Source organism: Falco biarmicus, chromosome 5 (genome assembly GCF_023638135.1).
Source record: "Falco biarmicus isolate bFalBia1 chromosome 5, bFalBia1.pri, whole genome shotgun sequence".
NCBI classification, from domain to species: domain Eukaryota; kingdom Metazoa; phylum Chordata; class Aves; order Falconiformes; family Falconidae; genus Falco; species Falco biarmicus.
The window spans coordinates 49,477,464-49,549,552 of record NC_079292.1 but is presented as its reverse complement, the minus strand read 5'-3'; positions in this window follow the sequence as shown (position 1 = coordinate 49,549,552).

Here is a 72,089-nt window from a genome sequence, read left to right as displayed (position 1 = left end):
CTGCCCAGAGGACAGTCCTGACTCTGCTAACAGGAGACCTGTGAACATTGGTAACACAGACGTGCATTTGAACAGTATTTTGAGACTTAAGACACTACTTAACAATACCACAAAATCAGATGAACATGTGGATTCCTAGGAATTAAAGGAGCGATAAAGGCTTATTAAAGCTGTCTGGATTGGAAGGAGTTGCAATGGTCAATGCAGATATCACAAATACGTGCTAATAGTTTTAAGTTCTGGGTGGTTTTATGTTGATTTACTGTCATCTTAAAGGTCTTTTCCAACTGAAATGATTTTATGATTCTGTGATTCTACAACCTGCCTACGTGTGCTGGCATTGGTATTTGTGATGTCACTTTAAAACAAATCGTTCCTGTTTATGAGTATTAGAGTATCCTTACTGGAGGTGAACTGCTTGGGTTTCCTCCATGGCTACAAGACTGCACTAGATCCAGTAATTGTGTATGTATGCATGTAGGTATGTATTTCTTCTCTTAAATTTACCTTGATGACCGCTTCATGCTTTTTTGGAGAAACAGAATAAATGGTGCAGCGTATTTAAATGTTGTGTCCTAATTTTTATATGAGGATACAGCTTTCAGAATTCCTGTCAGCATGTTTGATATTAAGATAGATATTATAAGAAAAAGCTCCATTGAATCAGATTAAATTGCAGTGAATCGTGTGCCCCACCTTTTGTGATCTTTGCAGAAATATGAATTAAATGGCATTTGGAAATGGTTGCAGAACCACAGCCATGCACATTTGAATATTTCCTCAATTAACTTTTTTGTTAATTAATTTCCTCAATTAACTTTTGTGATTTTTAAAACATTTATTGCTGAGTTTCTTAGAGTAGAATTGTTCCCCAGACATCCCAGGAGGATTATCTCTCGGGGCCAGGCTAGGCTCACAGAGTAAGCGGAACTGTTCCCATCTCATAACATTGTTCCTGCACATTTTTTTTTCTAACCAGGATATTGTTGATTTTTCATTCCTTTTGTTTTGACTTTCACTGATAGACAAGAGCAATTCCTGATAAACAGGAGAGTGAAGCAGCTGGGTACAGCAGAGACTTAAAAGTGGGCAAAAAAAGTCAAACCTCTTTTTTTGTAAAAGTGAAATTGGCTATCAAGGAAAAGACAAACTCTGGGGAATCAACAGCGTTCAGGGAATTATGGCACCTTGTACACAGAAACATGGAGCCAGGGAAAGCTTTTTTGATGGCACTGGAGCCAGCAACAGCTTGCAGGTCTGTTGAATGAGCTTTCAAAATGGGTGCCAGCAACAACTAATTGCCTTCTGGAAATAAAAAGGGCAGCAAAAAGGGTATAGGATCTTAGAAAACCACCTGAAGTCTTAAAAATGATTGGCTTCAGTTTGAGAATCAGGCTAGGTTATTTCCTTGAATTATTTCTTCTGCTATCACTTTGAAAAACAAGAATGACTCAGTCCCTTAGCATCTTACATGTGTCTTAGTCATTGTCAATCACAAAAAAGTTACAGTCTGGTTCTCGTGTTGAATTGAAACTCTTCCTGAGAGAATGGGCATACTTGATGCAATGCTGAGTCACTCTCAGCTGCTCACCATTATTAGGTATTCAGCATTGCTAAATTGATACAATTAATTTTCCTGAAGTCCCATAAAAGTCTCTTTATCCTCCTGACAGTATTATTTTTTTTCTTTTTATTATGGTAGTCAGTGTGCTGCTAAAACAAAGACAAGCCAGCTTATTTTCTTGCTTTTATATTTTAATCTCACAAAGCAATTTTTTTACCTTCATTTTTGTTCATTTATTTGTGAATCACTGCATCTTTCAGAATATGAATCTGTAGAACATCATGCTTTTAGGTATAATGTGAAAGGAAAAAAACCCTCAGCCATCTCCTGGGAAAGTCACAGGTAAAGAATTACTGGAGAGGCTGACCTACATACCACACAGTGTCCCTTAAACAAAACAGTTTGAATATTTCCTGTGAATCACTGTGGAAGATATTACCATTGGAGACAGGAGACACAGAAATAGCCCAGAATGCTTTTCATTTCAGTCAGTTATTGCTTACTTCCCCCATTTGCACACAACCAACTTTTTTTTTTTCTTTTTTCTTTTTTTTTTTCTTTTAGTATCCATTCCATATGATTTTTGGGCATGGATGATTTTGAGATAACAAAGAACAGTTTGATAAAAGCTGGATCTGAAAATAGCTCCCAAACCATCCCTCTGGAGAAAAGCATGGTCATGGTGGGTGTTCTTGTCTCCAGCCAGAGGAACTGGATAAGGCGTGCACCTTGGTCTGGAGTTCAAGATACTGTGACTCTGTCTGATAAAAGCAGAAAACATGTTTCAGAAAGGAACGCTGAGGCTGGCTTGTTAGATCTGCCTTAGCTTATCTCAGCTGCCAGTCTGAATTACCAGGAGAGACTGATTTCAGGGGAGGCAGATCCCAAAATGTGGTTGGCTTCATTGGCTAAATCAGCAGACAATGAGGTCTGTGCCTGACTATCACAATGTAGGCATCCCAGCTGTTAAAGGTCTACTGGAGGAGAGAGCAGGTATTATATTTTGCACTCCCTGAACAATCTTTCCAGACCTTTTTCCTGTAAAGTACAATGCTATACCTCAAGCTGAAGGCAAACAGCCCCCCTCCTTCTCCCTCTGAAAACCAGTTCCTGTTAAACCATGGAAAGATATTGTGAAGTCCTATCCATGGTAGAAAATTTGCACTTTCTTCTAGTGCATTTCACATGAAGAAAAAGAAACATTCCTGTACTTTGGGAGCTGCTAACAGCAGAAAATGAAGAGGCTTTCCAGATTTTAAACCCTGTAACAAAGAACAATAATAAACTTCCCAAAAGAGAAAGGAACACCACCTCTCCTAACTGCAAAAACATCCCTTCCTCAGAAATGCCACCTTCTTTTCCTTTCTCAGCTCATTCACTTTCCTGAGTGCACTTCCTTGACCTCCACTTCTGTGGCTTGAACCCTGCAAATTACCAGGTCCAGGCAAAAATAAAGATTAGAGCCATGACAGTATGACTAATGAACTAGAAACTGTATTTTTCTTACAGATGATGCAGAATTTGTTTTTAAGAGTCATTGGCTGTGTAGAAGCTTGAGTCAATGCAGACAGTGAGCGTCAGTGGTTCCAAGAAAGAGGGTAATGTGTATTGCAAAAGGGATCACAGAAAGAATGGTGGTTTTGTCATATGTAGACTGCCACAGTCTGTTCAGACCAACAAAGAAGCAAATGACATGACAGCACCAATCTTTTTGACTAGAACTTCTCCCTGACAACTTTTGTCTGTCTAATGCTGTGCCAAAAACATATTTTCAAACACAGCTTCGATATTGTCACAACCCTTGTTCATGTGTGATTTTCCCCATCTCAGATCATAGATTATGGGGCTCTGGATAGCTTCTTTTGTTTCCCTCTGGAGGATAATCAAGAGTGGACTTTAATGTAAGTAATCTGAATTGAAAAGAGCCCCAGACTCACCACTTCCTCCAGTGTAAGATTCTGGACAGTTTTTACTGTGTTTTCCTATTTATTTTATTATAAAAAATTAAATGTGGATATTTTAGAAAGTTTTTTATAACAAATTTTGGGCATCAGAGACATTTAAGTACTTTTAATGAGAGGTTTGCTTTGGGCATATAAAATTAACTGAGTAGCACTTAATTAGGTCATCAGAAGTTTCTAATCTTTTTAGGCTTTAAAGATGTGTTTGGAGGTCAGAAAATGTGAGGCTGCAGTTCTCTTAGAAAAACGGATGAGGTCTGCAAACTGTTAGACAAAACATGAACCTGGTCTCTTGATTTTCTTGTTCTCAGTTGTTTGTGGGACTTTTGGTGATCTTTCCCTCCTAAGGAAGGCTGCTGTAGAAGAGTGCAACAGATTTGTGATATGGATACACACCCAGTAGTAACCAAAGGGAAAATTTCAGTAGCTGTGGTTTTGGCCTGTTTGCTTTAGACAAGAGGGATTTTTACAACTGAAGCCCTCTTACAGCAATATGATTTGTCTGTATGGGGTAGTAGATGTCCACATTGAAACTATAAAAAACCAGCAAACACCATTGTGATTCCAAGTTTCATGTGAATTGGATCCTCAGTTGATGTAAATGTGCACACCCTCATTTATGGCAAAACCCCTTTCATATGTGTTGATTAAAAATAATAAATAAATAATTGCAGGTCAATCTTCTACTTTCCAGAGCCTCATCTTATTATATTAAATAATAATCGGAAATTCAACTATGCCAGTGGTACATCCCAAACACGCACTTTGGTGCCATCGTGTAGAAGGCAAATTTCCCCCTTTCTTTACTGGAAGTTTTGCACGCATGAAGTATTAACTTACATAATTAAGGGCATCCTGAACAAAGGTCAATAAATCTTCCTCTTTTTACTAGTTTTGTTTTGAGGGGTGACGCTGTTGGTGTTTTATTGTCAAAACTTCACATTAAGAAGATAAAAAACAAACAAACAAACCATTTTCACAACTAATTGATGGACCGCTGAAGAGCTTTGTTCCATATCTGTGCTGACACCTTGAGGGTAACCAAAGCCACTTGCTCTATATTTGAAAGACTAGAGAACTAACTTATATTCATATTCTGTGTATTTATCAAAAGAAAGAGTAAAAGAATCATCAGCAGAAGCAGGAAATGCTAGATGGAGCCTCAAATTTCCCTCTGTGCCCAGGTACTGATTTTTATTCATGCCAAGGACAGGTTTGGAAAGCTGGTTGTGCTCTAATAAAAGCAGTCAATGGAGGGAGGAGGGCCACCAATTATACTCCTTACCTGATGCAGAAAGTCTGGGTTAAATTTCTTGCTCTGCCATGACCCCAAAACCTCCAGTGATCCTAGAATGATTTTTTTCTGAGAATTAAGAAGCATCCAAACCATTTGCTTCTGCAAATGTAAACGTCTTCTCTTGATCTTGCCTGTTCTAACATAAATTCACTGTAAAACTGTATTCTGATATGCATTTTAGCAGCTTTTTTATGTAAGCACTGTAGATAGGCAAAATGAAATTACCTTGCAGATTGAGCTTTTCTAGCAACTAGACAAGAACATGGGGTCCTACATGCTTTTATCATTTTGCCAAGTCTGTGTGAAAGACAGGCAGAATTGCAGGCTCTCTGCTAAATGTGGAACATGAATTGTTCTCCATCTATTACTTCAAAAGGGGCAGAGGAGAATGGAGAGCAGCAGGATGAGGCCTCAGTACCAGTCTGTCTTGGCTGTTTATAGGAAGGGAATTGTGCTGCAACAATTCTGTACAGGACTTGTGCTCCTTCTCTTCTAAGGAGAGATTGTAGGTTTATCCTGGATTGGTAAGGTGCCTGTTGTCCCACTGAAGGTCCATGCCTACAAGATACAGTTTAGGCCCCCAGTTACCTTTGAAAAGGAACCTCATATGTGAATATCTAGGTAGAATGAGCTTTTATTGCATGTATATGAATGGCATTTATATGCAATATATACTGTGTATACATACCAATATGTATTTATACCACTGTGGGTTGTAACTGCAAAAGACTGGACTTTCTTTTCACTATATCTGGACATGTTGATTTGCAATGAAGTATGCCTGAAGTCTCATTATCATTATTAAGCAGGTATCCACAGTTTGTCTTGCTGATTAGAGCAAATTTCTTAGACATGTTAGACCCTCAGGAGTCTGGAGGTGCCAAAGTCTTGTACTGACTCTGGAGAGCGCTGTTGGCCCTGGAGCACTGCATGAACAGGGCTAGCCAGCCCAGCCTGGGCATGCAAGGTGGTGTAGTAATTTTATTCATTGGGGTAATCAATGATGACCATTTAAGTCACTGTGAAACTGTCTTTTTTTTCTCCATGTTACCAGTAGGAGTCCTGTACCTTCCCATGATAACATTGCCACACTGTGCTAGGGATAGAAAAGCTCCGGTTGGAGTGACCTGCCTGGAGACTGTAAAAAGAGAAACATGATTGGAGACCCATGTCACGCCCTCTGCCTGTTTGAAAGTACAACTATACCCCTGGTTTACAGTACTGTTATATCTCTTGCCTTTCTTCAGGCTCATGCATCCACCATCCCTGCACTGCAGTGCATTTTTTTGGTTTTGGTTTTGCTAAAACCCCCATAATAATCAGAATGATAGCAATATATCAAAACTCACTCAAAATTAAATATTGCTCTCCTTTATCACATTCAGATGTTTCAGTAAAACAATGTCTTTCTGACATTTTTTGGAAATCGTTGGCTGGAGTCGTCACCAGAATGACGTATCATTTGCTGTTGTGTCAGACCTGCGAGCTGTTGCAGAAGTTAAATTATTTTTTGGCCCTTAGTGAGCTTTAACATATCTGCATTAGAGGGGAAGACATTGTGACACAGTTTCAGTTTGTTTGCCCACTGGCATGTTTTCAGGGACTAAACAAGTGAAAAGACCATGTAGTGTCGGCACTGCTTCTCCTGCTCTATGTGCATGATGTGTGTCAGCATACCTTTGTAGACTCAGTAAAACGCTATCATGCCATTCCTCAGCAACAAATGCCCATTCCTAACACATCTGCTTGGATTTGGCTCTAATTCTTTTCAGCTTTATCTGTATTTATCAGTATTTCAGAAATTTAAGTGTCAACTAGGCTCATACTCTAGCATGTCTGCAGAACTGACTCAATAATCTTAAACTTTTAGGAAAAATCAACAGTGAAATAAAATAAATGATATATTTAGATCTGACAAATATACTGTGACTAACTGTGCCTGTCAGCAGTCATGTCATTTTATATCCTAGGTTTCCTAGTGTCCACTTGATAGAACATTTTAATGAAAGAAAACTTCCTAAGAAGAATAGTAAAAAATACGAAATTGCAACAGCATCTATTTTTAAATCTGTATTTGCAACATTGTAATGATAGACTAAAGCAGTTACTATCCATGCAAGTTTAAGAAGAATAAGCATTCTGTAATGACTTAAATATATGTATATTAACCAAATTTTAAAATAATATTTGGCTTTTTAATCTCAAAATGTTGATTTCTCTGATGTTGAATGACAGGCTGAGGAGATGAAGGGAGACTGGTGGATGTTGTCTACCTTGACCTCAGCAAGGGTTTTGACACTCTTTCCCACAACACCCTCACAGGTAAGCTCAGGCAGCGTGGGTTAGGTGAGAGGACAGTGAGGTGGGCTGAGAACTGGCTGAGTGGCAGAGCTCAGAGGGTTGTGATCAGCCGTGTACAGTCCAGCTGGAGGCCAGTAGCTAGTGGTGTTGCCTAAGGCTCAGGGCAGGGTCCAGTCCTGTTCAGCTTAGTCATCAGTGGCCTGGCTGAAGGGACAGAGCGTGCCCTCAGCAGGTTTGCTGATGCTACAAAACTGGGAGCAGTGGCTGATACACCAGAAGGCTGCGCTGCCATTCAGAGAGACCTGGGCAGGCTGGAGAGTTGGGTGGACAGGAACCTAATGACGTTCCACAAAGGCAAGTGTAGGGTCCTGCACCAGGGGAGGAATAACCCGGTGGACCAGCACAGGCTGGGGGCCTGACCTGCTGGGAGGCAGGTCTGGGGAGAAGGACCTGGGCGTTCTGGTGGACACCAAGCTGACCATGAGCCAGCAGTGTGCCCTGGTGGCCAAGGAGGCCAATAGGACCCTGGGGGGTCTTGGGAGGACTGTGGCCAGCAGGTCGAGGGAGGTTGTCCTCCCCCTCTGCTTTGCCCTGGTGAAGCTGCATACAGGGTGCTCTGTCCAATTTCTGGGCTCCCCAGTTCAAGGGAAACAGGGAAGTACTGGAGACGGTCCAGCGGAGGGCTACAACAGTGATGAGGGGAGGGCACTGGAGCATCTCCTTGATGAGGAAAGGCTGAGAGAGCTGGGCCTGTTTAGCCTGGAGAAGACTGAGAGGGGATCTTATCAATGCCTACAAATGTCTTAAGGGCGAGTGTCAGGAGGATGGGGCCAGGCTCTTTTCAGTGGTGCCCAGAGACAGGACAAGGGACAATGGGCACAAAATGAAACACAGGAAGTTCCATCTGAATACGAGGAAAAACTTTTTTACTTTGAGGGTGTCAGAGCACTGGGACAGGCTGCCCAGAGAGGTTGTGGAGTCTCCTTCTCTGGAGACATTGAAAACTTGTCTGGACACCGCTCTGCAACCTGCTATAGGTGACTGTGCTTTAGCAGGGGGCTGGACTATATGATCTCCAGAGGTCCCTTCCATCCCTGACCATTCTGTGATTCTGCTGGAAATCCAGTAAATTCTTACTATAATTAAGACATTGTAATCCACTAAGTTATCATACAGGTAAATTTAAAAAATGTACAGTGCCTCAGTAGTTCTTGTCCAAAGTGAGGTATCTTTTGTTTTTTGAAAGTGCCAAGCAGTTCACAAAGGAAATGAATCACAGGGCAGGACATATTTTCTGAGATGACCAATTTAATCTCAGCCTAAATCTTGAGGAGAAAGTATTTCAAATGTCAAATGTATACCACCCTTTACATTTATAATAGTTCTGTGATACATTTTTTTTCCTTATCAGTATCATCTGAGAGGCTTGTCTTCCGAAGTTAAGCTATCTCAAAAGAGTTTATGGTCAGCAATTAAAACAGTTTATGATCACTGATGACTTAGGGTGGATTCACACTCATGTTCTAGAGATACAATGACCTCTGTGCCATTCACAGTGCTTTGAACCATTCCACCTTTAATAAGAACTGAAAGAGTGGACAGATATTTGTCTGTCAAAGGAAATATATGCTGCAGCAACTGGCATGTTTCTGAGGTTGTGTGAAGACCATACAGGATTAGCAGTTTTATCAAAGCTACAACCTACTTGTTCAAGGATATACACTTGCTGAATTGTTAGTACTTGGAACAGATGGAGCTCCTTCAATTCAAAGTGTTGCAAACCTTTAGAACTAACTCCTGGGCTCACAGGATTTGCAGAGCTAATGCAAGTCTATGAACTTTTCCTTCTCTAGTGCATAAAGGCTTCCCCCCTCCTTACAGCCCCACCCCACCCCCTGTTTTCCACTAAAGACTTTTTTAATTTTCCTAAAGTGCAGCCTGTGTTTTGTATCAGGACATGGTGATACCTCCAAATGCTGTGCTGGCAAATCAGATGTGTTATTACCTCCAGAGCACGTATCTGGTTATTCACTACTTCCCTCTTTTCCTTTAAGCTTGTGCAAGGGAATTTCTTGGGAAATTTAAGTCATCTACTTCCCCATTCACTCAATGTGAAACACTAGCTATAAATAATTCTCCAGTGAAGGTCTAAAGTCATGAGCTATGGTCTTTTCTGCTGATGAACTTGGGCATCATAGAATAAGCAAGAGGAGTTATCCCAGAATATGCATAGCCTCTCTTAACCAGGTCTGTGGGATTCTTCTTTTTATTTCTCATTCTCTTCCAGAGTCCAGCTGAAGTTGGTATGATTAAAACATTGATTTTTCAGACAGCCCAAAACATGGAAGACAATGTTGAGCAGTAGAGTCCTTAAAAAAGATATTTGTTAGGTAGGCTTTTAAGGATAAATTAGTTTCTATAACAATGTTAAAGTACCTTAATAAAATAAAACAGACGATTTACATCAGTAAGCGATATAGTTGGAAAGTGGCAGGTAGCTTCAAGATTTCTCTTTTTTCCAGTATTTCAGCCTTTGTATTGATACTATTCTGCCTGTTTGTGCTATCAAAATAAACCTAACCTCTCTGCTGATTTGTGATAACAAAGGGAGGAATAAGAGCTAAGAAATAACAAAAAGAGAAATAACTAATACACTCAGCTTGGCTGTTTTTGCTTTGTGTTGTTATTGGTTTTGATTTCTTTCCTATAAAGCTTTTCTTATTTTTTTGTCTTTCAGAAAGCTACCTCTCCTAAATACTTATTCCACCACAAATCTCGCTTTTAAAAGGTCCCAACTCATACGGAACCAGCAGAATTGGAAGGGCTGTCATCTCAGTAAAGCACAGTTCCTTCATCCTGCAGTAGAACCCTGACGTACTGCCCCATTCAGAACATCTACCTGATGTTCTGACAGGTCTGATACCTTCTTTTCCATATTTGAAATATACAGTAACCTGAAATGATGTTGTGTCATCCCTGGAGCTATGGGAAATGTTCATTTCCAAAGGAATTTTTTTGCCCTGTCAACAACACAAAGTAACTGTTCGCAACAATGGGGGAAGTAGGTAGGATATTAAAAGTTTTAGACTTTTGGACTCAAGGTGGACTTTTGCTTCTAGCCTTTGATAGAACTGCTTTATTATCAAGCGTCTGAGTGCTCAATATAACTAGTGCCTCAGATTGGATGCTGGCAGAGAACTACTAATTTTATTAATGATTGAATAACTAATAAGAAAATGCTGTAGATCTTGCAGATTTTTAAATTAATGACACTTACCTTAGAAGACTTCTGCTCTCTTATTCTGATTGTAGATAGAATGTACTTCAGCTGAGACATTTCCCTACTGATTTGATTTCTATGGGATATTTTTTCTGCTGCTCTGGAAATCAATTACTTGGATGACATAATAGGCCCCATTAATCTGTATGGAGCACAGTACAATCTGTTTCATTTCAAGCCAAGAAGACCCAATTGATGTAAATTATAGAGTCACTCAGTTTGTTGCTATTTATAAAATTAGTCACCTGCAGCATCATCCTGGAAGAAGTCCAGCGGATGAAACAATATTGAAACAGTCCTATCAGCACTTAAAATATATAGGACACAGTGTTTCCCTTGTGCATCTGCAAGTTGTACATCTCTTACTTTGAGGATGGGAAGTCCCTTTCCATTCATTCTGAAACAAATATAAAAAGACAATAAAAGCATTTTAAAGTAAGTTACTTTGTTTCCCTAGCAAAATTCTATATCCCTCTGTTCCCCTCAGTTATTGAAAATGACAAAATTGCAATTAGAAACTGAGAAGATGAACATCAAAATTTTGCAGGCCTAAAGGATTAGAAGAAAAACAATTCTACTTTTTCTTTTGTTGTCCAAAACCCGTCTAGCATATCAACCAATTTATACAAACTAGAAAAAAATATCCTTAGAAAGTGATGGGATTAATCTTGCATATGACTTCTGTTTGCCCAGAGTAATCATGACTTACATTCCTATGCTGTTTTGTAAGCAAAAAAAGTTATTACTTTCTTCCACTTAATTTTCTGTAGATAAGGTGAAAGAGAGAAAGATATTGCTGTTTTCTACTGCTCATGATGACTATTGCATTAGTAGTTTTGTTTTTCTAAAGAGACTACATGCAATGCTATCACAACAGATCTGCTGTAGCATTAATAGTAACAAGCCAATGTAACGCTAGAATAATTCTTATTCAGTAATGTTAAATTTGCATTCACATCCATGAAAACAGAATTTGTCCAACATACTTTTCTTGTAACACAGATGTTTTTTTCCTCTTAGCAGCTATTTGACCTGGTAAGGAAGAAGATGCTTTGTGCCACTAACAGATGCCACTTTTAATGGGCATGAATCAGTTAAGCAGTGCCATGCTAAAGCTGAGCATTAAGAAGGCCTGTCCACTGATTTAGTTCAAAGCAATACAGCTTAAATGTCAAGCGTTTATGTGTATACATATATTTTTATACATATACATTCACATTTATAATTTAGAAACAGCGTACTGTAGCCTTGCACAACACAGAGCTGAAAAGTGACCTGATGATGTGGACATCTCTGGACTTGTTTTAATGAATTTATTTAATGCATGGGTGATTCTCCATGTCAGAATGTGATTGTAAGGGTTTGGAATGTGTCCAGCTGATTTCCTGGCAAAAAAAGGATTGATTCTCATTTGACTTAGTGTTGCTACTCACTGTGAGAAAGCAATACCTCCTGTCAAGACAAAGGGAGTTTTACTGGAGGAAGTTACTTTATCATTAATTTTGATTAAGTGACTTATCTCCTAAAAATTCTGGATCCGGTAATGGAATGCCAACATTTAAGAATTGTTCATGAAAGTCTGAAGTATGGTGATGAGCTCACACCATTTTGATTGGGATCCTAATTTATGTACTATCTCATCACTGGTCTAGTCCAAGATCCTTTCTCCAATAGTGGCTGGTGCCACTAGTTGGAATTGACTAATGGAGTTTTGGTTCATGCTTGAGCCACAAAAAATAAAGGGGTTAAAAAATTCAGGCCAGATCAAGCCAAAACAATATACTCAGTGGGACACAGAAGCAACAAAGAAAATAAAACAATTATAATTAACTTTTATTTTTAATTTTCCTGAAATTTTTCTGGGAACCCCAAATGAAACTGTGCATTGTTTTCAGGTTATTTAGCTTTTTCATATAAAAGATAGAAACCATTTTAAAAATAAAATTTCAAAACAAAATGCTGAAATTGGTCTTTGGCAAATACCTTAACTGAAGAAATTTCTGAAACAGTTAGTTGCATTAAAAATTCAGAACAACTTTAAACAATATTCTTTTATGAGAAACATGCATCCAATTGTGTATCAAATCTGCAGGTCCAGAATTCGGCCATGGAGAGAGGTTTTTCTGAGCTCATAGTTTTACAGATACTGGTTTACCTCCAGAAATATTAAAAATTTTCCCTTGTTTTGTGTAGTTCTCTTTTAAAACTTCCATTTTTTAGCTACCCGTAGATCCCTCCTGCTTTGAGCAGGAGATCGGACTAGAGATCTCCTGAAGTCCCTTCTGACCTTAACAGTGTTATGATTCTGCCTCTATGATCAATACTTGTAAACACCTTTTTAAAGTTCCCTTTTTCTGAAGTGTTCTTCCTCACTACTGAGGGAATAAGAAATATTTCACCCATCCCAATAAACAGTCTTCACAAAGCAAATTCTTTCTTGTATACAGAACTAACATATCATATAGCAACAGAAATTCATTTATCAGTGTGCCTGAATTCAGACATGTCAGGCTACCCCAAGGAACAAGAAAATTGCTCATTTCACTGTCCTGTTACACAGCCTTAGGCTTATCCAGCAGGGACATCAGTGTAGTTTGAAGATTCACACACTTGAGATAACAGCTGAAGAGCCATCAAGTTTTGCTGCAGGAGCCATCACCAGCGATCCTCAACATCTCCCTAAAGTAGTCAGCAAAACCCATCTGCACTACTCATGTTAGTATGAGTGAGAGAGAGTGGAAGGGACACCTCATCTGTTTTGTACCACTTTTAGGAAGGAGGTGTCAGTTTGTCTCCATTGCCCAGAAGGAGGGCCTGCATAGTTACTGTAGCCCAGGCAACTAACTCTTAGGTTGCCAAACTTAGGCTGTGTGGGTCTCATCCTCCGTTACTATTGTGAAGATAAAACTGGAAATCTGGAGTTTAAAGCTTTCATTGAACATCACCAAAATCCTGGACCCTTAACACCCATGAAATATTTTTGTAAAATTTCTCTGATTAAGGCATCTTTGAAGGCACTTACCCTAATCCAAGATCACAGTCAAAATCTCTGCTCTAGAAGGGCCATAAACAGTGACCTCCAAAGCTTTCCAGATATCTTTAAAAAGGTGCAACTGAGACAAAATGATAAACTTGTAAATCCTCCTTAACTAAAGGAAATCAAATGCTTTCAGGTTACCAAAATTTAAATACTAGTGTCACAGACACCTAGTTCTTACTGCTAAGTGCATATTTCTTTTCCTGTGAAGTCAATAAAGTGCACCTATTGCAACTTCTCCGAAGAAGAGGAAAGTTAGTACCTATTTATCAGAAAAGTGAAAAAAAGTAAAAGATGAGGTAATTAGATCAATCAGTTTAACTTCAATTCACAGAATAAATCTGGAACAGCCTTCAGTGCCTAGAGAACAACAGGGAGAGGAGCAGAAGCCAACATAGATTTGCCAAGAACAAACCAAAGCAAATTAAACTCAGTCTTTCAGTGTTCAGGTAACAGGTCTTGTGGATAGATGAGAAGAATAGTTCATGTATCTTTACTCAGGCAAAGTTTTTGACACAGTCATAGTTGATAATCTCATATCCAAGCTAGGAAAAACATGGCCTTTAATTTGTGGGCACAAAAGTGATTAGATAACTACACCATAGAGAAGTTAATAAAGTCTCATTATGCTCAGGGTTCTGTGGGGGGTCTGCCTTAGATCTGCTTCTCTTCAAGGTTTTCATTAGCAAAACAGATGGTGGAATAGTCAGAATGCTCATTAGTTTTGCATATGACACAGTGCTAGGAAGGACCCAAATGTGTTGTAGGATAACAGTAAAAATAAAAATCTGGAGAAATGGACTGGAAACATCGGATGTAACTCATCCTAGACAAGGAATAAGGGCAAGGTTAAGACACAAGTGCAAAATACTGCAGGACAAATCAATGATACAAATTCAGGATGTTAAACATTAGGAAGCAAGTTTTTCAAAAAGATCTTAAGGTTATATTGAATCTCAAATTGTGTCTCAGTCCACAATGTTAGGTTATTTTGAAAAGACAAATATTCTGCTCATGGTGTACAAACAGAAATACAGTCCACAAGATACACACTATGATCAGAGGTTGTAGAAGGCATGAGGAGATAAGATTGGAAGAATGGATTTTATCAGGCCTAAAATAAAAAAGACAAGAGAAAGATGTTAGTGGCAAGAATGTTTAATAATCTTAAGGCATTCCTGTTGTTGCAAGGGGAAGCAATGCTGTTCTCTGTATCCACAATGAATGAGGCAAGAAGTAAGGCAGTTAAATTGACACAAGAACTATCAAATTAATTAGAAATGCTTTCTAATAATAAAGCTAATTGAGCATGGGAAGACATAGCTTGGGAAGACTGCATACTCTGTCACAGGAAGTCTTTAATGAAAGTTTAGTTGTACATCTTTCAGAAATGATATAAGTATTGCTAACTCTCTATAGAGCATTGAGATGGATCAAATTGGTTTGTATTTTTGAGTCCGCTGGGAGGCTGTGGCCCAGTAGGTAAAATAAGAACTGGGTTTTTTTCTCATAAGTGTAACTGTATTGTGCATTAGTTCATCATTTCAGTAAGGCTAGACACTTACATTTTAATGTATTTGCTTTCAGAAATTTTGCTTTTACTTAATTGAGGTAGAACTTAAGTTGGGCATTATAACTTACATCAGTAGCAGCAGATGCCCATCACTGCTAGTTCTTGACTCTTCTCTTAGAAGTGTTTTTCCATAAGTACAGCTATTAGCACTGGTGCATACCGCTCTGTGTGGTCTGTTGGTTTTTATATTTATTCTAATTGTGCAGCACCCAAATGTGGTGGCCAAAGAACAGGAGTAATTAAAAAATGTAATCATATGAACACTGCTCTTTATGGCTATATGCAATTGCAAAGATATTGGCTAAAAATTGGTAAGAATATTATTTCCATTAGACTGGAATATGCATAAGTGACTTTGATGACTTTAGAGACATTTAGAGACATTATAATCCCGCTTTGTTCTGTAACTGCAGTGTATCTCTCCCTATAGCAACCTTGTTCCATGGAGTCTAGGACTAATGAAACCATGGGCTTGTGTCTTGTAGTTGATCACCTCTTTGACCAAATTAATACTGAGGCTGCAGGGGAAGCTCATGCTCTGTCTTTTACTCGGGTGAGGACCCTGACTGAAAAAGCAGGTTCTCAAGAGCCCTGTAGAGCCTGGTGCCTGCCTGAGGCTTTCCCAAAGTTGAGTCATCCAGAAAATTTTCCTCATTTGGGTCCCCTTGTGTCTAACACAGGGCAAACTCATGCTGCAGCTTTTCCTTCAGTGGGTTGTTATCTAAGGTCCTCACTCATGCAGGCCTTTTGTTTTTTTCTTTCTTGAAACTCCCAGGACAGGGTGTACAAGTCAAGTATTTATCAGAATGCATTAAAGACCTCCTTGTATTATTATTGGACTGCAAAATTCCCAGCACTACAATAGCCTAAGTTTCCCCCAAACTGTCAATATCATCCTGTCAAAATACACTGAACACATCACTTCTGTCCCTATACGGCTTAACATCCATTCTCTGTCTTTTCCTCTATTCCTCATCATAATAGTCCTTGTTCCTTCCTGTATTCCCTACCTACATTTGTTTAGCCTGGAGGCTGGCCAGGAGGTGATATCTGCTCTGGCTAGCCCAGACCCATGTACACGTGAAATGGTCAAGCTGGTGTTTCCCCTGCCTGAGTAAATGCCTGGTGCCTTTTCATTAAAGATTTGCAGCACAGATTTAGCCCTGGGAGCTGGCCCAGGAGCTGTGTGCACTGACTGATCCCAGCCATATCTGTGGGTAAACCTTCCTTTGCCAAGCTGGAAGATGTGGTCAGGGCCTGAGTTTTTGGATGGGGTTGGCAGATAGGCTTCCCACTCCTTCAGACTGACTGCAAAAGAAATCTTTAGTTGGGGAAAACAGGCAAAGTTTTCCCCTGCTCTGCCCTACAACCTCCCCAGCTTTTAATCTGCTAGCTGTAGATCACAAAAAGAACCTAGTAGCAACCCTTCCTATTCTCCACACACATCTGTATTTGCCATGTCTGTACTGCTGTACATCGTAATAAAGAAGCACTACTTCTGCTGGGTAGGACAAGGAGAAACTCCTTCCACCTACCATAAGCAGAAGAATAAGAAATGTAGAAACAAAATCTGGGATTAAAGAAGACAGCAAAAATCACCTCCAAAATTTGATTAAATGGAAGTAACTGAAGGCTCTTTAGCAGTTTCACTGAATTTAATATGGGTATTTTTCTGCCAATGAGAAAAAATTGGAAACCAAATTACTGTGGTAGACTTTCAATTAAAAAAAAAACAAACAAAACCAAACCAGAAAATGTGTTTCATACATTGTTCACCTGATGTCTATTATTTAGTAAGTCATAAGTCTTTCATTTGTAAACAGAAATGTTCTTAGAATTTGAGAGACAGAAAAATATTTTGTGCAAAACTACTTTTGGAAGAAAAGCACTCTTGACTAAAACTATATCCAAAGCATTGTCTGAAAAATAAACTAACCCTAGGCAGTATAATTTGCTTCAGTGTTAGCTACAGAACACTTTCAGTTTACCTCTCTTGGCACATAAACTAGGGAGCATTGTGCTGTAGAAAAGGGAATGGGCTAGAGTGCCTCTTCTTTTACCTACAAATGTCTGCCTTCCTATTCGTGAGTGTTTCCTGGTCCTTTTTCCCCACCTGGATCCCATAAACTTCTTTTAATCAATGGGTGTGCAAGAGTTTGTGGTGCTGTGTATGTATGTGTATTATATTTGGTTCTTACAAGGGGTCAGTCAGGTGTGTGGTGCTCACAGTCACAGAGCACTAGCTCAGCATGAAATTTTCTGATGGACTTTGGTGTAATCTGAAGTCAAAAGACGTATCTTGTAAATCCCTTAATTCCTGAAGCATAAATTGTCTCAAAATATCACTGAGGCTCACCTAAGAAGGTGAAAACAAATTCCCATAAAATGTCATTTTTACATACAGAAAGCCATAACCTCAGTCCCAGCTTTGAGGCAAAGCAGTTCCAATGAAATGCAGAGTGGATCAACTGCTTTTCAATATGCACATTAGGACCAAAAAAGGATCTTTGTCCAGACAATGTTATGAACAAACAAAAAGCTGCCCAGTTTAACTTTCCCCCCCCCAGAAATGTATTGATAGAAACTATTTTAGATATCAATAATATTGACTATATATAATTAACAATTCAGTACTTGGGCCTGAAATATTTGCACCTTTTGCCCCGATGAGATGAGAAGGATTTTGCCATTTCCTGCCAGGAGCTCTGTATGCGAATTCACGAACAAGCAGTTCATCCCTGACATTTCCTTATGCTCAGACAGACAAGGTGACATGTGAAGCCCAGGGGCAAAGGGAAACCTGATAGCTATATAACTGAGCTGCAGTCGGAAGTGGTGAATTCCCTGGACCACAGGGAAAGCTTCCTGTTCTTTGTAGATGATCCTATTATTGGAATACACTTGCCTGCAGTTAATCCTCAAAGTAATTAAATGGAAAGGAAGCAATTAAGTCACTGAAAAGGAATTACATCTGGTTCAGAGGGAAAAATCCAGCCCTAGGAAGTATTTCAGTGATAGCTGGATGTACTCAGTGTAAACAGGTATCTTCCTCTTTGCACAGATGATTAATATTTATATGCTAATAATATCTTGTGGTGATCAAATGAAATTGAAAAGCAGAAGTTCTCATTATTGTGGCCTATAAAGTACCAAGCAGAGAAATATTTATATATATTTTTCCTATGATGGGATAAAAACCACACCCGGTATCTTCACCTTGCATCAATTAACCTGGCACCTTGAAAGCCAGTAAAGCAGTGTACATTTACATCTGTTGAGAAACTATCTCAGCATTTCAGTAAGCACATCCCAGAGAAGGAAGGTTGCAAAAATGAAACTGAGGGACATGATTCATACAAGTCTCCAAAGAGAAAGAATACCCAAGTTCAGAAGGACCTTGGAGTGAGTCCTTAAAATCAAGTGCCAGGGCTATGCAAAGCAAGACTGTATGGTTTTAAAATTGACAGTAATCTTAAAATAAATACAATTTTAGATGTGTTGTAAACACCAATTGTTTTAGAATTCTTTTTTATGCTTGTTGATTAAACTTGTTAATTACTGCAAAATAGGACGTATCACTGCATTTTTAAGGTGCACTTTTTGCTCAGATTGTAACAAGGGATCCCATATATTGCTCCAGTCTATAGGTTAATTGCTGGAAAGCCATCAGGAGTATCTTGGAGAGATGTACTCATCAAAACTGTGACTGACGCTTCTGTATTTTCAGTGCTAGAAAATAAATGGTTAAAAACCAACTATATTATTTTAAAATCTGTAGTACAGAAGTAGGATTCTGCTGTAAGAGCATAAGGAACCATAAAAGCTTCTCTTCTCCTTTTCTTTGTCTTGCTTATGTCTTTTATTTTTAATTTGCCCTGTTCCCTGGCACACTCTGGTGTTATATGGGATCTTACTGTTTTCACTGTTGCTGTCACCCAAGAAGCTGGAAGCTGGTCTGGCTGAAGGCAGAAGGTGATGTCCTGATGAGTGAATGACTACAGGTAAGGTAGGATAAGCTGCCTGTGGCACTAGCAGTGATTACTAGTAAGTGATGTTTGCTTTGGCTGAGCAAAAGGGGGTGATGCAGGAAAGAGAGCTGACATGTTTAAAACAAGAGATTCAAAACTATATTTGTGGAAAAAGACTAGTAAGAAAGATGGTGGTGGTAGGAACTAAGACCTGAGAGAGTGAGGGTATGGATGGGAGTTGTAGGTGTTTAATTGGACAAAAAAAGGTCGTATCTGACAGGTCATCCAGTAGCAAAGATGCTACCTTTTTGCTCAGTATTTGAGCTGAAAAATGTGCCCAGATTATTGATCTGAGACATAAACATTTGTTGCTGGGACTGGGAGATGGGAATGAAGGTTTGGGGAGAGAACAGCAACACTGACTGACCTTTGGTAGCCAATGTTACATACAACCTGCTTCATTATTTAAAGTATTTCACTAGCTGGCAAGAAAGAAGTGTCATTATGTGTTGCACATGAAGGACCAAACTTTACTTTTGAGTACCCATTGGTGTACTCAAATTGGCTCTATTGTGCTAGCCCAGATACAGAACAGGCTCTTGCTATAGCTAGGTCTAGAACCTTTCTTTTTATCTTCTATCAGTCTTTAACTTGCTTCAGGCTTTCCCCTGCTCTCAGAGAATCAAATGCAAGATGACAGTCAGCTACATTAAGATTTTCTTCAAGACCAGCTCCCTGAGCTATACATCTTCATTGCTATAATACAGATAGTATAGTACTTGGATGCTTAGTTCCCCATAAACTACTGTCTACCTGTGTCAGACCTTAGTAGATAGGAATGTTAATATCCAGATTGCGTAACGTGGAATTTATTCAAATGGACATATTAGTATATTAGAAAATTTGCTTGTATGGTTCTCACTATGAAATATTCATTTGCATTCTTTTAGATTTGTCTGGTAGGACAATTGAAGTTTGTGTGATACTTCCAGAAAGGTCTAATTTTTGATACTTGCCTAAGACAAGTCATGGGGTTGACATTTTTTGTGTTCAGTACTGCCATGAGCTGTTTTATTTTGTTTTCTCTTCAGATGTTTGCAAAAGGGGGCATGTCTGCAGGAAATCGGGTTCCTTAGTCCATGCCAGAAAGATTGCTTCTCAGCATCATTAGGCTCCTCATATTTGAGGCAAGGATTTGAGGCAAGGATCTATAGGGTAGCAGGCAACCTTTGTATCAAGAATCTACTTTCAGCTGTCTATGATCTTTGCCAAGATGGAATGTTTCAGAAAAACTTCTGTTTGTTCAGTAGGGACTACTGAGACTTTAATGAACAAGCCCCGTTCCTTCCCATGCCATTTGCAGCAACATGCTAGAAATCCACTGAGCTGTCAGGAAATTATGGTCCCTGTGTAAATGCAGGTACTGCAGCTGCCTACCGTGGCTCAATGAGATGCTGGGCATAAGGAAGAAGGAAGAAAGGGAGGGGAGAGGAAACTGCAGGACTCGGCAGTTGGAAATGAATTGGGAGCATGGAGTAGGAATGGGGCTAGAAATAGGGAACAGACTTTAAGACTATATCTCCATATATATCCATGAAGAACTGAATTGAATTTGATCAGACAGCTTTAATAGTGCAGTTTCTCAATTCTGGTGTCCCTTTCTATACAAGCTTGATGACCTTTTAGGCTCAGTTCTTCTGCCCATGTTTTGGCACTTATTACTATTTGCAATGCCCAGGAGTGTCTGCTGGGAGCTGACATATAACACAGGACCTGCAGATCTGTGCACTGCTTGAGCTAGACAACATACCCTGGAGTGTTTCACACGGTACTAGGCACCTTTGAATAGGCTAATGAATTGCTCCCTCAGTACGCTTTTTGGAGAGGTAATACATGTTCTCAGGGTGCTAAGTGCCATTTGTGTTGCTCAGAATGAACAAGCAAGGTTCTCCCCTTGCACTGCACTCTACATCTGGTTCTGCTGCTCCATCCTGGCATTTCTAAGCTATCCTGGCATGGCTGAAGGAGGGATGCAAACGCCCATTGTGGTTAATTCTTGCTGTTGCAATGGATTCAGGGGAACTGTTGTCAAGTTGGCATGACTGAATACTATCTTAAGGTTATTCAAGTTTATGTTGGGACTATCAGTTTGGACCCTAGCTACTTAGTTTCCTCTCTTTTGTAACCTTGTTCAGAAATAAGCCTTTGAGAAAGTGAGAAAGGGAACAGACCGAGATTGTATCATAGCATAAGATGATTTATAAATTCATATGAAGGGCAGAATTTGCCAATAAATTTTTTTTCTATGTAGATTCTTGCATGTACACTCTTTACAAATGCCATATGAATTTATCAGTCCCAAAGTTATTTCAAACTAAGATGTTGATCATATTCTAGTTGTTTATTCATGCAATATTTTCTTTCCTTTTTAACTTTTTTTGGACTTCTGCATCACCTCGAATATATTCACTCCTACTGCAGCTGGACTGTTGCAAACAAACATCACCAAAACAATTTTGAAGTGAGCATGCAGCTGTTCTGCTACAAGTGTTATATGCTGGCCACAGGAACAAAACCCACAAGGTTTTACTTGGAACCTAAAGGGCCAACTAGGAGGTTGTGTTGGGGGCGAATACAGGACTCATGGAAGATTTGGGTCAATAATTTCTCTGTTCCAGTAGTGCTAGTCTTAGGGCTGAAATTGCAGATAACAGTGGGAAGTCCTCAGTGCTGTTAAACTTTGTTTAGTTTGGAGTTCTGACATTAAAAGGTCAATTTCATTTACATTATTGGCCATTTCTAGCTTACTATACCTGAAGAATGACTTCGCAAAGGCACGTAGAGAGCAGTTATCTCTGCAGTATACTATTCTGGGTACTGTGAAGGGGGAACAGGAATGCATAAACTGCCAATTGGTTTGCTATGGTTTTGATAACTGAACAGTTTGTCTTTATGGCAGGAGACACTGTGGCCATGTTGCCACTACGCTGTGTAGGGAAGGCAGAACTTTGGAAATGCTGAAGCTTCGTTGCTTAGTCTCTTTGAAAACAAATAAATAAAACTAAAATGTATTTAAAACTGCCTCAAAACTGTGGCAACATTTAAGTAAGAGAAGCTAATCAATATATCAGTGGCACTGCTAAATCCTCCCCTCTTCTCTCTGCATACTGCAATGAACGAAATTCTTGCAGCCTCAAAACATGGGAAACTGATGATTTAAATGTGATTTTTTTTCCACAAATGTCAACACTTTGAAGAACATGTTGCAGCTGCTAGGCAAGTAGTCTAAAGCTGCAGGACTAGTGAGTACAACAGTGAATGAATCAAGCAAGCAAAACTGGGCAAGCTGCAGTATTTCATGCCCTTATAAACCAGAATGACTTCTCAGCCTTTGCTTTGTGCTGTAGGGGAGGATATGATGCACAGCAATGAACAGATTACCTGATGAAGGCACAGTATTTTTAATTGAGTTCTTTACCTATCTATCTATCTATCTATCTATCTATCTATCTATCTATCTATCTATCTATCTATCTATCTATCTATCATCACTCCTATTTTATCTTCACTTACAAGGATTTTAAATTAACAAAAAATGAGCTGTTTGATGAATGTAATTTGTATAAAAATTCAACAGTGTTGCCACAGATAAAGCTAGGCAAAAATAGAGGTGTCGGTAGACTAGATGCACTGTAACCCTACATATGTAAAGAAGACCAAGGCACAGAAAGGATACCTCTGTTTGTTGGAGAAGGATCCCAGGGAAAGATACAATTAAAAAAAAAAAAAGAATTCATACACATTTGTAGATTGAAAAGTGTGCTAACCAAATATAGGAAAAACGTCCTCCATTCCCAGACTGTCTGGTAAAATGAGATGCCCCTTGTAGGGGTCCGTTAAGTCCAGGGCTGGTGTCACTGCACAAGTCACACCATGCAGTCAGGCCTGGTGATGACATAACCTGCCAGCTGGAGGGGACTTCCCCGAAGAAGCCTATGTCACCACTCCTCAAAACAGTCCAGAGGCTTTCAAGGACTTCTGGAAACTGGATATAGCCAGGAGCAGCTGTTGTAACAGGTGTGCTGTTCAGTGATCCCTCAGGGTTAGATCCACAAGGGAATGAAACCTCCACTAACTCTGATTGTCAGGGGCCAGCTTGTGAGTCTGTGATCCTCATATCCCTTTGGGTTTTTTTCAGCTGTCATCTCTGGAAATGTGTAAAGCCCATTTGAGCTTCAGATTTGGGTAGGCAGAGGAGGCTGGCTTGTCCTACCAACACAAAGCCCAAACCAGGACTTCCTTCCCTCTGGTGAAGGCTGCAAGTGGCCGGGGGATGGCTTCTGCTTCATTCCTTGCCTGAGTGGATGTTTCACCATGCTGTGCAGACTGGAACAGTCTCCAGAGGCGAGATATCCAGTGTGGCTTCTCCTCTCACGTGGCTTGGAGCGAGGTGTATAGCCCCCTCCACCATGCATCAGCAGCTTGGTGGCTCTCAGATGAGAGGAGGAGCTCAATCCCAGCAGGAACACAGCAATCACAGTGTGCCCTCGTAGATGCAGGACTACTGACAGAGGCAGGCACAAGACACACCTCCAGTCTGGTAGATTGCACAGTGGAAGTATGATGCATTAACTGTGAAATATGTCTTTTGGTGATTCATACTATAAATTAAATGTTGTCCTAATTCTTTTCAGTACAAAATGTACTTTAAAGAGTTATTCTTCTGGTATGAATCACCAAACCAATTTTTCCTCTAGATTAGCAACAGAGAGTAAACTACAACTGGTCAGGAAAAAGAATATAACTTTTCTCCACTCATTTTGAATTAGGGAATATATTCTGTTTAAGATAATATTTTCCAGGAAACCAAGTCTCCAAAAACTGAATTCTGGCACCCCTAAATGTGGACTTTCAAGCCTGCTGTCCAGCATGGATAACTTATGTGGCCAGGCAGTTCTTGGTGTTGCCTCAGCCTGCACTGAAGTGGTGGAGGATTGGCTGCCCGAGGAGCAGCTAACGAGAGAAACCACAGGCTCAGCTGCCTTTCAGAGCCGTTCTTGGTGGGAGTGGGGACCCAGAAGCCTTGGAAGTGCCACCGTTGCAGGAAGAAGTCAGATGGGCAATTTGGAGAAAAAAAATGGCAGGGCATCCAGAGCCTAAAAGTCCCTGGCATCCAGCTGGGGCATGTGGGGAAGCAGGCAGGGAGAGGCAGAGAGGTGGATGAGTGGGGTAGATCTTCTCCCTGGTTGCCTTGTTTTGGTCAAAAGCTTTGACAGAACTGCATATCCCTGCACAAAACTGAATATGCAGCTTTTCCCAAGGGAAATATTTCTTGAGTTTTGGATCCTGGAGGCTTAGAGCCTTAAATAGAATAGTAGAAGCCTTTGCTTACAGGTATGATCTTCAGCCTATTCACAACTCTAGCAGTGAATGTTCAGATTAGGTTTGGCATTTGGAGCATGGGGACAGAGCAAGACCTCTTGAGTTGAACTTGAAAATAAAGCATGACAGAAGTAGTGGCAGGAAGAGCTACTTACCCACCAAACTGAGTGTGAATGCTATGGTTATGCACAGGAGGTGTTTTTAACAGCAAGGTCTACTGAACCCTAGCAAGCTAACTGCAGACCATCCCTGCACAGTGTAACCCCTGGAGAAGTATTTAACTCTCCTGTAGTGTGTTACACAACTGCATACTTATCAGCTGTTTCAGCAGCAATGAGCCCTGGAGTCTATTCCTGGCTGAAGGTGATGCGCTAGGTATGAGGAATAGAATAGTTTAAAAAAATAAGGATATCTAGAATAGCTTAGTCTCTCCATAAGACACTGTCAGGCACTAGATAAGATTACAAAGAGTTAAATGTGATCTGGAGATGGTCTGCAGTAACAGGAAAGCCATGGACAGGACCTTCTCTTAAGTTAATTTAAAAAGTTCAGATTTTCCCCAGCCTTTGTTTGTTGAGGTTCATGATTTCAGTCAATGATAAGGAAAATGAATTCTAAAAGTTTCCAGGAATAGGCACAAGTTTTGGCCTGGGCAATGTTTTCTGAAAATGTAGCCAAGCTCTACCACTGCAGAAGCACAATAGGAGAAACAATGCAGTTTAAGAACAGTAACAAGCTACTTTAGCATGTTCTAAAGAAAAGAAAAGAAAAAAAAAAGGGGGCAATTTATTAAAAATTTGCCAAAAGTGCCAAATTTCAACTCTTTTTCTTTCTGCAATGTCCAAAATATTCAACTTTTTTTATCGGACCACCAGAATAATCTGACAATGTTCAGGATTTATAAACTGAGTTTTAGAATTTGCAATAGCAACAAGATTTTTACTTCGGGAAAGTTTAAAGAGCTGATGAAAACTAAATTACTGCTACTGAACCATAACTTAAAGCAAGAAGAAATAAACTAAACTATTAAATGCACCAGAAATAAATGACAAGTTTTTTTCTTGTGAGTTTATTGTTCCTTGTAGTTGGGATACCACATACAAAATGGTGGTTATTACAAGCAGCTGCTGTCTCTAACTGCCCTATTATTAGCACTATTAGCACTTGCTGCTCTCAAAAGTCTTAACTAATTTACATTTTTAATCATAAAAGAACACTGCACTTTTCTTTCTAAAAGTGGATCTACTCCACTCTTTATTAGTTTTAGTCTTCAGCTTTCTAAGTATATTTCTTAAAGCAATGTGGCATTTTTCTTGCTTTATACTGAACTCCTTCGGCCCACAAAAGTATTCTAAAAATGTTTTTCAAATTCAAAAACAGTCTTCTAGATGAGTTTTACACAGAATCATTATTTTTGGAACATATATATGCTTTTCAGAGTGCTTCATAAAGTTAATCTTACCTAAAGATGTGAGAAGGCACATAGCTGTTACTATAAAAAAATGTTTAGGTGGGTAAATACTATCTTCAGTTTTATGACTTTAGATTTGAAGACATCTTATTATATTTCAAATGAAATGCAGGTAATTAGAAAAGAAAAAAAAATCTGAACAAAGTAAAAAAATAAGTAAGAAGTAGCTTACTGTGCATGTCAGATTTTAATATGAGTAGAAAAAACTTTTCTGCATAAATATTTATTCTTTAATTGTTTATATTCGTAAGTCATTCACATTTTTTTTTGCAGCCCTACTGAAATATGTTTGTTAGGTTTGAGATCAGTATGCAAGCCATAAAACTTGAAATGCCAAATTGCATTCCTCTCCAAAGCATGTTAAGCTTCTATTGCACAGTATTGTGACTGCAAGGACATATTGAGATGTTCATATCAACACATATCATAATACATGGGTATACTGAGGGTAGGAAATGTAGATGAAGAATTGATTGACCCTCAGAGAAGAATTTAAATTACCTGGTCTCTTTCAATGCATGTGATTATGAGAATTTTCCCCATCTGTCCTTCTGTTCTGAAGAAAAATGTTCATGGAACTGACCAGCAGATGTTTCATTATTGTTAAACCACTGACAGAATAGTAAGGATACCATGTGACTGTTACCTCTCTGTATGATTACTTGGCTTGCTTTGATTTCTTCTTTCAGGTTTAAAGCTGCTTCAGGCAATGCAAAACAACAGAATTGGCATGTTCCTTACATGTAAGATGAATATTACTTTTATTATACTGTTGGCTTCATGAGGTTTATTCAAAATTCATATAATGATAAACATTGCTTTTCAGTGCTGTTTCATTTTCATAACCTGATCTGTCCTCCATGAAGAGCATGAAAGCTGTACTACATCCAGCCATGTATTTTCATACATTTATTTCATGTAAAAGCATCAATATATTGCTACATGTGGTCTTTAGCTCAAATAAATAGATATTTTGGTACTGTGAAAAAATACAAAAGGATAAATTTCTACCTTTTCTTTGCACAGCTATTATAGGTCCAAATAATTATCTATATCTCATCATGTTGATGAGTGTTTCAATATTTTAACTAATGAAATAAAAGTAAATATTTTTTTAAGAAAAGTTTATAATGTGAATATTTCTCTTAATTTTCTCTCAAATGCATGAGCATGGCCTCTGTATCTTCAGTTTTATTATGCTATGGGTCTGCACACATGCTGTGAAACACAATCACATTTTCATGCTTTCAGAGAGGACTGAAATTTATATACAACCATCTGACAACCTAATCATTCTCTTAGAAATCATTGGGTTAGAGCTTTGCTTTACATTTTTCATTAGTATCCATTAAATCAGCAGGATAGATTTCTTGGCAAGACTGTAGCAGCTCCATCATTGGAGATCTAGGAACTTGCTAGACAAACATCTATTTCAAGCTTCATAAAACAAATTAATCCTACTTTTGGACAGAGTGATGAATTAGATAGCCCCTAGCACCACTTCCAATCTCATGATTGGATCATGTTTCCTGAAAAAGAGCATATAAAATGATTTCTGGCACATGGAGATTCTGAATCAGGCTGTAGACTGACCCTATTGACCAGATGGTCACTTCTCAGCAGAATGGCAGGAGGTGTGTGTGTGTATGAAAGGTATGGGTATTTATAGGTGGGTGTTGAATAAAAACTTAGGGGGAATATGATGAATAACTGGAGAATGTAAGACATTCTGTCATCTCAGGATCCAAGAAAGAACTCTTTATCCCAGCATGTGTCCCTGATGTATCTCTGAGATGCCTCACAGAGATTAAAAAATGGTGAAACAACAAATTTAACTGTTCATTTGGGGTAGAATGAAAGAAATGTTAAGTGTTGAGAAATGTTTTTTGCCATTCTTGTCAATAGTTTGAACAGGAAAAAAGCCACATGGTATTTACCATAGTGCTAAGTTCTTAGAAGTGAAAAATAACAGTAATCAGAAAAGGTTGGAGAATTTGTTAGAACATTTGTTTTTCACCCTTTCCCTGTCAGCCTATGAACACTGAGAATTCTATTACATTTTAGAAGTTCTAAATCCTTTATATGCATTAGAAATTACTGTCTGTGCTATAGCAACACCTGGAGACTCTAAAGGAGTCTTGGCCTTTTGAAGATAAATGCATACCTGCAATACTTAGAAGCAATGCATTTCCCACAGAGTTTGAATTCCAATCAGAAAAGCCAGGAAAGAGATTCCTAGTTTGTGAGGGGGGTTTTGTGTTTCTTTTTGCTTGTTGGTTTGGTTTGGTTTGAAGTTTGTAGAAACTAATGCAGAGAAAAAGCACATATGTGGCTTAAAAATTATGCAGGAAACCTATGATACATACCAGAACCAAGTGAATCGCTGCCAAAGGTTGTTCTGTAGGCATATAATAATATTTATTGTAAGCAGACAGTAATTATACGATTTGATCTACAAGTTGCAAGAGATCACTTGAAGGGATCCAATGGCAGGCCCATGACCTCTGCTTATAAACCATTTAGCAATCATCAAAAGTGGTTTTACGTGTGCATGTTTGTTTGCATACCCTGTTGTATGCACCTGAAACTCAGTTGCTGCTTATGCAATATATGGTTGTTTGCTACATTTGTCAGAATAGTATCGATATGCATTTTTTTGATGAGAAAAAAGTGAGTAATTGAAGTAGAAGGCTACTACAGAGAGAGAAAAAAAATCTGGTAATGGCTTTATAGATACAGAGGAGAGATTTCTGTATTGAGTGTCTTAAGTACAGTCTCTAGACAGTGCAGAACACTGAAGGAACTGCATTCCCAGCTTGGGAAGTTTGTCAGGAAGAAAATGAAGATCTGCTATTGCATTTTAGAAGGTAATTTTTGAAGTGAAAAACTTCATAAGATTAAATTGTGGACACTTGGCCATCCCGTGTGAATCCATAATTTGTCATTCTACAAGGTGTTAAATCACCATGATGTCAACAGATCCCAGAAAACTTAGCTTGGATGACACAACTGCGACAATACTAAATGATAAAACTACAAGAAAGACCACATGGAGAACAGGGAAAAGCAACAAGACTTAAGGTGCTTCCTGTAGTCACACATGCCACAAATATTAGCCAAGGATTTTTGCATGTAGTCAAACCAACATATTCTGCTTGACGAAGACAGGAAGAGAGTCACGTGAAGTCGCTGGAGTAAGAAAAAGATAAAACGTGTATCTTATATTTTGTGAATTAAATAAAGACAAACTAATTTTTTTCACTTCCATTCAGTATTAGAAATATCAAACAATAAAATCCACAATGTACACTAGGTTTATGGATAAAATGAAAAAGAAATAAAAACATCTATTTTCATTCTTCTGGTGGAGTTTTTAGTTATGCTGAAGGATATTTCCTCAAATTGTAATAAAAATATGCTTGACTATCCATTGTGTGCCTTATAAAATGTTTTGTTTACAGATAAATGAGTGTAGATATACTTCAAATTTAAAGGTTTATTTTTAAGAAACCTGGGTGATCATTATTTTATTGTTATGCTACTAATTTATTAGAAATTGGCTTCAATTCTTTAGTATTACTTATGTAAGGGAATTAGCACAGTGAATATAATTTTTAGAAATCTCTACCTGAAGGAAAAAATGTTGCTGGAATTCATTAAAATTAAGAGAGAGTGCTTATTTTCTATTATACTTAACAGTTTTTATTGACTATTATTGACGCTAGGGCCTTATAGCACTTCCACAAACCTGTTAGCTTCATTTCTGTAAACTACATCTGAGTTTGCTCTATAGGCAGTGGGCTTGGCAGTCACCAGGCACAGAAGGTTGTGGAGTCCGAAGTTATGTACTTGCTCACTGTTCAAGTATAGGGTTCCTGAAGCAGATCTGACCTGGACTGGAGCATGGGACTTTTTATATCCTGATGCCTACTGGGACCCAGTTAAGAATTCCTGCCTGGATGCCAATCCATGGGTTACGTTTTCCAGCCAGTCTCCACTGTGACTGAGACCTTCCCAATTGCTCTGCCAGTTATGGTGGGAATCAAATTATGTAAAAATGACAGAAAGACTGATCACAGGGGAGAGGAAGGAGGAAACATTGGCTGTGGAAGGGACAGGATCTGTTCAGCTGGAGGGTTTAACAATGACTTTGTTTGATGGGTTACATTTGTGAAGAACAGTAAAACTCCATGTTGTGGTAAGAGCACAGGGCCTTCACTCTTCTTGGCCAGTGGGAAAACATCCCCTGAACAAACGTACTTGCAACTCTTCACTCACCAGAGTATCCCCATGTGCTACTGTTTGCCACCAAGGGCTTCTTTTGGATTAAATCTGCATTGATGTTTGACCAAGGCACACAGAAAAGGAGACTCAGAAGTACTATTCATTGCTGCCTCTGAGCCTCCCTCCTGAGGCCCTCAAGAACCCTCAACTGACTGTCAAACATAAAAAAATAAAGTCAAATTATTACACCATTGGAATATTTTTTAGGTAGTGTTGCCTATGCTGAGGGTTAAGGAGAGGGCATGTGACAGTATAAAAGCAAAACAAAATGAAACAACGCCCCTACACCTGCAATTTATTAAATAATGTACCTAGCCTTTAGGCACCCATCTCCTGAAAGAGGATGGAGGCACAGGGTTTGCTACCTCACCTCCATGGGCAGTGTGTGCATGGGGTTATGAGCCTTGATAAGAAACCTTTCATTGCGAATGGGGGACACCCCAGGCTATGCAGCAGAGAAATAACAAGCTGTCAAGTGAATCTGAGATGTCATTGGTTCCCATATGGTGCAGAGAAGAAAAGTGTACTCTGTCACCTTGATGCCCAGGGCCTGTAACCTCCTCGGAGGGAGGGAAGCTGAGACACATCTTCCAGAGAAGGGAGTGCTGTCTACTTTGAGTGGTGAAGGTGGCAGGGGAGATGCTATTGCTGTATAATAACATCATGGCACGGTGAAAAGGTGCAGCCCCTCATCTAGCTCCCCCACAACATGAGGGAACTGCAAACCAACAAATTTTGCCTCAGGAAGACTGCCTTTACCACAAGGCTAGAGACAGGGAATGGCATGTTATGTCACTCCCACTGTGTGCAATTACATACTAATGAACATCTGAGAGGAGACAGAAAAGAAATAGAGAGAAAGGAAGTAAAGGAATGAGTAGGCTTGACAGCTGAATGGAGGGCAGCTGGGACATCTGGGTAGGAGAAAGAGTATCTCTCTCCTGTTTTCAGGTCCTAACTGCACTAAACTAAGGAGGGATTGTGAGGCTGCACGTGTGGGTTTCCCAGCTCTGCCCCAAGCAGCTAGAAGTTGGGTGCTACCCATGTCCTCATCCACATCCAAAGCCAAGCAGATATGGCAGAACCTGTCTTTAATGTAAGAGCTTCACAGTCAGTGCACTCACTGAGGAAAGAGAACTCTTCATTGCATATTCTTTGATTCAAAATCATATTTCCCATCTCAGAGGTAAGTCTCCTGAGCACTGAGGTGTGAAGGGATAGAGATGCCCGTCACATCCTTAGCTGAAACATACTGCTGAGTGAAACCAAATTCAAGGTTTACTGTGGGAAAAAGAGATGAAGAGATGTAGAGCACGATTTGAGCACCCAGGTTCAGTTTAGAAAGGTGATGTCTTGGACTATAATGTTCTGTGCCAAAGAACAGTTTCTGTGTTTTGTATTAAAGAAAAACTGTCCCAGCATCAGAGACACCAAAACTCTAGATTTCCTCATCCAAAAACTGTCTTAACATTAGACTAGAGCATTTTCTTTCTCCTGTTATTTTATCTTCTTCTCCTTCTGACTCAGCAACCCCCCCTCTATACAGTGGCACAGCTCGGATGGAGAGAAGTAGATAAGAGAAGATGGAGAGAAGGGTCAGAGCCAAAGAATATAATTTTCTCTCTGCAGCAGACTCTACTCCCACAGCTGTGGCATTATTCTCAGATAGAGCTTGCCTAGATCTGAAGACTGAATTGCACCGTAAGTCCTTCTGCCTGGGTGAAAACCTCCTCATATGAGGCTATTAAACAAACAGACATTTGTTCTGCTGCATCTTGTGCAAGAAAGTGTGGCTCCCTCTATTTCTTGAAAGGAGTTGTTTCCCATTAGATTGTTTTAGGATTACTCCAACTGAGTGTCCCAGAATAGACCTCAAACTAAATAGTGAATATTAAGTAGAGGAAGCATGGTAAGTAGAGGAAGACCCAGTTTCTGAACTTAAACAGTGCTCAGGCATGAGCCACAGAGACCTGCCAAGCCTGAGGTTGTTTTAGACCTGCACAAATTTTACTCTTTTCCTCCTTTACTTCTCAAAGCAAAGTTATGCCCAGTAACATCTTTAAACTTCTTAAAGATTTCCAAATGCTAGGAACCACTGCAAGAGCTTCTTTGCTCTATTTTCATGTCCAGATACCTTCTACTGAACCTTTGGTCTCACTTCTGCCTCTGATCTGTTCTTTGTTATTTGCCCCTTGAATTCAGCTAAGACCCAGATTCCTGACTGCAGGCTCAGAAGGAAGGTGAGCCTTCAGCTTTGGCTGTGCTCAAGCTCACCCTGGCCTGGTTTTCCCCAAAAGGTCCTGAGTGAGGCCATACATGAACAGGGATTGTGAGGACTGAAATTCTGGCTGCAAGTGCCTAAGTCCTCCCTAAAGCCCCTACTCAGCTGCTCTAAGGTTGAAATCAATAAACTAAAGCCAGAAGGTTCTGAGACAGATGTGACAAGTGTGAAGTAAAGGGTTAAAATAAGTGCCTTGTTGGTGGTTCATTTTCATAAGGGGGTAGGCATTCATTCATGCTGGAAGCCATTGAACTAGGAACGTATGAAGTCTTTAATTAAAGTTGATTAAAATGGTAATTTTTAGCGATCATTTAGAATAACATTTTTTTTCTCTCCTCACTCCACATTTGAAAACGTTCAAACTACTTCAGTGGACTGCAACCTAAGTAATCCTGCTCCTATTTTTAGGGACATAAGCCCTGGCTTCAGCAGGGCCATGGCAGTTAGAATAAGAAGATTTTGCAAGTGTGGAGGATTAGCCTTTGCAGCAGTTGTATGACAAAGCAATACAGTCACCACTGATAACACAGGAGGAGGAAAGAATTTATCATCTATTACATATTCATATTTGCCTTTTTTTAACTCAGCAACCTGCTAAAATCTATCCAAAATGACTCTTCTTTTGGATTAACTCGTAGGTTTCAGACCCATGAATGTTTCACCTCACTGCAGAGCAGAGTGGAGGAATACTGGATGCCAGCACTGTCCTGGAAATGAGAACACTAAGCATCACAGTTTGGGTCCTGTCTAATCCTCTGGTGTGGAGTTAACCTGCTGAGACCTAAAAGCTCCTCTCTTCCTGGGTACTGATCTTTGTAATCACAAGGAAAGCAGCTAATTAAGTACACAGATGAAGGGACATTTTATTATTCAGCTCTTAGATATCTGTACTAGCTTTACGCTTCCTCTAAAATCCATGCTCCAGCTGAGCAAGTGAACCAGTGCCCTTAAATTTTATGACATCAATCCTGCACTGGCGAACCTGCAGGATAACAAAGGAGAGAAATTACTGAAACAGCAAACCCGCAGAGGATAGCACAGAAGGCTAAGAGGTAAAACTTGTCATTAAAGCAAAAAGCCCCCAACCTACACCATTCCCCCTTGTCCCCTCCATAAAACCCCAAACAAAGACCCCCAAGCAGCCAAACTCAAAACTCTGTAATAGCCCTGCTTGGTGAAACACACAGGATTTCAGAACTAGGGTGGATAAAAAAGGTCAGAGACGTGTAGCTTTGTATATTTACTGAGTTGGGATAAATCTCCCCTTTCAGTTGCAGAAATTTTTGATGTAAAGAAGTAATAACAAGGGCATCAGATAATCTTGGTTACCTTAATTTATATGTTTATCCGGTCCTGTTTACATTGCCTTGAAGTTCACTGTCTATAGATTTTTCAGAGGTCTCCTTTTCTGACTTAAACATTCACGGATAAGGCACTTCAAACTCATGCATAAGTGTTTACAGCTCCTGAGGGACACACTTCTCTTCCTTTTTATGCAAACTTACGGCATGAAGCAGCCATTAATTCAGACCATAGGTACCCTGAAAGATACCCTATTGCCCACATACTGCAAGGTGCTGGAATGATTTTAAGTCATTTGCCCCTCTTGTAGTGCCTTAGGTCTTCTCTCAGGAAGCTGTCATGTTCAATGGAAAAACAGGGGAGCCTTAAAACCTTGAAAGCCTCTTTAAGGTAACTGCTAGTGGGCAGATGCAACAGCCAAGCAGAGATTTCTGGAAAGGAGGTCCCAGGAATCCTTCTTTTTCCAGGCCAATACTAGCTGCAGGGTGGTATAAAAGCATGGCAGAAACTCGGCATTTCCAGATGCTATGTTGATTTCTATGGAGAATGCCAGTGCTAGGTTACTGTTGGACTCAATGATCTTTTCCAACCTAAATGATTCTATACTTTGTATTTTCAATACAATGAAATACCAAACACAGGCGAACCTTCCTTAGTGAATCTATGACGTTAGTATGAGCAATTTTGGTCTTTAAGCAGTTTCACTGGGTCTGGACATTAACAAAATTGTTATCCTCTGATACAGACCCATGATCAAAGTTGCAAAGACATCTTTGATGCTGATAGATGTGCCTAGTGGGATTTGCAAAGCACCTAAAGAATGTAGGTGCCGAATTTCAATTGCTTTGGCAGAAATCCTAAAAGAGATTTACTAGATGACACAAATGTCTAAAAATGAGTTAGAATATTGCCTAAGTTTCAGGTGTGAGCCCTACCATCCCCCCCAAAGGGTTCTGAACCTTGATGGAGGAGTCTAAGGTCTCTACAGACTTCATGGGAGGCTCAGGTCCTTCTGTTTGCTTTGCAGCAAGCAACCTGTGAGTGCCTAGCATTAACTCATCAAAGTTTTGAGAGAAATGTCAGAAATACTGACCATCCTTGTGGTTCAAGACTCATATTCAGAACTTCAGGATGTTTTGATCAGTTCTGAATTCATAGAAAAGGTGGGCTGGTTTTTTTTCCCCTCCTGAGAATAGATTTATCCAGCCTTTCTTTTAAGAGAAGCTGAGCTCCATGTCAGAACTGCACCTGGTGGCAGCCTCCTTGTATTAGCCTGGTGAAGAAGCCCAAACACTTAGAGCCTTTTTCAGCTTCATCTTCCTTTTCCCTAAACAATGTCCTGAGTGTCAGCCTACATGATGCTTGGGCAAGGCCAGACTTTAAGCTACAGTGAAGCTAAGCCATTTGGATAACACACACCAGAGAGAAAGTGCATGCAAGGAAATGGGTTTGAGTGCTGAAAATCAGGTATTCAACTTGAGAAGCATGTTTCTGGTTCCAGCTCCTGCTGTGAAGACTTTTCTAGAGTTTTTAGTCCATTGGCTAAATGTGTGAGAAATTGAGAATTACTGCCCAGGATTCTCCACTTCCACTCCCGGATAGTCCCTGCTAAATATCCTTTTCCGTAAATAATGTCACTCAAGTTATTTGCTATGCAGTGCAGGAAAGACAGTGTGTCCCCAGGCTGCCTATTCTATCAGGGTTATGCTAGTCTCATGGATACGTGGGTTGGACTCTGCTCACGTTGCAGAGTCAACAGAATTTAGGGCTATGTTTCCAAACTGTCCTGCCACTGAGAAACATCTACTTCTGCTCCCTCAACTGTAAAGAAAAGGATGCCTTCATTACTTTGGAGTGTGTTGAATACCTCTGCTGGAGTGGGATCTTCAGCAGGTGTGAGGTGTGTGCTAGCCATCAGCATACACACAATTGGCATATGCAGAAGGCATAGGTACCTAAAAGAAGTCTTAATTAGCAAGTATCCATTGAAATTTAGATGCCTCGAAATTTAGGTGACAGGAGGAGGGGGGAAGGATGCTATCTTCTAATTTGGGATTGGAAGTTTCAGTCCCTGTAGTTACTAAAGCCCTACTGGAGAGGCACTTATCTGATTCTTGGAAGCTTTGCAAATTTAACTTTGGAGCCCTTCCCTCTGAACCCTAGATAAACAAGTGGAAGATTTTTCTTTGCTTCTACCTTCACTAGCAGCAGCCTGGATGGTTCAGTTTGTCCTCTGTGGACCCCTAAGTCTTACTTACTGTCATGGCAGTTCAGTCTGACATTTGTAAACCTGAACATCACCATGACACTGCAGCAGAACACTGGTGATTTAAGTGTAGGATAATTTCAGTTTGGTTTATTTCTTATAAAAAATAAAATCAAGGGAAAATATCTCAGGGAAGTTTCATATAACATCACAGACCCTATTCTGGCATAATTCCATGCCCTCTAGAATATCCTTCCATTAAACCGATTGCAAAGCTTATATGCACTAGAAATTGAAAGGCAATGTGGGTTTATCACTTAATCTTTAATATTAGTTTTTTTTGTTGTTTTTTTTTTTTTTGCATGGGGCACTTTAGTTGAATCTCTTCAGAGACTATATAATTTCTTTCCTGGTTTTCCATTTAAGATTTTTCAGTGGAACAAGTATTTGTCATAGATCATTTTGACCTGAGGTCTCCTCATCAACAATGTACACATCAACCACACTCTGAAATGTGTTCAGTTTTCTTTTAAATCTGTCATGAATTTGCTAATCTTCAGCTCACCCTCTATATCACTCAGATAAATTATAAGCCTAGTGATTCTGCAAATGCTGAGCAGCATCTCTCTTTTTTATTAATTTTTTCCTTGTAGCAGAGATTTGTTTCATGCACAATCATTTTAATTTGTTTATCAGGATACGAGAAAGGCATTTTGAATAAGATAAACACTGAGCTGAACTTTCACCCAAACAGGAACCAAATTAACCTCAATGTTAGGAAAATAGTCTTTAGAAATACTAAATCTCTGTTTTGCAGAGATATGGCAATTTCACAAGAAAACCAGAATGAGATATTTACAAAACCATTTATATGACACACTCAGATGATCTTTGGATTAGAATAGTCTTCTAATTTTTGAAGTTTCCCCATCACTAGATTATATTCTTTCTGGCTTTTTAACAATGCACAGAAAAATACATTTCTATAAATCTGGTTCATTGGTTTTGCTACTCTTTTGCACACTATGGTTTATTATATTGCTACCTCTTAGCTAGCCCCTGTTCTAGTGAGGTAAATTTTATGGGAGCTGCATTTAGACCAAACTATGCATACATAATATGCAGCTGACATTTTATATGAAATGCTAACAGAAGCAGCTGATTTTGTTTCTAGTGAAGTCAGTAGATACAGAACAAGTCCTGAAGTAAGTATTTATTCATGAGTATTAGTTGCTGCACACACATATCCTTACCTGGCAGATGTGCTAGGGACATGCAACATTGCTAAGAGCTATGAGGACAGCATAAATTTTAGGAAGAATTACAATTCCTGAACTGAAAGAAGGAGTAATTGTTCCATCTTCTCAGATTACTTATGCTGGGATCAAACTGAAGTGCTTTGGTTAACGGTATGTGTGTTTGCTGCTACAGATACCCTCCTATTGGAAAATACAATTTTGAAGAAAGTAAAAATGGCTAGATGAATTTGCCAATTTCATTGCAATTCAAGGGAAGAAAATGGAGGAAGGCTTTTATATAAAACAAATGTCATATATACAAAGTATTGTCTTTTCAGGTCTGTAATATTTTGGTTTTTCAATATGAAATGGTTTTGAATTTTAAAAATTCATAGAATCAAAGAATCACAGGAAAATTCAGGTTGGAAGGAACTTAATCCAGTCTGTTCCTGATAATAGACTCAACATTATACTCAGACCAGATTATAGTGTAAAAACTGCAGAAAAAATCAAATATGAGTCAAAATATTGTGATTAATCATAAATGGAGAGAAAAGAATAAATGATACTTTCAAGACAATTTGAAATTGTCTGCTTTCTTCCTGGTAGGTTATGATCCAATATTGAAAATATGAGTTTCCCAGGAAGCAGAAACTCCTTTATAACTCATTTATAACTTCAGCTGACAGCATCATAATGTACCAAAGCCAACACAATAATACAAGAATCAGATTCAGTAACTGAAAATCTCACGTGTCTAAATTAAAGCTGGTCAAAGGGCCACACTATTGTAAATATTGTAGTTGATTTACTCAGAGTGAATATTGATTTTCCATATACACAAGAATAAGTTTATACCCTAGAGGAATAGCAATTCAACCTGCATGTTAAGCTCCAGCACAAATAATGTGTCATTTCAGTATCAAATGGAAAAGTGTATTTCAAACAGTAAGGCTACCAGACCTCTCGTCTTTGGATTCCCCTGTGACTCTCTAGCAATATTTTAAGACAGAGCTGAAATTCCAGATTCAGTGTTTCTGGTTCCCCAGATGTGCTAAATCCTCTTCTCTCTTCCGCTTCTTACAGTCCTGGCAAATTCCGCCTCTCTCCTGTACCAGCTTCTTGCAACAAATTAAAAAAAAAGAAAATGAACCAAGGATTGACTGCTGTCCTGAAACACATAAAATTAAACCAAACAAGCCTTTCCATGCCCCTCTTCCCCACATAGTTGATACTATAAGTTAGGAAAAGAATGTTGTCTTTAAAAAGTCAGCCTCTAGGTATAAAAGGAATGGATAGTATTTAAGTACCTAATACAATCCAGAGTGCTTCTTTTTAGTGTTTTGACACTTTGATCAGACAAAATATTGCAGGTAACTTTGTACAGTATTTTAATGGAAGTATGCTATGAATAAACATGTCTTGCTGCCAGCATGAAAAAAAGACAAGAAAGGCAAGAAAGTGGAAAGCAAACACATGTGTAATGTGTAAAGACACAGAATGAAAAGGAATAATAATAAAAAAAGTAATAACAGTGATACTGAACGGAGAAATACAGAAAACAAAAAAAAATGGGAGTGGAAGGAAATTAGAAGACTCAAAGGTGAAAAATGCAGTGAAGCAGCAAAATGGGAAGTCCAAAAAAATAGAAAAGAAAAGCAAATAAAAATGAATTAAAGAAATCTCCGTGCAGTCACACTGCATAGAAATAAACAAAGTAGAACATCTAGGGAGATAAGGAGATAATCCAAGAATGAAAATATGTATGTAAATTGAAATGTGTATTATTGGAAGATGGGAACAGCAAATACTGTAATGTAAGTTAATAATGGAAAGCAAGGGGGAGGCCAAGAATTTTGGAAGAAAGTTCTTGACCAATTCGAAAAAGTTTCAGGATCTGATTTTTAGGTTTTTAGATTACAACTGACAAATCTTTCCATGGGGGTTAAAGACCATCACTTCCTCAGCTGCTTTCCCTTCGCTTTTGTTTTACTCTGGTGTTGGAGAGACTTGTTGGAAAGTGTGTCCTGCTTGTACTTCAGCTGCAGCAAGGCACAGCTTGCAGCGCTGGGGCTGAAGTGCCTGGGCTGAGGTTTTGCGCAGTCTCCATATGGTTCTTTGAAGGTTTGGGTTAGTTTGTCTACCAAAAGCCCTGTGGGAGAACAAATGTCAAAAAAGTCATTGAAGGAAATACACCCTTGCAAAACGCCTGAACCATGCAAGGTCTGCTGTGTGAGGGAAGAGTAACATAAACCTTCGTTACAGTAATTTGGTCGATCATGGGTGTGTCCTTGAGACTAATGCTATAGTGCCTCAGACACTCTGAAACTCAATCTATACTAGATATCTAAAGGATACAGAGTCCTTTTGCTCCTGTCCACCTCTGCTAAGAGCTTATCTAGTTTTTGCTGTTCAAAAAAAAGTGTTTCCTGATTTAGAAGCAACTCTACAGGTTTTATTGCTGGGCATGGTACTCTTCCAAGTTTGAAAGATTGTTAGAGCAGAGCATCAGCAATGACAACATAAGGGGCAATATGTGTGACTCTAAGTGGGAGAGAAGGATCCATGCAATGGAGTGTGTCTATGTCTTGGCACAGCAGGTCAGAAGGCAGATTTACTGGTCTTGGAGGACTGGCAGGGGAATCTAAGCAGCTGAAAAAACCCCAGGGCTTGGATAACAGCAGAAAGGGTGTTTTCAACAGTGCAAGGGGATACAGGGCAGAGGGATGGGGATCAGACCTCTGCAGAGGAGGTTAGATGCTCATCTTTCTTAAATAGCCACAGTAATCTCTTAGATGGATCCTATCACTGTACTATTTATTTGAGCACCTCACAGTCTTTAGTACAATTATCTTTTCACACCTTTTGTAAAATAGGGAATAATCATGATGCCCCAAGAGGCTGAAAAAATTTGTTCAAGATGATTCAGAAACTGTAGCTCAGCAGGAAGCTTACATGGAGGTAATGTGATCCTGCATCACAGACCATTGGGTTTTTTCATGATTCCCCATGCTTGCTCCCCTTATTCCTTTCGTCTTCAAGAAAGATTTCCACTAACTTCACCTAGTCACCCTTTTGGTCTTCTTCCTCTGCCCCTGCTTTCGTTTGTAGGTGCCATGTTGGTACCTGTTGCTCAGCAAAGGGTACAGCTGGGGAAGGGATCTTCGGAAAAGCAGCAGAGAGCTGCACAGGAGGTGACCAGAGAGGAAAGCTGGGCTAATACACATCCAGGGTGTTGCATGGCTGTGTCAGGCACTAGTAGGGAACCAGAAGCAGTGAATGTGGATAACCTGTATGTGTCAAAAATGCTTTGTTTATAAACAAGGGGAAATTAAGTGCCCCAAGGCTGCATTAGCACTGACTTGCTGTTGCAGTGAGATTGCTTATACTCTTCCAGAAAGTGCACACTGAAGCCTTGAGGCACTTAGGAGTGCTATAGTCTGCATGTTATCACAGCCATGGCTTTTCTTTCTGCACCGTGAGCCGTGGCACCTGTAAAATACTACTGCTGTGATAGGAAGCAAAGCACGTGTCCACAGTAAAATAGGGTCACAGCATTTAGCTTGCTGAGGCACAACCTGCATTTATGTGAGTTTCCTGAACAGCAAAGCATCCAGTCTACCTGCACACCAGTCACTCAGCTACTTCACAAGAACAGCAAGTTAAGGACCACTTTTCCCCACCAGTTCACAACTCACCATTTAACTTGCCACAACCTGCTCATCTCATGCCTTCCTACTGACCAGCTTCCACAGCCGAGAAGCCTTGCTCTCTGCTTGCAATGCAGCCTGCGGAGCACAGTGCATGTTGTGACAAACTTGGTCACTCACCCAGCTCATATTTTTAGCCAGCCCTAAAGGAAACCCCATATGGTAAATAGTAGTGTCCGTAGTGACCTATGCCTGTACTAAGATCCTGCAAAGGCACTAGTCTCCTTGGTTCCAGCAGCTCCAGTAGCAACCATGGACATGTGGCTTTTGGAAGACAGCTGGTACCCAGCCAGCCAGCAGGCTAGTAAGCTTCAGCCTGCAAAAAGTCCTGTAGCTCTACCCCCATTTCCTGTTATCATAGTCATAATCCTGCAAAATCGATTCTGTGAATCCTTTTGTCACACAGCTACCTTTATCTAAATGTATGCACCTCAAATTGCAGTTTTCAGCTGGGGTCCACAGACACAAATGATGCTGAGAGGTAAGAGATGGAAGTAGCCTGAACCAGCTTCCCAAGAAAGGGTCTGCCACCCCAGCAGAACACTGTTAGAGGTTTTACAACTCTCAGACTACAGATTTAGGTGACAATTTCCATCTTCAGGGAAGCATTAGTATGTTTGGTCAGACTGGCAGGGTCTGTTGAGTGAGCACATGCATATATGTATACATGTATTTGTTAATCCTGTGCTGAAAATTTCTAAAAAACTACCTGCAAAGAAATGATGACATACTGACATCTCCTTTTCCATCCCAATAAAAACTGAACAAAATAGTCTGTCAGTTTCACAGCAGCAAAAGAGTTTCCTTTTGCTCAATGACAATTTTGTCCTATCGGTTACTAGGATGGGAAGCCTTGCTACAGCATATATTGCTTTGCTGCATTGTTCTTAGGTATGTAAAAATATTAGCTTGTGGGGTTTCCTGAAATTTGGGAACAATAGGAAAGGAGCAATATAATTATCTTTAACCATATTAAAAGCTAAGGAAAAGCATGTGAATTTGTTTTAATTAAACCAAATCACTCTACCAGCTTATGCCCTAAACAAGGCCATTTTAGCAAATTCTGTCAAATGAAACCCAAGTGGGATGAAGTGCCAAGTATTTTGCTGCCAACTCTGTAAATGCTGGTGACATTATCCTCTTATTTTGCCAGTGTAATAGGGGATCAATTGTAAGATTCTACAGAAGCTCAGCTACATAATCATTAATTATGGTTTCTGCATTAACTACGAAGAAAAAAAATTGGTAAAACCTTTCCTAGTTTCAAATGTCAAGTTGAGTCTGCAAGAGGCTGATAAATGTACTGAAGATTCTTTGCTCTTGGCATGATTACCGATACAGTCATCGTTGTTGGTTACAATAAGTGCAGTGTTGTTACAGCTGGGAAAATGTAAGGCAAAAGATTGTGGAATATAGTAGCATGAAATGCTGTATTAAGCTTTACAACAGTGTTCAAAGACATAGTTGTTCAGGAAAATGGAATTGTATACTATGCAGATAACATGAAAAGGTCATGACTGTACAAAATTTTTACAAAATAAAAACTATTCCAAAACTGGAATAATGCTCTGATCCTAGGTTTGATTATTGAACATAACAGTCCACATGATCTGAAGATACATCGATTTGGAAATGCAAACCTATCATAACCTATATGTAAGCAATTGCAAGAGGCATTACTTTAGCTGCTAAAAAAACAAGGGAGTCCCCTTTGCAACACAGAACATCCTCTTTCTTAAGCTGATGAAAGCACCTTGAAGAGAAAAATCCTCAGATCCCTTGAGAGCAATGGAGAAGAAATTATACCTTCTTATTAAGAACTCCTGTGTGCAAAATACGATTGGGGCTCTGAAGTAAAGGTAGCACAACAGTAGGAAACTGGTAATAGTTGTGCAGTTGCCTTTTTGCTAAGATAAAGCTTGCTCTTGGGCAAATGGAGATTCAAACAAAGCCACGTGAGCTCTTCATCTTCCATGGCCCCTTTATCTAATCTAATGGCAGGCAAAGAGAAATCTAGGTCCTCGTCATCACGAAGTGCCTTTGATAAATCACTGTCTTGGTAATGCTGGCTCAGTCCATGTGACCATGGCTTCGTGATTTTTATTGCTATGCTTGGGGTGAAAAGACATTTGTGGTCTAGCCTCTGGGGGATATACCAAGTTCCTTGTAAATATGAGGTCACCCACTGATTTACAGCTTTACTTCTCCTGCAGTTTTCTGGCCAAAGAAAAGTAAACTCAGCATTCCCTCTTTTGAAAATGTACTTTGCATGTACCTTTCATTACACAGCACTTCAATAAATGAAATAAAGCTTGATGACTTGAGGCAATATGATATTTACAGATAATTTATTTTTAATTATCTTCTGCCTGTAATGCTTACTGTCAGACTACATCCTCTATACACTTGTACAGATTCGTAGTGGCTGAAACAGAAATAAAATGGTTTGAGCTTTTTCTTAAACCCTTGGCTTTTTTAAGGCTTCAACTGCAAATGGAGAACATGACATTACAACTAAGAAGTTTTACTATGGAAGGCTGTCATGGAATCATAACATGTTTATTGGTGTTTGGAAACCAGTGTTTTCCACTGATGGCAATGGCTGCTTGTCTGGATTTCTCTGCTGAGAGTCTCCATGGTTATTTTTCCACCATAGCTAGTATAGGATGACAGCACTGCCTAAGCTACATATCTCAGTGAAACCTGATTGCCTTTTCAGGACTGGCTAGTTTTGCTTTCTTAACATCTGCAGGGACTGTTATATGATTCTGACTTCAGCATAAATCAGATTTATTGCAATGTGCATGTAGTAATTTGTATTTATGTACCAAAGTTTAGGTTTTAGGATATTGCACAAAATCCCAGACTGCATCATTAAACAGTTACTCTATAGTATTTATTAACTGGTTTTCTGCTGACAGTAATTTTATCATACATTCATAAGGAGGAATTGTATTTCTGATGTATATATATGTATTCGTTATAATAATCACAGAATGTTCCAGAAGGACTATTAAACTTGCATGTTTCCACAATCTGTTTATGTAATGCTTATTATATGCACAGCATATATCTGCTTTTCCAGGAAATTGCAATAAAATGTGCAAACTGTAATCTCTTTAAGACAGGACTTCTTATTCCAAGTGCATTGCCAGCAGTCAGCAATGAAAAAACAGAGTAAAATACGTATAGCATGTTGTCACAAGATGCATCAGATGTGATCACTGCTACAAGTCTCCTTTCCCTAAAGGTACTTCTTCTTATGCTGTCTGAAGAAAGAAAGCCTTTTGAATAGGCTTGGTAATTTCCTCTGCAGGGTCAGAAGATGTGCAAATTAGAGGTTGCCAAAAATATTTCACAGGCACACACAGACTAAGACCTTGTACTTGTCTTTAAACAGTCAAAGAATCTCAAGCCTAGCAAGTATACTAGAGACATGTCAAGTGATGAAATTGAATGTGAATGTAAAAGCTTTTCCCTGCTAAAAAAGAACACAGTCTTTAGATTAATATTAGCAAACCCTACTATGTCACATTGCTACAATCAGCATCTCTCTTGGAAATAAGAATACATTAGTTCAGGTCAATATCTGCACTCCCATCAGACAAAATTACCTAACTGTCTTTGTCTGGTAATGATAATGACATTGCTAGCCTCCAGGGAGTTGACGTCACACAACTAAGCAACTCAGGAAGAGCACTGTGTATAAGTGAACCAGCAAAGACCTCCACGGGTATGGACTGATTCAGCTGATGGATGCCACATCAACCCTGCTGTGCAAAAATCCAAATACGCCCCAAGCTGCACCTGATAAAAACCCAAGCAAACTGCAAAAGAGTTTTTTAGGCATATAAACAGTTGTAAGTAACCCGTTGGAAAACAAATGTTGAAAGAATCAAATCTACTATAATCATGCTTGGATGTATACATGTGTTACTGCATTTGTGATGGCTGATACTCCTTTCCACTGTAAAAAATCAAAACACTTTACCTGATCTCTTTTGCTGTTGGCATCTATCTACTTGTCTATATGCACCTGCCTACCTACCTCTGAGTATAACCAGGTCTCCCAAATACAGCTTCCTACAAATAGGAAAAGGTAGTAAAATATGAAAGACTATGAATAAGATTGACTGAACTTTATTATCGGCACTGAAGTAAAGGTGGCATGTGGAATCTTTTCTTCACTAAATAAAAAATGACTGTGCACTGTTTGCCCACTCTGTCTATTTTATAAGAAAGGAACAGCCAGTTTATCAGAGTGATTATAGGGGCTAGGGTAGTAGGATTTTTTTGGTGTTTGTTCAAGGGTTTACGTGAAACTAATTCTCTCTGTATATTGCATTTATTTAATTAAAAGAGAGGCTCAGTCAATATTGCTGTAGCAAAGCCAAAGCATGTCTGAACTCATTAAAGTAGGGTTTGTACGCTGACACTGATGAAAGACCTGCTGCTGGAGCTGCTGCTACTCTAGTTAGTTTTTATTTGACATCAAGTTGCTCTGCCTGCACTGTCAGAGCTCGCATATGAAGTCGTAGCACCATGAAAAAAGAGTATATCTGACAAGAAGCCAGGGATTTCTCCAAAGATACCTGGACATTGCATCATTTGCCTGGCGTGTGATATAACAGGCTTGGGCAATCTGCTTCTTGCTCTCTTTCTTTTCCATCTCAAAGTGGTGCCTGTCCTCTTTCTGCGGTCTCCTCCAAATAGCTGCGTGTGGGAGGAGATACCTGCAATACAGCTTCCCCTACCCGCATTCCACCTCACATATGTTTGAGAAGGGAAGAAGAAATGGAGCAGTCGCAGGCATCCAAACTCAACACTTGTGAAAGGAAGCAGCTCTGCTAGAGCTAAATCTTCTGCTGCCAATGGTTTTCAGCCCACTGGGCTGCCAGGAAAATCTGCAGTTAGTGGTTGCAGCTTACCTAACATCATAACTGTGTGGACATGCTTTTGTAGGGCATTCATGAAGGCTGACTTAGCCCACTCAAGCTCATGTCACCAGACTGCCTCTCATAGCCAGGGCAGAGGCAGGAGAACATGCAGGACTGTTACAGAATCCTGATTCTCTCCAGTGACTGCAGAGGTGATTAGCCTCGCTAGGCTAAAGTTAGCTTCCATGAAAACTCTTTTTAGTTGTACTTTTATCAAAATGACTGCTTCAGGGTCGAGCAGATTATATTCCCATAGCTGCATTTTGATGCGCTGTTTTGCTTTATTTCTCTCTTCACAGTGCTGCTTAAGCACTGCCCAGAATTTTTAGGAGCTTCAGATCTGATCTGATTCATCTGTTTTGAATAGTCTTGCTATGTTAGCCAGAGAAGATCCTTTTAATTCCCTCTTTTAACCTGCAAGCTAGGTTTCAAAAAGGATCTGTCCCACTCTGTTCATTTGATGGTTTGTTCGCCAATTCCTGTGAATGACTTTTAAGCACACTGATCAATTCCAACTTCATTTGGCAGGGCACAGATGTCTCAGAAATATTAGCTTACTCAAAAAAACCCCACCAAAAACCAACCTCCCCCCCAAAAAAACAAACCCAAACCCCAAACCCAAAAACCCACAGAAAAAAACAGAGGAGAGGCTGAGGGATTGGGGCTTGATTAGCCTGGAGAAGAATATCCTCCCAGTGCCTATGATGAGGTCATCAAGAAGATGTATCCAGGCTCTTTGCAGTTTTGCAATGTAGTAGGAGAAAAGGCATAAATTGAAATGGAAAAGTTTCAGGCTGGCTGTAAGAGGAAGCTGTTTCCCCAGGAGGACAGTTAAGCAGTGGGACAGGGGCCCATAAAGCCTCTGCACTTGCACTGGAGGTTTCAAGCTGAATGAAGCTCTGAGCAACCTGGTGTGATCTCAGCACTGACCCTGCTCTTTGGTGTTGGGACTAGGGATCTCCAGAGGTCCCCTCGGCTGAATTGGTTTGTGATTCTGAGTAGTCTCCATAGAGGGCGTTAAGCACTGCTGGCCTTAGGCAGGAGTGCCTGACCAAACCCAGGATGAGAATTTGTATTTATTTTCATTACACTTAGGAAGAAATTTCTAAAGTTTTTTCTATATTTGTTTTTTAGCAAATAAACTACTTCACTTACACACTTATATACATTAACCTAGAAAAGCTGAGAGATCATACTTTGCATTTTGTGCCTCTAAGAATCTCAGAACTACGCGACAGTAACTGTTTGAGGTACATTCTTGCAATGGTGCTCTGGGACTGGGGGCCCTTGCCTTCTCCTTCAGCATTTTCTCCATATGCTTACTTTCCTCTGACCCTAGCAACAGAAGATTTACAGTCGCTTACCAGGAAGCTGCTGAACCCCTCTCACTTTAATGACAAAAATCCCTACCAGCTTCACCCTGTGTGCCCAATCTGGAAAAGCCCAAATCCTGCTGCAGGCACTAAGCTGCAATATCATCCAAATGCCAAAACAAAACCTTTACCAAAAGAAGCAGTAGCAACATTATTCCCCATCCAGTATCAGACCCTGCTGTGGTCTCAGCTCTTTCTTGCCTGCCAGCTCTTTCAGCAGAGGGCACATTTGCACTAGAGCGGAATCAATCCTCCTGATTAAAACTTGGAAAATGTCTCCCACACTCCACTCCTACAAGGCACAGTGGCATCCAGACGAGCCTGACCTGCTCACCCTTATGCTCTTCCTTTGTGCTCCACTCTAGTACATCTACTAGCATCAAAAGGCAGGTTGCCAGGGCAGCTCCAGAATTGTTCTCTTGGCGGTAAAACGCAGCAGAGATGCTGGGCTTGCCCATAGTGCTGCTCCAACGGAGCTACGCTACCTGCAGGACACAAACCTGCTCTGCCCTGTGAGGTTGTTCCCATGCCTTGTGGATATGAGACCACTTGGAGTGACATGAGAAGAGATGCTCACACAGCGATGCTTGCTCACTCTCTACTACAAACACCTGCTGTGGGCATCCTAAGCATGTGTACCATCTGTTTATCCTGGTTTTTTTCCGCAAGCAGGCTTTTTTCCTTCAACCCTTGCCAGCTTTTTTTTTTGGTTTTGGTTTGTCTTGACCACCAGCTCCCAGCGTCCTTTCCTTGGAGGTCCCTTCCTCTGTGACACCCTGACAGAATTTTCTCTTCTTGTTCCACCTGGAGAAGATTTCTCAAAGAGTTAGATTTGGCAAGTGGAAAGCAGAAGCTCGGCTTTGCCTTTTCTAATGACATTTTTAACTTCCATGGAAGAAATCCAGCTAGGCAATCTACCCCAGAGTTTCTGTTTGCCCCTGTGCAAGATAATGTTACTGCAAACTTAGTAAGCAATTTATGTTATTTAGCTGAAAATTACATTTTGAGGGCAAAAGAATAAAATTAGCATGTTGAAAGACTGACTCTGCAATGTTCTCTGCACCAGTGAATGGCAGCCGTGCCCTGGCTTTGCAGGTCCCGAGCATAGACTGCCAGTAAGGACACTAGATGTGCACACAGATTAAGAATTAATAGGGTTTATAAATATATTCTGCCAGTCAAACAATATTAACTTTAATTCAAGCTGTAAACAAGGTTTGCATGCCACATATGTCTGTTTATATCTGTGACTGCTGAAACTGCTTTAGTAGAATGGACAGGCAAGTTTTCCACGTTTTGGTAGTAAATTAAGAAAAGTCTATTTCCCAAGCACTCATTCAAACACATTATGAGAAAGCTTAGGTCCATATTAGTTTCTAACTGCCTTCACATCACAAATTTATTTCTACTTGAAACCCTTGTAGTCCTTCATTATTTCTGAATGTTCAGTATTTTGGGGTTTTCTTTTTTCGCTTCAAAAATATATTTTTTAGGATTAAGAAAAGGAATTTTATATTTTAAACAAATATATATTCTTGTGCAATAATTAGGTTTTCTTTTTTAGTGATTCTGCTCAGAGTTTTATTGGCAAATACTTGTACAAATTCACAAAGAAAATATTAATCAATATTTGTTTTAATAGAGCACCATTTTGGAATGATATTTTGAATGGCTTTCCTGTGGCAGAGCTACCCCAACTAGAAAATACAGTTAGACCAAATACATTTATTGCAATCAGTCTTGAAAGAAATTCAGTGCCCTTCAGGCAAATTATTTAAACAAACAAAAAAAAAGTTTAAGCAAGCAATCTGCTTGGTGTTTATCTACACACAGGCACACAGGCCTAACATTCCTGCCGACAAACATTTATCTTTTCCCTACTGATTCCATTTTAGTGCTTCATGTTGATTATTGCTGTTTTCATTATAATTTTCCCATTTCTATCCCAAATTTATGAAATTATTTCCAACCAAAAGCATGATCTCTGGCCTAAATCATCTGCATGCCGAAGACTATGTTAGACTAATATGCCACAGGATACTGAAACACTTCACTGATTTCTGCAATAAAACTCAAAAGGATTAATTGTGTAACAATTACTTCAGGTCATTAGATTGCTGTAGCAGGTGCTGTTTTATTTGCAAATTCCAACAAAAAAACTGATTTCCTGTAATATGAGATTGTGAAGATGGGAAAGTTACAATGTCTGGAATATTTCTGCAGCATATGTCAGCTTCTTCATTTCCACGGGCTGGGCAAGAAAGCGAAGAACCCATAGCTGACTGTACTGTACTGTTTTAGGGAACAGACAGGAGAAAGTGCTTGCAAATGCTTCTGAGGAGTTTGGTATACAGTTGATTTTACATCTGTTCAAACCTAAATACAGTGCTCTCTTGGTTTAATTCTGGAAGTTAATAAAATCATTGCTATTGGAGTTAAAGTCAGAATGCCGATGATGAGAGGGAAAGAAGACATGCTTTCACCAAATTTCTCTTTTTTGATATCTGTCTGTATTTATACATGTATGTACAATGCACATCTATATATTCAAGTGGGCAAATTCCATCTGGTTTCTATTATCTTTGGTACGAAGACATATGTGATGGGATAGCTATATTAATGGAAAATGCATTAGATATTTGCCAACATCATATGCCTGAAACTCAGAAGAAATAACAGAAAGGAAAATATCCTTCCCTGGTTGACCTCCTGTGCTCATCACCATGGTATCTCAATATGTTCATAGAAACACTGATTGCAGTGTCTGTTCTCTCTCACACATGGTTCTTTTTTCCTCTTATCCCTTCTCTCCCCATGCAAGAGTTAGGGGGTAGAACTGGATTAATTTCTAAATGTTATTACTCTATAATATGGAATGCAGTTTTCTTAGTGAGCCATATCAGAAAAGACAACTTTTATTTTGAATGTAGAGCAGCTTAGTTCTTGTGAGAACAGGCCCCGTAGTTTTTCAGAGACATATAAGGAAACATGAAATTGGGAAAAAATAAATTTTAAGAAAAGTTTAATCACTGAACCACTAAGAATGACACTGACCAGTGTCTCTTCTTTGTGTCACATCTTTTAAATCCAAATGAGACTAGTATGTGCACAAAGTGACACGGCAGACAAGTACATTACAGTGTCTTCAGGATATGAGCATCATTGCTCAGTGCCATTAGAAGAGCTAAATCCCAGCGGGGAACCAGATTTGGCAGTGTTGGCTCTCTTATAACCATAATGTCATGGCAGCGTTACAGTATGCTCAGTTCTGAAAACAAACTGGGAAGACCAGTAATTGTCCTTCAGCCAGTATTAGCCACACAGGTCTCTCTCTGAGTTGTGGCAAGCTGAAGTGAATCTGCTTCCAATGTCCCAGATGGTTCTTGTACAATCCCCGTAACTTCTTTCAGTCTCCTATTCCCTTCCCGCTTTTCCTTCCAAAATGCCACTGACTATGAATAATTTAATTTGCCTGCCAGAGTTCTCCATCACTTTCTCCAGCCTTAAGAGAGTAACTTTCTAACACTGTATTTCAATGTCTTCTGGCAGAATATTTTCCATCTGCTTTTTAGATGTGTGAGTGTGGGAGGGGCAGAGGAGGCTGGGATAGCGGGGGTGGTGTCAAGGAACGATGCCAAGACATGCTGCTCTCGCTGAAATGATCTACTGCTTCCTTTCTGTTTCCACAGGGCTTGGTACGCTGCTCTCACTTCCCTTCGGTGTGGCTGCTGTTCCTCACTTCTCCCAGAGGTAAGGATAAAAAGGAAAGAGAAAAAGAAGGTCAGCTCCTCTACAGATAACTTTCAGAATGTGTTGGGATTGGAAAAGTCCATGAAACAAAGCTTTTATCTCATTATTCCAGGCTTTTAATTGCAGCTAGCAATGTAGCTAGCATGAAAAGTATTTGAAGAATGAGCACTGATCTGGGTGGACAGAGGGAGCTGGGCGAGAAGGTGGGCACTTGGAGGAAAAGGAGCTGGACTCTGCCTGTCCCAGATCACTCTGGGCATTGCTCTGTGAACTGGGAGGACAAAGAGTCTTCTGGTTATCACAAAAGGGAAGTGTCACAAAGCAGTAGCTGTTTTGCAAGATGCTATTAATAGGAATAACACATGTTTATTTGCCATGTGGATTTTAGGGATTCACCTTTACAGTGAAGATACACCTACTATAAGCAGTTTTCTGCTATTTGGGCTGGGAGAAGCTGGTGAATCTCTGATCTTCCTTACCTGTAGACATGTCGTTGGAGTGGGTTTTGGTATGTTACATAAATAATGGGAAGCTGTAAGAGACATCCTGAAGCAGCCTTTAGGATTGCATTGCAGTACAGTTATGTAATAAGAAGCAGCAACTTGGATTAGCTTGTGGAAGTCAAGAAACATGACAGCAAGCATTATGCTTAACAGGGAAAATATTAATGATAGATTAAATAATACAGTATCCTGTTCTAAAAGACTAGTCAGATAGTTTGATGCCTGTGGCTATGCTTGATGTGGTGCAACCCATCACATTCAATCATGGATACTAAGTTCGGCTGTGCAGGGCCTTTATGTAGATGCAGACCTCTTGGAAATCCCACCCACCTTTGCCACGAGTCAAGGAACTAAACTTGTTCTGTGAAGCAATATTAAATCATGGAAACGGAATGCAAAAGTCTTTGTGCAGCTCTGCTGTTGCTGACACATAGCATGGAAAATGGTTGCTGATTGCCCCATTTCCTTTGAAATCCTGTGCATTTCTTTCTTCTGAGTTCTGCTAAATATAGTGGCATTTCATCCAAGTTATATAGCTTCTCAGTGGATAACTGATTATTAAATATAGTAGTGTTTTATCCAGATGATGTATTTTCTTTAGTAGATAATAACTTTAGCATATCTGTATGACTGACAGGGAATTGGATGAGATTTTCACATTCTTGAAAGTTGTAATGTAAAATTGCCTCAGACATGTTCATGGGATAAAGACATGACTTTTCTTTCTAAGAATCATTAAGGCTGAATTAACATGTTTTGCTATTGCAAAGTAGCAAATGTAGATGCTGATATCTATTTGTTAATATTATACTGTGGATATTTTAACTTTTTTTCTCCATATTTTTAACTCAGTTTGACAGGTGAATACAGCTGAATAATTAATTTATACTTTGTCAAAGTTAGGAAACAATTTGAATGGCAATTCAGAAGAACATCATGTAATGCTTAAGTTAGATCATTGCTCCATGTACCTTACAGTGTGTACAAGACAAAGGCTGAAATCTACAGCTTTGTTCTGTTTTGCATTAAATTGTAGGGTTCTTTTTTTTCCCTCTTTTTGAGCATATGCCACCAAGCATGCTAATGAACCACTCAAAGAATCAGCTGTACTAACAGTTAATGAGAATTCAAAGAGATTTATTTGTCTGGCATCATCATTTCAGTGAAGACTCAAAAAGGATTAATTTGATTTATGTCAAAATGGAGGAATCTTTATATAATCTGCAGTCAAACTTTCATGAATATATTTATGCAGAGTTGCACATTCAAATTCATGTGTAAAAAGCTATGGGAGAAGAAGACAATATTTATTTATATGTAAATTATTTGTTTTGCGCAGAAAATATATTTCAGGTTTCAAATGTGTTTATATCTCCTCTTTGCAATGCTGGGGAACTTACAGGATGAAATTTTGAGCTGCTGAAATCACTGAGTTTTATACATGATTTTGGTGAACTCCAGAATTCATCTACAAAAAACTGATGGTCAGGCACAGATGAAAAAAACCTGTACAACATATTTCTCAAGGGCACTCAACCATACCTCAAAGCAACAATTTTTCCAGAATACTTATCACACACACAGAATACACATTAGTGTGCTATCAACATTTCATCTGCTCTTTTTTGGAGGAGCTGCATGACTCACATTTTTCTCATACCCAAGTACAAAACTTGTGCTAATAACGTCATTACAATGCACCAAAACCTCATGTATAACTATATTAAGTATGGAAAAGACAGCTGATTTCAGCACCAGCAGGATTTGTAAGCACATCACTGCTCCTAAACCCCATATCATTACCATTTCCAGGAACTGTGCACGGCATCTTGAAGTGGGTTTTCATATACCGTTTCCACAGACCTTCACGCACTACTGCTTTCACACAATGACCCCATATCATGCATGAAGATACTGTGAGTCACAGAGGGCTTTAACACAAAAAGCCTTGTGTTGAGCAATTTTCTTCACATACACATTGAAATCCAAATTATTCATGAGTAACTATACTTTTGTTAGACAAGTTGTGCTAGCTAAACTCCAAATTCACAAGATTATTCATGCATGGCCAGAAAAGAAAGAAACTGTAGCATGCAGTATTAAATGACCTGGCCAGCTCTTACATTGTCCTTCACTCTTTTTTAAATTTCTTTGTCTAGTAGGGCTTTTTAAGCAATGGGGAGAAGTACTTGTGATGCACACAAATGCAATCCTTTGACCTGCTCTTTCCAAGGTTTTAGGTGAGGTTATTATTGGCAGTGGACATTAATCCAAGACCAGCTATGAGAAGCAAAAGCATTTTACTTGATCCAAATGGCTACTGGTAACTGATAGTAACATTTAGAATAAGCAAAACTTCCAACTGACATGTGTTTAGGCATATAATGTAAGGGAAAAAGGATATCTAGTCTCATTTTGCATATAATGTGAGGGAAAAAGTAGATCTAGTCTTTTTTTGCACCAAAATGTCCCTTACCCGCTGACACACAGACTCTATTTCACTTCAGTATTCTTTCATGCTCAGTAGCGGCATTTGTTAAAACGTTTTCTCTCTGAAAGGATTCTCACGGCCTCTGGCTGTGGCCAGTGTTCTCTGTCAGACACCATGTTCAGCACATATTAATAATGTTATGCTTCAGTGATAAGGACTTAATGTCATGTACTGTCCAACCTACTATATGGATCATGCACATAACTGTGCAGACATTGAGAATGAAATCTTAGCCTTGGCATTGCCTAGAAAAAGTAAAGTAGGAAAAATCTCTTTGATACATACCTTAATTTTAAATAGTCACATGTATTTACTTACTATACTAATGGAATACAGATGTGCAGAGTGATGCAATATTTTTGGCCAGGGAAATCTGAAAAAGAGTAACCATGTGGGAAGGATACAAGGTTAGTCTAGTGTGGCTCCCATGGGCATCAAGACATTCTGTGACTGGTATCAGTTGGAGCAAACTCTGTGGAGCTCTGGCCGCTGCAGAATTTAACAAGAAATTTCTGCAGGGAAAAAAAATAATAAAAATAAATAGAGGCTTGTTTGACAGAAGTAGTAAAATCTGCTCTTCCCTAAACCAGACTTTAATATGAAAAATGATGCTAGAAGTTTCAGTTAGTCTGGCAGGGTGGAAGAAGTCTGGCTTTCCATGGATCTGTGTTCTCTGATTTTCATCTCTTACTCACCCACTTTTGTATTCCTATCCTCTATATTCTGTGTACCACAGTTTCCTTAGGTCTTTCTCCCACAGACAAGCCTCTTTTCTGATACCTCTGCCTCTTCAATGTCCCAAGGCTCCTGAACCAGTGTTTTGCAACTGGTGATGCTTGGGCCACTAGTAGTCCACAGAACTCCAGGTGGCTGCCAATAAGAAAACTGGAAAAATACCCAAAGACTTTTACATGTGCAAGCAAATGATCACAGAAAATTGGGGAAACAGAAGCAGTTAATTAAAATTCAGAGCTGATATTAGTTTTAGTTTATTGATAAATGAAAAGAAGTAAAAGATGCTCTTTGGCTGTCCTGCAGAAGAGGAAGATATTTTTTGAAATGGGTAAGCAATCCTAGAAATAAAACTATCTAAGAAATAATATCTTAACCATATGTATTTCTTGCCATGTCCTTTACCTGTCACGTTAGGCCAGAGCATCACTTGCTGTGGCAGGTTTAGACCTACCTATGAACTGGCTGACTCATCTCTTGATGGAAACTGATGGGTGCTTCAGCAGGGCAAGTCCACCCCTAAGCCTCACTGGTAACAATCCAGGTGCCTCTCTCCTTCCTAGCCAACAGTCTTTACAAAATATACAGGAAGATGATATCGTTGAGACGTCTACTTTTTTGTCATATCTCGTTGTAACTGGCTAACTGATTAGACATTTATTAGTTGGTACTGACAGGTGAATTCAAAGGCCTTGATCACTAAAATACCCAGCTGAAAATAGAAGGATTATAGCAATGTTCTAGGTAGCAGTTTCAGTATGATCTTAATTAGCGGGTCACATTGGTGCATAGCATATACAAACTAAGCAATCAGGTCCTTTTAATGACATTTGAAAGGAAAGACGAATACATTTATTTACACTGAAACAGGAAAACTTAAAATTTGCACAGGGTAGTTAACGAGTTGGTCTAAATATTGTCTGCTACTGCAAAATGCAGGTTCTGTGTTCAGTCAGTTGTGCTATGATAACTCTGTTACGTAAAGTCAGGTCATGTGAATGTAATGCCATTTAATGGGATAGGTTATAAAAACAGCTCTGAACAAAAAATCCATTACGATTTCCCATGCTTGCCTTGACTAGGGTTTAAAACTTTGTAGTGGCCTGCATTATCTTAGCTCTGAACATATGGTGACATTGTATTCCCTGTTAAAAGAATGCATTTACTTTTCTTTGATCTAGAATGTAATTCTAAACAGCAGTTACCTATACTCTCTTATGCTGTAATGTGTATATACTACAGGTACAGCAAAGTTAATTTTAAGCTATACAGCCTACAGTCATTGGGATGGCAGCAGTATGGGGCTCAGCACAAACTAACCTCACAATTATTTGCTTTGCTTTTTTGGCTTTTCATCTCTCATTGAACCTAACACTTCCTCTGTCTCCTGTACCTGAATCAGCCAGTATAATGCTAGCTCAGGATAGTTCCTGTTCCACGCAGTGCAACAGCACTGTAATCAGTAAAATAAAGGAGTGAAAGGGCCCAAAAGTTTGTGCCTTATGCTGCTGGAGAACAGTTACGTATGGAGAATAATATCTTCACAAATCACACCAATTAACAAAAGGATTTCCCTTTTATTCCTGTTGTCTTACTACGGTGTGATAGAAGTGGCAGATTCCCTTCACACATGCCATCCATGCTTCCAAATATGAGATCCGTGTCCTACAAGACAAAAAAACCCCAACCACGTTACATAAATGATATCATACCCTCCATAGACTGACCTAGAAGAATCACTTCAGTTTTCAGAAGCTTCATTAAAAAGCTTTCTTTCTCTTCATGGGGGAAAGAGGAAAAGAATAAACATTGCACAGAAAAAGAAACATTGGACTGTATTAGAGACCTTGGGTTTGTTGAGGCAGTTTACCCAGAAAGACATCAGGCATAGAATTTTTCTCCAAACCTTTTGGAAAACAGATGACCCAAAAATAACTAAGCCATCATAATAAAAGCAAAGCTCTTAAATCAGCCATGAGCCTGAGCTTTTCCAGTGGCTATTCACAACGGAACTTTGAATATTTTTTCAATGATGTGCAATGAAATGAGTTATGTCCTTCTCTAAAAATGTACTCTGTTTTATAAAATATTTAACATGTATAAGTAAACATGTACAAGTAAACTGTAGAAAGAATAATATATTAACTACCAGGAGGGAACACCATCCACTTAACTTATTTCTTGAACTTCCTTTTAACATATACTGTGGATGGTATCAAGCCCTAATGTGTTATATTTATAATCTGTTCTTTTTCTAGAAGCAAAAATGAGACTTGAGTAGCATTTTGGATGTAGAGATTTGGTAAACAAATTAGCTGTAAAGCTTCCCACATAATAATATTCCTTTGACTTTCAGACTTTGGCCTCACTTTTAAAAAGCATATGCTGCACATGGAAGTACTTCATAGCTCTTTGAAAGTGAAATGAAAGCATATTTTAAGATTTAAAAATGTCAGGATATTCTTTCCTGATTTTTCTATTTCCTAAATTAATGAGAAGGGAAAGATTCACAGCTGCAACTGTCATAGTGCCAGGACAGTGACTGAGAGTGTGTGGGTTTTTTCCCTTTTCCCCCCTTTCTTCCTTTTGCTAAGTTTAATGGAAAGCATTGTATAAATAATGCCTGGCAATAGGGTAATAAATATGTAATATCAACCTTCAGATACTGGGCAATTTCTCTAAGGACACTAGAAAACAACTTATATCACAGTTTACCAGTACTGCGTTTACAAGGAATGCATTACCCAGGACTCCAGGACTTCTGGTGATGCCTGTGGGTTTCAGGACAATGCTTACACTCCACTCCCACTTTGCTCCACATATGGCTGGGAAACTTAGTCTGAAGAAAAAGTGTAATTCACCTGTTCCAAGTGGTGCTACATTCTCTCATGTCTGGTTAGTATCTCTTGCTCAAAAACACAAAGATAACCCCACTAATATTAAGTTACAAAATACTCCTCCTGCCCTCAGCCCTACAGCCAGACCACAGCAGCAAGGCAGGCATTTATTTATTTTGCTTTCATCTGAGATCTGCTTTCTAGGATCATCTGGAGCCCTGTTTAACAAACTGGGTTATTTTCAGGGCCTTAGGTGACTGGTGGTGGTCTCGCTTTCTTGAACTCCATTAGAGGGCAGGGTAACTCGGGCATTTGGTCTTCTGCTACAGGCTTTAACTTTGGCAGGGAGGGTGGGCAGCAGCTCCTTGGATCTGGTATCTTATGCTGCAGCTGCCAGCAATTATGGGGAGCCAGGTCTGACAGTCTTGGTGTTCCCATATAGTCTCAATGTTTTTGTATACTCTTGATTCAGAAAGACAGGGTGGTACAAACACAGGCAATGGGGAAAAGTAACACTAAGAAGCCAAACTTCCCTGTCCCCTTCTTTCCACTTGCCCTGTAGGCCACATTCAACTGTGATTTCTATAGCAGCAGTGAAGAAATTGTATGCTAATTTCTAAACATTTCCTGGAGCAAGAGAATGAACAAGCTACAGATATGAATTGCATAACCAGTACATGTCAGTTTATAAAGTGAAAAAACCCAAAGCAACCCAGATTAACATTATTAAAATTCAGTTTGTCTTTTTTCCTCTTTGTTCTTCACCAGAGGCAGTAAAAGTCACTTTTTTTGCAAGATCCCACTCAGTCAGTCCCAGATGGCAACTTTGGTTTCATTGCAATCAATGACAGCATCTTCACCAAGCTTGCTCAAAAAACAAATTAGAGTCTTTCAAATTAGTAAGTGGTAAGAAGACAGCTCAAGATTACTCTCATGAAGTAGCAGTGTGTCACCCCATGCAAAAACTTTAGAGCTATTATTTGACCTTGTTCTAGAAAAGAGAAAGGGTAGCGCTCAAGGGTCAGCCTAAAGAGTGCCTCCAGGCTGGTGAACTTCTATGATGTCTCCTCCCGTCTATGCATCTGTTTTTCCTCTAGGAAAATCTGGACTAGATTATCTAAAGCAATTACTGTATTTGAAACCGGTTTACTAGATTTTGATTAAAAAAGGGAAAACAAACAAACAAACAAAAAAAGAACATTTTCTGCCCATGTCTTTTCTTAGCTTTGGTGATGTGCAATAGTGAGGGGTTTTTTTAAATCCTATTCTGTTGCTGCTTGTTTCTACTGTGACATTAACAGTTTAAGACTGCTTTCATCTCCCCTTCTTTTCTTGCTCTATAATACATACAGAGGTCCTGGCACAAGCTATCATATACACTTCCTACTACTGATTTTTGTGTTTCTGTAACATGCAAATGAACAGTAATATAGTATAAAGTTCAGCTCAGATCTCCTAACATTTGGCTGCTCATAGTTTCCCATCTCCAGACAAGGAAAAAATACATAATATATCTTCTTTCTGTGGGGAATAACACTCACTTGTCAGAACAGTCCAATTTTTTTAAAGCAGCTCCTGGGAAATTTCCTACTATTTATTTTCACCAGTTTTGGCAATATTAAGAACATTAGCGCATGTGTGATACTAGCTGTACTAGCGTGTTCAAAAGGTGGTGCGGTATGCTCTGAGTCACTTTGAGAAAAGAAGACATCCTTTGTCAGAAGCATCAATACTGGCCAGAGATTAATTCCTCAAAATGGACCTTCAGTTGTCACCAGGTCCAGTTAGCTACAGTTTTTGTTATTTAGCTTGTAAGCAGATGTAATTACAAACATGGAAACCAATCACTCACCTTCATTCTTTCCACATTTTGTTTGCTTGAAACGGTTTCTAAAAATTTCTATGAGAAGTACATCCCTTCTTGGTCTCAGTCTTCAGCCAAATGACAAATTTTTTAAAGAGTGTCTGGTGATATTCTTCCCAATAGAAAGTACATTGTGAACATTCAATAAAAAGCAGAGTGCTAATGTTCACATTTGGTTGTCTGATGGTTTAGCACTCTTTTGTTTCTGAGATGCTTTTCTGATTTTCTTCATTCTTTGCTTTTCAGTGAATCTTTTATTCTCCCTCCTGGTTGCTTTTGTTTTGCAGGGTTTTTTTTGGTTTGTTTTGTTGGTTTCTTTTTTTTTTCCCTTCCCTCAAAATATAAATCGGTCACATTGCATAGTCCATATTTACATTGTTCATTTATCTTCCATCTAATAGACTATTGATTCTGTTGCTTTCTAATGGGTCCCAAATATGGTACTTGTAGGAGGTGTAATTCTTGATTCACTTTAGTGGGTTTACACACTTTTACAAATTTAGCTTAGATGACCAAAATATTTTTATTCATTGAAAAATACTGTGGTATGTGTGTATACTTATTTCAGTGTAACTAACAACCTTTACTCAAATATAATGAGCAAACAAAAATCACAAAGCAAAAACTTTTTCCAATAATAAACAAAATGTGGAAAGAATGAAAGTGAAAGATTGGTTTCTATGTTTGTAAATATAGTCTGAAACATACAACTACAGTAGTTATGGTTACCATAAGGGAACTCCATAGCAAAAAAACAAAAGCACTGGCAATGTCATTAGGCAGTTTAAATACATTTTTAGCAAAACAAAATATGCTTTATGTATTGGGAATTTTAAAATTTATTTTTAAAGCAAACTCTTTGTGTCCAAACCTTGAAGATTATTGCATTATATTATTACATTGTATAAAATTATGTAAGCTTTATTAAAATTCAAAAAAGTAGGATGTCACATTATACACATGAAGATATTTTGCTTAAACATTTTGCTAATCTTTTAATTTTTGTCAATAATTTGTTCCTTTTGGTCTACACTACTCACTTATGTAAGTACAGCCATTGATGCCAACAGTACGATTTCAAGATTGTCAATATATCCAACTACTTGTCCCTGGTCTAGCTTCTGTAGCTGTAGTCTACCTTTAAAAAACATTTGCGTGGAAAGACAAAATTAATTTTATTTTTAGAAATCACAAAATTCCGTATGTGTTTACAAAATGGGGATACCCATCAGTCTCTGCAGCCCTGCTAAATAGGTAATGCACACTGTCACCACAGACTGCAAATACTATCTAGGAATTGCTCCTTAACCACAGTGTGACAGTGAGAACTTGGAGAGATAATGTGCCCCATTTGGGAAGGCCACTTAAACTACTAACGTCCAGGACTCTAATGAGCAATAAATGTGCTTCAGATATAGGCCATTAAAACTTCATGAGTACCCTGTACTAGTATGCCATCTCACAAACATTCCTGTCTATATGGAGAGAAACAGAGAGACCTCCTTATTGTGGCAAACCTGTTTAATAGCTGTATGTAAGTAAACTTACTTGGTTATTTATAAAACTATATAAGGTTTCTAAACTATATTTGTATCTCTTCCTCTCAGCAACCATGCCTTCTGCTATTTTGAGGTGATAATTGATATCCAAATAATCCTATTTGCTATATACAGCTCATCTTTATTTTTGGTCTCCTATAACTAATGCCTGTGGGTCTTGTCAGTTTGACCTTGAAAAGACCTTCTATTTGTCACATAGGATAATACAGATCTAAGCCATCAATGATGGTAGACATGATAGGCTTATGAAAGTGTAACAGAAGGCACCAGTCATGGACAGGTCATGAATTTAAATTGAAGTCTTCCTATTATAAATGAGGTGGAAAAGTGGACAGCATGTTTCCTGTGATTGGACAAAAAATCAGGATATTCATATTCTAACTCTTCCACCAGCTTCCTGCAACATGTGGCTCTGGAAATGGGCTGTAGATTTTCATTTTTCAGTCCTAAATTTGGACAGAGAATGAAATTAATCTCACCTAACTTTAGACCACTCCAGTGGAGATGCCAGTAACTCTTTACAGTCTCATAGACATAGAGTTACCATAGGGTGAGACTCACATACTTTGTATGAGATGAGAATTCACTGATTATTCAACTTACAGGTATCTTCATGAGATTGGAGGAATTCTAGTTTTAAACCCCAATGTTCACATGCAAATCATCCTCACCATCAGCTGAAGCTAATGGAAGTTGCAGACATTCAGCACTGCTGAAAGCCAGAGTCCATTTGTGATGCACATAATTTGTAGTTGCTCTTCTATTGCCATGGTTTGAAAAGCACTCTCATCTCTTACCAGAAACATGTTACGGAAGGTAGTGATGAAAATACATCTTTAGATATGAACTGAGCCACAAAACTGTTTCAATAGTTGATAAACTCTGTAATCATTTTGTCACCTCAAGTGTATTCATGCCTCCTGAGAGGTGGTCAGATTCCACACAGTGATGCAATCCATAGAAGAGTCTACAAATAAAGTTAATAATGAACTAACTCTTACAATTTCTTCAATTTTAAATACAAATGCTAATTTATCTGTACAAGTACAGGAATGCATTCAAGTTTGTTTTAAATGCTGGCCTTCTTTAGCTGCTGAGGTTGATTCAGAAAAAGAATTCTGTCTGAAAAACAAACGCAGCACAAAATACGAAGTATTTTACTGGGAGGTTTTACAGATCTACCCATTTTACAAGTTCCTTTTTCTCTAGTACAGTAGTTTGTTAAGTCATAAAATGAAATACCAGACAGTCTTTTCAAAAGCGAGACTTATGTTTCCTTTTATCAAAGCAATAGAAGTTGAATGTATGTGTGGATGTGTGGTAGAAAGTACTCTGCATGTACGTACAGGATAGAAAAAAGGCATGGAAACAGTTTTGGCTCCATGTTCCAGATAGGTCTATTTTATCTGATAAAGGTTTTATGAGAGATTTAAGGAAGGGTTAAGATTGATCATAGACTGCTTTGGGGGAAGGGGAAAAGGGAAAACTGGACCCAAGGCGAGGCCCAATATGACTCAGCTGTGACATGACTTGATGGACATGGCACAAACTGAAGCAAAGCAAAACTTCCTCTCCTGAACCTCTGGAAAGTGATAGTTTTCCTGCATGATGAGATTATGCCTTGAATGTAACAAGGATCTCCTGATATCAGGAGGAAATGGATGACACCTCACTGCTCATTTGAAGGATGGTTTACCATGGTGCTCTGTGGTTATGTTCCACATCTAATGAAAGAAAAAGACTGAGGAGATTGGAACAGAGCTTGAGGTTTGAGGTACTAAGATGGCTAGAGAGCAAGAAACCTAAATACCTCAGCTCTGTGCAGACTGATTGCATGATACTGTTCTTTAGCATAACCCATGGAAATAAGAAATGAAAACTCACATTCATTTTGCTTTGCAAAAGAAAAAAATGTACTCAGCTTACTCTGCGGCTGTCACAGATGTACGTTTTGAATAGGCTATCCTGGACTAATTCCAATAGACTAGATCATGTTGCTAATATCTGTGTGAATGTGTGGATGCTTAAATATTAAAAGAGTCATTTCTTTCCATAATAACAAGTAGTAGCTGGTTTGACTTCACAGGACAGAAATACTGCTGAAGCCTGTTGCAGAATCTCATTATATTGGGTTGGGAAAAGCACACACAAGTATTGAAATGGCTGCTTCAATGGAGTAGATGCTAGTGAGCTGTAAGATCTTTTCCTTTATCAGTTTTGCCAGGCAAACTTTTTGTGCAACAAAGGGAAAAACTAAAATATAAGTGAAAATCAGGCTTGAAAACAGAAGTTCACCTGCTGCAGTATGCATATTTGACCATGAATTCCATACAAGGAAAAACTTTTTCACTGTGAGCATAGTAATATATTTGAAGAAGCAACCCAGAGAATCCCTATCTATGGGAATATTCAAAACTCAGCAGGTCTCTGAACAACCTGGTTTAACTGGGCTGCTTCAAGCAGGGGTTGGATTGGTTGTGAACCAGATGTCCTTTCCAACCTAATTTATTCTATGATCAGAGAGGTTGGGGACTGATTGCACACATAAGGCCAAAATACCAACTTTAGTGTGAAAACCAGAGTGAAGAGCAAGAGAGATATCTGCACTCAGAATATATCATGGAACAAGGAGGTTATTTTCTAAAAGATTTTCCAAACAGCTGTGCAAAAAATAGTTAAAAATACTTGCCTTGAGGTCAAATTTCATTCACTATTGACTTAAAGTTAGAATTACACCAATAATTAAATAAAATATACCTAAGTTGATTCGGTGCTCAACTTTTAAGCTCAAGTTAGGTGAGAAAGCACCAGTCTTTACAGTTGCCTCTGTTTTTTTCCCCATGTAGGACAGAAAGATGAAGAATGTTGAAGAGCTGCATTGTTTCTGGGATGCTGTAAGCTTTGAGTGCTGACTAGGGCAGAGGTACAATAAAGACTGGACTTCAGCAAAGCATTCAACACTGTTTCCTGCAGCCTTCTCCAGAGCAACCTGGACAGGCTGGAAGAGTGGGCTAGCAAGAACTGTAGGAAGTTAAAGAAAGAGAACTGCAAAGTCCTGCACCTGGGTTGAAATAACCAAAAAACCCAGTACAGGCTAGGATCTACGTGATGGGAAAGGAGCCTTGTTGAAAGGAATCTCAGAGTCCTTTTGGGCAGCTAGCTGAACAGGAGTCAGCAGTGCACTGCTGCAGCAGTGAAGGCAAATCGGATCCTGGGCTGCATCTGAAGGTGCTTTACTAGCAGGGACAGAGACGTGATCATCCCACTCTACTTAGAGCTTGTCAGGCCACACCTAGAGTGCTGTGCAAAGCTATGGTCCCCACAATTCAAAAAAGATGTGGACAGACTGGACAGGGGCCAAAGGAGGGCCACGAAGTTGGTCAAAGGGCTGGAGAACCTGCCCTATATGGAAAGACTGAAGGAGTTAGGTCTTTTCTGCATGGAGAAGGAAAAGTACAGGGGAGACCCATCATGGTATTTCAGTACTTAAAAGGCATCTACAAAGAGGACAGAGGCTCTCTCTTCACAAGCAGCCACATGGAGAAGACAACGGGCAACAGACATAACTTTCAAGGAGACAAATTTCACCTCCATATAAAAAAGAAATTTTTTACAGTGAGAGCAGCTTATCATTGGAACAATCTCCCCAGGGATGAGGTAGAGCTCTTGTTGGAGATTTTCAAGACTCAGCTGGACAGGGTGCTACGTAACCTCATCTAGGCTCCCTTTCCCATGAAAGACTGGACCACATGATCTTTCAAGGTCACTTCCAACCTGGGCTATTCTATTATTCTGTAAAAGAGAAAGAGATAAAGCATATTGAACATCACCTGGAATGCAACTGTGTAGTAAGGTATTACTTCATCAAGAGCATGTGGTCAACAGCTGATTTCAGCAAAGACTTGTTAGGATTTGGCATTGGTGCCCTTTGGTTATTGCCTATATTGACTGTTGTCCATCAGCTCCCAAACTCAAGAAGCGGCTCTCACACAGCAGCAAGCAAAACCCCTTCCTTGAAACAACTTTCCCTGCAGTTGCTTCCCTGCCATGAAAACTGCAAAGACACCGTCTTTCCAATGCTCCTCTCGCTGCCACTCCTCCTACATAGGATACAGGAGGAAAATTTCCCTGGGTCAAGTATGTAGAGGAGGAGAATTAAAGAAAAGAGTGTGGAGCTGGGCTGGAAGAACTGTCAGTTTGGCAGGAAGGAAGGAGAAGAAAGTTAGCCAATAGTGGTGCATGTTCCTGTCTGTCTGCTGAGATTGAACCCAGTAATACCAAATCTCTGTTTCTTTTACTGTCTAGAAAGAAACTGTACTGCCCATGTGTCCCCAGCTCATGGCAGATGCAGAGCTGAACAGGAAGTAATTTTTCCTTGCTATGAGTTCCTCTCTCAGATTATGCTGTCATGACTTTTAAAAATATTTAGACCTTGTTGCTGCTGAGGATGTGGTCATTGGGATCTTTGCAGTTCCATGGGATGGGGCCTTGAACCATGTTCATTGTTAAACAGTTCAGGAATTTCATCTCAACTGACATGATTTCAAAGATGTTTGTGAAGTCGACTCAGTATTTGCTGGCCAATAGTATTTCAGTCCCTGCTCTGACATGTGCGCCATTACAATTGGAAAAGTTAATGACATTTCAACTGTTCTCTTGTAAGGAAATCTCACCAGAATTGAATGTTAAGAGCCTGCAGATCACTCAAGTGCAGACCACCTTCCCATATGTGACTAATAGAGTTGCGTGAACTTATGTTTTGCTTCAGCTATCTTTATTTTTCTGTAGGGGACAGATAGGTTTGAATGTCTGAGAGTTCCAAGGAATTATTCAAAATTGCTGTTGACAGAATCACGGTGTGAAATATTGCAATTTACTAGAGAAACCAGGAAAGAATGCACTTTGTGTCTGTGGTGGCAACCTTCTGGTAACCTTCTCATGTTATCTGTAGATAAAAAACCAAAAAGTGCCGGGGTTTATTTATTTATTATTCTGAGGGATGAACCACCCTAAAGGGATCCTGCTACCTCCCAGATGAATTACTTCTGACATTTCACTTGTGATCTGAAACATGGAACCAAATCTTGTTCCAGGCAAGTTTTAATAGCTGGTTTCCTGCACTAAATATACATTGTATAGAAAAAGCAATGGTTAGGAGGGGAAAAACAAGCACTACTACTGGTATGGGTGCCTAGCCTTCTGCTGCTCCTTCCTGCTCTCATAGTTTGGTAATTACAACCAGGAGGCTGGACGGTTTTGTGTGTGGCTTTGTTTTCAGTTTCATAGACATTTAAACTATTCATTGAGCAAAGTTGGTGTGGTGAGTTAAAGCAGGTCAGAGATTAGTCCATTTGAACGTGGGGGTGCAACACAGTCCTTTGTGTAAGAGCTGAGGAGCACATCCCTAGACCTCAGTGTCCTCAGGCCTTACAATGGGAAGGTGAGCCTCTGATACTGAACTCACAACAGCTCCTGTTTAAATTGTGCCATGGCTCCACAGTTACTTTGAGACTATCTAAGAGTGTAATGTTTTCCTCATTTTTAAGCTTTTATTAACTATTTCTTTTTTAGATAAAGACTGGATATTTGAGGTCTAACAATTAACTGTAAGCCCGGAACAATCAAAAACATATATTGTGGTGCTTTTCAAGTTTCCTTCCTAATTTATGAATACTGTGTGGGAGAGGACAACAATCTGTACTCAGGAGAAATCCAGTGAATCAGCCTGTTCTCTATGGTGAAATATTCTTTTACGCAGCTGCTGTACCTTGGAGAAAAATCCAAATAAACTCCAGATTCTACTTTAATCAAACTCATTTAAAACAAACAAACAAAAAAGTTAGGCTGTTGTTCTTAAAACAAAGATACTTCCCAAGAATGGAATCTAAAGTCTGCAGCCTTAATGCAATATTTGGTATTGTTTGGAAACACTGTATAATGCCCCCCTCCCTTTCTCTTTGGCTGCAGGAGCAATACTGATTAATCACACTAGACTATTATGGAAGTTAGGCAAAGGCAGAGATGGGGAATAGTACATAGATCTATTGTCCCAGGGAAGGATCTGGGAGGGGTTCTTCCCTAAGTGCTCCCACATGCAAACAGTGCTGGTTGAGATCCCTTTTTAGGAAATTCAGACCGTTATCTGTGTACCCAGCTGACCAGCTAGGGGCAGAGAGAAACAAGCACAGCCCTCACTGCTTTTCCATCCTCTGAGGTGCCGAATGCCCGCCAACAGTAACCACTTCTTACCTTGCTCTGTCACTGGGCAGGGACATAAGAGGTGACAGAACAGGTACTTACACACTCAGAGTCACCACAAAAGGGCACCTAGAGAAGTCGGTGTCAGTCTGATTTGACCTGAGTTGAATTATTACACCCTTTGTCCCTACTCTAGGGAGTAAAGGACAATATGGAAATGTACTAGTCAGCTCAGTGACAGCATAGGGCAGTGGCTGTTCCTCTACACCTTTTCTGGAACAAAAACTAGCTGAGGCATTAACACGGATTTCCTCAACATGACTGATGACTGACAGTTTTCAGTTTCAGCCTGTAATTACTACTTTACCAAGTGTCACTGTGCTATGACCATAAAAGGTCTGGGAACTTGATGTAAAACCTGAGGCATCTTGGGATTACGTGACTCAGGGGACCACTTGAATGGTCATGTACTCTGACATCTCTTCTACTTATTGTCCTAATGTGACAGACTCCAGGAGTAAGGCTGGAAGCTCTCCATTCTTAGAGACTCTCACCAGTGATGTCTTTGCTGGGCACAGTCCTCTGTAGCACAGATCTTTTTGAAGGCACAGCAGGATAATGTTCCTTTGTGCATTTCTGCTTCACCTTCTGGTCTGACCAGATACAGCCATGGCCCAGCAAAGCTCTAACCTCAATAACAACTGTTCTTGTTCACTGTGGACATCTGTGCAAGTCTCAAGGGACTGCTAAGGTTTTTGGCAGTGTGTCCATTCCAGATTGCTGTTATGACTACACATATCTGCATTTTAATTTATATGACGAGAAAGAGTTTCAAGCATTTTTTTTTTCTTAGTGGCAGACATAGCCTTGGTCACCATGCCTTACACAGCTATTGCAGCCACAGGGGGATCCAACAGTCAAAAAATGCCCACTCCTATCATCCACATGCTAGAAGACACCAAGAACTTCACGTACATGCTCAGGACTCTTTCTGGCTCCCTGGCAACTGCCAGGGATAAACCACTCACTCACTGTATGAAATAGACAATGGACATGCACTGTTTCACAGGATAATAGAATCATAGAATGATTTAGGTTGGAAAAGACCATTAAGATCATTGAATCCACCTGTTAACCCAGCACTGCCAAGTTCATCACCAAACTGTGTCCCTAAGCACTGCATCTACACATCTTTTAAATACCTCCAGGGCTGGTGACTCAACCACTTCCCTGGGCAGCCTGTTCCAATGCTTGACAACCCTTTCAGTGAAGAAATTGTTCCTAATATGCTGACACAATTTAAGGCCATTTCCTTTTGTCCTATCACTTATTACCCAGGAAAAGAGACCAACACTCACCTCATTACAACCTCCTTTCAGGGAGTGGTAGCGTAAGAGAGTGCCCCCTCAGCTTCCTCCTCTCCAGACTAAACAACCCCAGTTCCCTCAAATGCTCCTCATAAGACTTGTTCTCTAGACACTTCACCAGCTTCGTTGCCTGTCTCTGGACACGCTCCAGCACCTCAATGTCTTTCTTGTAGTGAGGGGCTCAAAACAGAACACAGTATTCAAGGGGTGGCCTCACCAGTGCCCAGTACAGGGGGGCAATCACAGTTCCCTTGTCCTGCTGGCCTCACTATTTTGGATACAAGCCAGCATGATACTGGCCTTCTTGGGCCACTGCTGGCTCATGTTCGACCAGCTGTCAGCCAGCACCCCCAGGTCCTTGCCCACCAGGCAGCTTCCCAGCCACTCTGCCCCAAGCCTGTAGCATTGCATGAAGTTGTTGTGACCCAAGAGCAGGAACCAGCACTTTTCCTTGTTGAACCTAATAAAATTGGCCTTGGCCCATCAGTCCAGCCTGTCACCATCCCTCTGCAGAGCCTTCTTCCCTCAAGCAGATCAACACACCTGCCCAACTTGCTGTTGTCTGCAAACTTACTAAGGGTACACTCAGTCCCCTTGTCCAGATCATCAATAAAGATATTAAACAGGACTGGCCCCAATACTGAGCCCGGGTAACACCACTTGTGAACAGTCACCAGCTGGATTTAACTCCATTTATTGTGACTTTTTGGGCTTAGCCACAGCCAGTTTCTACCCAGTGAAGAGTACACCCATCCAAGCCAGAAGCAGCCAGTTCCTCCAGGAGAATGCTGTGGGAGGTGGTGTCAAAGGCTTTACTAAGACCCAGGTAGACAACATCCACAGCCTTTTCCTCATCCACTGAGTGGGTCACCTTGTCATAGAAGGAGATTGGGTTAGTTATTTCTGACCTTATACTCCCAGAGGAAAAACTCATTGCAGCTGCAAGCAGGACCTTCACATTTGCAAGACATTCCTCCCACTCCCAGCCTTCTCCAAACACACCTTAGAGCAAACCTAACAACAGGCAACATGGCCTACAAAATACTTCCTGAGAGCAGGCTCTGCTTGCAGCAAAATATGAAATTGTAGCTCACAGAACAGATTTGTAAAGGCACTCTGTTAAAAGCCAGTAGGAATTAGGCACAAAAGCATATTTACAAATGCTACTTGGTGAGGATTTGCATCTGGGCACCTGAAATCTTTCTGAGGCCCTGAACTTCACTCAGTGGATTTGCCCTGTTTCTTTTCCATCTGCAAGGTGTGGAAGAAAGGCAACCGTTATATTTTGTCTCATTTTGCAGGCATTGTAAATGTTCCATTTTACGTCAGTTCCATACATGCTTTTCGCATCAGAGCAAAATAGTTTATGAATTCAGATTCATGCAGTTATCTCTACTAACTGGGTTACGACGTTTCAGACCCTTGATCTGAAATGCAGCAGGGATAAAGTGATGATTCACCTACTTGTGTTCACAGCTTGTTTTACTGAGCATTGCAATAGTTTGTTTTCCCCCAGCAACACCCAAATATGTTCAGACGCAGCTGATACTGTGGTATTGTGAACCTTTGAGGTATTTTTTTTTTAGATTCTTATGGTGAGTCCAGTTGTAAAGTGAAGATCCAGATGAACCAAGGTCAGAGGTGTTTACGTTCCTAGGTTCAGTCTGGGAAACTAAAAATATGGGATGGAATTTTATTCCAGCATTCTCCTTTCCTGACATTCAGGGTGGCAGCAGCTGTTAACGGTTGGCGTTAATGACTTGGTGCCCAAAAAGACCCATCAGGTGACAGATTGTTAATTATTATGTAAGGTGATCATTTTTCAAATGCTTCTAAAAAAATTTGTATTATTATTGGTATCATTCATTGTAATGTGTGATAATACTGACCAGATTTCAACTCCATCATTCACAAACAGCCCTATATTTGAGAAGAAATTGGACTGCTTAGTTTAGGTAAAGCAGCAACCCCCCACAAAGGGAGGAAAAAAAATAATTCTGCTGTATATGTTACACATTGGAAATTTTTTTCTTCCAGTCATGGAATACGAGGACTAGCATATGATTAAAAACTTTATTTTCTATGTATTTGCTGATATTCCAGCATGAATAAGGCATGACAAACAATGGCCAGAGTGTTACAAATATTTATGGAGATGCTGAATTTTAGACATGCAGGTAGTCCATTGAAATTCAACAAGCATAGTAACATACAAGCCAAAAGCAATGTTGATATTTAGAGAGAAAAAAGCCAAACAAACACTACTGTTAGTTACTCAGGGATGTACCTTAGTAATGACATTGTTAATGTAAGAACGTGTTTCCTAGGCATACTTTAGAAACTGACCATCTTTGACTCAGTTTTCTTGAAGAAATGCTGCAACAGAGGCATGATATGCGTTTCTGTGGGATAGGCAGACCTCCCTTTACACTCTCACTTCCATTTTTTATTTGTGCGCTCTGTGTGTTGGGAGTGAACCAGGGTCCTGTTAGTGGCAGCGGGTGGTCAAACAAACAGCAAGTTCTGCTCAACCCTGCGGCAGAGACAGGCTGGGCGTGAGTACCGACGCTGAATCAATGTGTGCTAATAGAGATTTAGTGGGGATATGTCAGCTTCAGAGAAGTGATGCTTGGAAAATCTGATGCATCTGAGCTCTGTGGTGGGCTGTTTTAAGTATGAAGAATGATTTGTACCTGACCTCCGAATTGGTGTGCAGGTTGGACATTCTTCTGAAATTGTCAGGTACTGAGAACAGGCATGTGAATGCCTCAAGCTAGTGGAACTGGACTTCAGATCCAATTTCTTTTCCCTGGAGACTGGCACCCTAATTGCTTGGCTCTTTTGGAGGACATGAAGGGGAGCAGCAGGACAAGGAGAGGAGCTAAAGCTTTCACTTGCTCTTTTTTCTTGTAGAAATTGAAAGGTCTCAAATTCATCCCAATATGGAATGGAAAACTGTTTCTCAACTTGAACATATTCCTGGAACGGGAGTAAATGGTTTCCTACTAATTTCTATTCATGGTTCTTCATTCTTTCTATTTACAGCTGTGGATTTCAGATTATGAAAACTGAAGTCCAGACACCTTTGAATAGCTGTCCTCCCAGGAGATGCTTAGTATGGGTGCACATGGGTGAGTGAAGATGGAGGACAGCTGCCTTGTAAAAAGTATCCCACTGCTTTCCTTCCTTCATTTTCACAGTATTCTTTTGGCCTTCAACTAACACCAACCATTTAGTAGAAGGAAAAATAGCTGAAAGCCTGTCATAAATAATTATATAGTCCTGCAGTCCTCTTAGCAATGTTCAGCAGTTATTTTTGAAACATGCCAGCACTAATACACAATCGTTAAAGTGCTTCAAGTTATTTGCTTTTTGTGTAGTGGTGAATTTTTCCACTGATGTTTTTTATTAGATGAAAACAATGCAACTGTCTGGGAGCCAAGAAGATCCTGTATTCTAATCCATGTAAGACAAGGATTTGACTAAGAGCTTGTTGCTGTAACTGTGGTTGCCCAGGCCAGAAGAGAAAAACTCACCGAACCAACAACAACCCCCACAGATATTAGTAGATAGGGGAAAAAAGGCACAAACGTCCACTGATTGTGTAATTGCCACCTCTGTTG